General features: G+C 39.3%; 3 protein-coding genes across 3 annotated transcripts in view; 1 reads left to right on the top strand and 2 right to left on the bottom strand.

Moving 5' to 3' along the window:
* Positions 1-7683: 7683 nt before the first annotated feature.
* On the top strand, positions 7684-20487 carry sox10 (SRY-box transcription factor 10). The gene is made up of 4 exons (XM_066673995.1): positions 7684-7806; positions 10940-11705; positions 15251-15513; positions 17071-20487. Exons 2-4 carry the CDS (start codon positions 11272-11274, stop codon positions 17826-17828), a joined length of 1455 nt encoding a protein of 484 aa, XP_066530092.1. The 5' UTR covers positions 7684-7806; positions 10940-11271; the 3' UTR covers positions 17829-20487.
* A 5760-nt stretch (positions 20488-26247) lies between these two features.
* polr2f (RNA polymerase II, I and III subunit F) lies at positions 26248-29877 on the bottom strand. The gene is made up of 5 exons (XM_066674017.1): positions 29636-29877; positions 28545-28614; positions 28183-28313; positions 27683-27754; positions 26248-26694 (listed from the first exon to the last, which is right to left on the bottom strand). Exons 1-5 carry the CDS (start codon positions 29653-29655, stop codon positions 26604-26606), a joined length of 384 nt encoding a protein of 127 aa, XP_066530114.1. The 5' UTR covers positions 29656-29877; the 3' UTR covers positions 26248-26603.
* A 13574-nt stretch (positions 29878-43451) lies between these two features.
* The window catches only part of cdc42ep1b (CDC42 effector protein (Rho GTPase binding) 1b), a 24119-nt gene continuing 7570 nt past the window's right edge, over positions 43452-60000 (bottom strand). Inside the window, exons 2-3 of the mRNA XM_066674093.1 lie at positions 54684-56786; positions 43452-44020 (exon numbers count right to left, since the gene is read on the bottom strand). Coding sequence (XP_066530190.1) covers positions 43452-44020; positions 54684-55122 — 1008 coding nt within the window. The 5' untranslated portion in view covers positions 55123-56786. The remainder of the gene's footprint in view (positions 44021-54683; positions 56787-60000) is intronic.

Here is a 60000-nt window from a genome sequence, read left to right on the forward strand (position 1 = left end):
GTCACAGGACACCCTTTTATTTCAGATATGAAAGAGAAAAGTACACATCTGAAGACTCTAGAAAGTAATGTTTCATTGTGGATTTCACTCAATTCCAGAAGTTTCATTCCATTTAAAAAAAGACCCCCCCCCCCTCAGTCTTCTACTTGTGGCTGTAAACTGGTGAAATGGGGCAGAGATGAAATCATTAACATCTTCATGCATTTCTCATTTCTGACCTTTTCTCTCTCACCCATAGACTTTCTGACTCTCTCTCTCTCTCTCTCTCTCCCTCTCCCACTTTCTTTCTCACTCTTTCTCCTCATCTGAATTCAGGAATTCCCCAAGGAATTTTTTCCTCCACTTACAGAATGGCCAAAAGGGCAACCTTTCGTTCTCGGACAAAACGATAAACACCCAGCACACCCTTCCTCATGCCCTATTTTATATTACTCTCTGTCATTCTCTTGGTCTTTCTCTCTCTCTCTCTTGCTCTCTCTCTCTCTCTCTCTCTCTCTCTCTCTCTCTCAGGCTTTCACATCTTTCCCTCTCCATCTCATTCCCAGTTTCTTTATCTCTCTTTCAGTCCCTCTCTCTTGCTTGCGTTCTCACTCTTTCTATTGTTCTATTTCTCTCATGCTCTTGCCAGCCTCTTTGTCTCACTTGTTCTCTTCCAAAAGTTTCTCTCTCACTCTCTCTCTCTCTCTTACACACACACACAATCTTTCTGCCTGTCCTGCTTTCCCACTTTTTTCTTTTGCTCTCTCTATCCAGGTGTGTGTTTGTGTGTGTTAACTGGCACACTCTAACACACCTGAATAGATATCTCTCTCTATGTGTGTGTGTGTGTGTGTGTGTGTGTAATAACTGTACGTTATTGAAACCACTCTGTCATGAGACCCAAATGGCTTTGCATTGAGTGTGACCCTTTGACCTCTGAGCTCACGAGGATCTCTCCACAACACCATCCACCCTAATGGTCTCCCACAGCAACGAGCAACATCAGCACAGTCACATGTTATTGACATCATACACATGCAAACACACACACACACACACACACACACACTCTTCAGTCTGTGTCAGCCTAGATGCCACAAAACATATCTAGTACGTGTTATTTATGTTTACGTAGCTATAAAAAGAATGCATGCATAGCACAATGCCAACAATACCACGAGAACTTTGAGTAATAACTGATTCATTCTAAATGAATATTTAAATTTAGGCTATGGCTCTAAAATTGCCATCAAATGCTAATCAAATAAAGCCTTCCTGGTAGGCTACAGATTACTGCTTCAGCACAGAGGAACAAAACCTGTTCAAATATTTAATAAGAATATTTCTATAAACCTTTGGATAAAGATAAAAGCTTAAATCCATAAAAAAACAGTAAAGGAATGTCATTTAAATGAATTCAGAAACCGTTTGGACACTGTACAAAAAATATTCACCAAACCGGTGTTCCGATGATCAATTATTATTATTAATTATTAAGCATTAGTTATTATTATTGTAGAATTCCTGAAAACAAAACTACACATACAGAGCAAAACCTACACATACAGCTACAAATATTCATAACATTATGGCCTCACTTATGGCTACCACTTTAAAATTGTGACTACACATAAAAAGTTTATAAACGGTTTAAAATCTGTTTATTTCATGGTTATTAATTAGCTTGTAAACACCTTACAGGTCATTAATGATCATTTTTAACACAGAGAGAAATGGCAATGGGGATCTATTTAGTTTCAAATATCTTATTCAAAACATCAAGGTACAGAACAAGCTAAGACCCGAGGATGTGTACAATACATTACCGTTAATGTCTAAAAAGACTATTCTATTGGTGCTTAATTTATTACCGTTTTAATAAATACTTAAACAGATTAAGAACTATGTACTGAAGCTGAAGAAGACAAAGTAAGGTCAGTATCCGATAAGATTTGGCAAATAACAGGTCACAGTTACGCTGTCTTTCTCTGTTATAAATGATAATTAATGATATTTAATGTGTTTACAACTTAATTCATTACCATTAATAAACCGATTATAAACATGTATAAACCTTAATACAAGTGTAGTCTTATTCTAAAGTGGTACCCTCCAAAATATGTTTTTAAGATGGCAACCAGGTCTCTAAGCTTCCTGTCAGTGATCATGATTGATTTGACCAGGTTTTCATGTCCACATCACAGCAGTCATTGGCTTAACCAACATGAAAAACAATGGGAAAGAATAAAGAGCCCAGGTTTGCAGACAGGTGAGGAACATTCCAAAGATTTTCAGGATCCAAGAACATCAGCCTAAATTGCCAAAGTCTAAAGAAAAACCCGATATATCACTAGGTCATTGATGTGGAGGGTGAAATGCAGTCCAAGACCAAGCCAGAAAGATAAGACAAAGAGTTATTTGGCCCTAATAATAACCAGAGGTATGTTTGAAAGGAGAAAAACATGAGAAACTCAACCCCGAGTTCACTGTGAAGCATGGTGGTGGAAACAAAATATGTTGCTTTGCATTATCGATAAAATACAAGTCTGAAACCTGCTCGCGTACATGTTACATATAATGTTTTTAGATGTAGATTTGTGCACATACAGTTACGCCAAAAAATACGATAAAATGTTTTTCTTTGCTCTGTGGGAAGGATGAGACAAAAATGTAGTTATCGGAACACAGGATGTGACTGTCATTTGGCAAAAGTGAAGAGAAGCATTCCATAACGAGAACACCATTGCCAATATCCAAACATAATGGTGGGAACATGGGGGGGGGGACCAGGCAACATTATCAAAGTAAACAGCATCATGAGAACGGAAGACTATATTAGGAGTTTGAGTAACACAGCAGGCTGTTTGTGTCCCACCATTGGACCCTTCAACAAAACAATGCTCCAAAACATACACTGTCAGAAAATATGTCACTGTGGTGGTACCTTTGGCTGTCTCTGTGGTGGTACCCTCAGGGGTACATTTCAGTAACTTAACTTAGGGAGCATATTTTGTATCTTATTCTATTAGAATTGTAAAAAATTGATGTAAAATTGTGCTAATTTCATACACCCCATTTTATCTCCAGGACTTTTATTACATCTTTTATATGACATATTTCTATAATGAAAGATTACAAACATGTATCTATCCGTCTGAAGAAGAGAATGTAACGTACCTTTAAGGAACAAAACTGGACTTTTAAACACTGTTGTACCCTTAAAGGTACATTTACCCAGTTTGTACCTGTAGTGACCAAAATTGTACCTGTACCATACCTTTTTTTCTGAGAGTGTACAGTCAGAACAGTCAAGGAAACAGAAAACAATATCAACACGTTGCAGTGCCCTGAATCCCATTGATCATCTGTGTTAGCAAGATCTCAAAGATCTGGAAATTTTAGCAAAAAAGAAAAATTCAAAACCTCCAAAGTTAAGTCATGTAAAAAGATTGTTGGCAACAGGAATCGTTTGATTTACCTGCTTTTAATACTAATTAAACGCTTTGCAATTGATTACAGATAAAAGTTAATAAATCTGTACATGCCACTTTTATTAAAAAATTTAAATAATAAAAAAGTATTAATTATTTAACACAATATTTTACCATCTTCATATTTACTACAATCACAATTTGGCATTATGGTGTAAAAATGATTTTCTCTTGAAAGACTTTTATTAAAAATCGCTATTTTAAATCACGTGATGCTAATTAATTAAAGCTTAGAAATCACGTTTATGTTGTTTTTTTTTCTACAAGAATAAAGAGTGGAATATTGCATATTTTTTCCTGTAAAAAATTATGGTATTTTTTCGTATTCATAATGTAGCTCTGTTAATGAGATCAATATTTTAAACGTCATTAATATTGTAAGAAAATGGCAGAAGCAGCGCGTGCTGCCGCCATTAAAACTAAAGCCAATAAAACTGAATACCATTATAGTGTTATTAACAAAAGCAATAAATAATTGTTTTGATTCCAAGCGTAAAAACAGTTTGAAACTGAAATCACAAAATAACTACACAGTTAAAAACAAATAATAATGAGTAGAATAAACATACATATTAAACTATACTACTACAAATATTACGACGACTGATATTCATAAGTTGACGGTTTAAACGTTAAATGTTATATAGAATATTGTTATTGCCATCGCGACGTTTATTTTAAAACAAAGCACTTATAATTTAATCTACAAGAAACGGTAACTGATACTAACCTTAAAAGTTAATTTTTTATTTTTTTTTCCAATAAAATTCGATCAAATAAAATATTGTGTTCTTAAAAGTCTTTTTGTTGAGTGTAACTTGTTCATTACTTTGTTACTACGCGAAGTTTTGGACTGACGTAGTAAAACATTTTTTTGTAATGCGATTTTATTCCGAAACGTTTATTTAAATCCTGTATTTTATTATTCTAACGAATTTGTTTTGTTTTCGATCGGATTTTATTAATCGCTTCCGTTTTTGTTACGCTACCGTTATTTTTGTTTCGTTGCATTTTCGTTGCACATATTATTGTTATTATTTTATTGTATTTTATTTTATTTTATATTCACATGTTATATTATATATATCCCATTCATATTATGTTTTGTATATATAATCAATTCGTTTATTTTTTTTTGTCATTCATTCGTTTGCGGTACTGTTTGTTAATGAATATTACATTTTGCAGTAATTCAATTAGAAAGATAATTAAAGGGCTGTTTTTAGAATCGATAAACATTCATTCACGTGCCGTTTACATACAGATACAGATAGATGTCCAGCGCAGAAAACGAAATTTTTGTTGAATAATTAAAAATAATGAACATTAACAGTCAATCAGAACACATTTAAATGAACTGTACACAGCAAAGATATTGTCATTAAGATTCGTTAAACCTTGTATCTTATAAATTGTTATTGCTCGACTGCGAAAATGAACAAATCATAAACAAAGGAGCAATAAACAAACAAATATAAACAAAACATATCCATACAGTGAGAGTTTAAAAAAACAAAAAAAATCTCTCCTCTGGCCCATCACAGCACCCTTCCCTCCCCTCCCTCCCGCCCGCGAGCGCACACACACACACACACACACACACACACACGGACATGTCTGACATTAAGCCGATGTTGTGTTGAATTCATATTCAACGCCGCATATAAACAAATATCAACACATACACACGCGCGCGCGCGCACAGTCACACACTGATGCTGCGCGTGCTCTCACCTGCGCCCATAGGGACCCACAGGGAAAAGCACAGATACACTTACTCACACACAAACACACACACACACACATGCTTACACACTCACTGAGAGGTGTGCGAGGTCTCGTATCCACTGATGAATCCACACGCAGGAATAAAAGGTGCATGAGCTTCAGCTCCAGCAGCATTTTACTGCATATGTGCGTTTAGAAGGGACACGACGAAGAAAGGACCATCTCTCTGACACACACACACACGCACGCGCGCACGCCAAATAGAGAGAGAGAGACTCTTTTCTCTTTTCTTTCTTTCTTTTTTTTTCTTTATAAACACAGAACTGCTTTTTGTTCCCCATTTTTTCATTTAAAGTGGAGGGGGGGCTCGTTTGATCACATGATTACAATTCACCTGAGATAAAACAAAGGACGCACAGAGAGAGAGAGAGAGAGAGAGAGAGAGAGAGAGAGAGAGAGAGAGATGCTCTCGTGCATCTCCTTATCACACTCCACATTCATGGCTAATGAAAAAGTCAGTGATTTTTGGAGGTGGGGGTGGAGGGTGGGGAGCGCGAGACGCAAACACAGGGCTCTTATTGTTGGGTAGAACAGCGCGTGCGTTTGTGTGCGTGAGACACTCCCCCCCCAACTTCATCTCTCCTTTCACTATAGGCCATTCTCTGCAGCCTCTATATATTCTCTGTGCATTCTGTGTATTGGTTTCATCCGGGTCTTTTTCCCGCGCTCCGTGTTTACAAACCACTAGCGCGCTGTAGAATGTAAAAAATTCATACGTATTATCGTGCGTAATGGAACGCGTATCCACTCGTTGTGGTTGAAACTGAAACAGAACACGCAAACAGAGCTGTTCCTACGAAGGTTTTGGAAAACGTGGCTCTGCCGCAGTACACAACGACAAAACGGACTTCCCAAAGACGACGACAAATGTTTCTCACTGCAGTGTTAAACGTTAAACGCAGGCACTATTTACACTCGCGTATTAAACAGACCGTGGTGACATAGTTCGTAACAGTATGTGTCACTGCGCCACAGTAAAGCCTGCAGAGTCTGTGAGAGAGTCATATACGTGGCCTACTTTAACGTTTAACAGTTTAACGGTTAACAGGAGCATTAACTGCTTCTTTGATTTATGGACATTATACCAACGAATAGAAACAACGCTGAAACCTATCCTACAATTACAGCTTATTTTGAGATTCACGAGTGGCAACAAAGATGAAATAAACAAACAAAAACAAAAAGAACCAAACAAAAATGCTAAAACCCAATATCGCACATGCTAACAAACACCCAGCACTATTTAAAAACACTCGAGTGAAGGCCAAATGAAATTGGGAAAGAGCTTGAGGGAATTTAAAGAATAAATATATAAGTATATATGCTTTCAAAATGTTTAGAACATTCCAGAACGTTTAGATTCAGAATAGTGTTTTGAAAAAAAAAATTAAGCTGTCCGTTATAAATGCGCAGAAGAAATCCTTGGAAATTAGTGACTTGATATTAAACTTATGTGGTTAATTGAGAAAAATGTATATATATTAATAACAATAATAATAATAATGAAGCATTTTTGCGCACAGCAGGTGCTTGCGCTACAGGCTGTCCGCTGGGTAACCGCCTGTGGGTATAAGCCCCTCCCTAACCCCCACTAATCCCACCCAGTAGCCCCCTCACTGCCCCTCCGTGACCCTGCGGGAGAAGAGGTTAGTGCGTGAAGACAGATCTAAAAGAAGATGAAAGAAGCCGTTAGGAAAATTCAAATATCGGACAAATGAGCACAGCCAACGTTATCAATTATAGAAATCTGTGTTTCAGCAAATTAAATTTACACAAATCAGACCGTGTGAAATTCCGAAAATAAATTACCATAAAGTTTGTCACAGCATCATGAAAATAAAAAAAAAAGGCACATATTAATGATAAAGTGAATGGAAATGTACTCTGAGAAAGTATATTATATCCTAATTGTATGCCTAATTAAATGTCTAATTAAATTGGATTTCTGTATTTTATGCTTATATATATATACCCCCTGTATCCTGTTCTTTAAAAAAATAAATAAATAAATAAAAAATGTAATAAAGCGATAGCAGTGTGTCCTGAGATTGTTTGCAAATGGAAACATATAGATCTTTTATTTATATTGTTTTCAAGTGAATAATTATAAAGTGATTAAAAAAGTAATGTATAATGAATTAAGTACTAATATTAATTAAATGTAAAAAAAAATAAATTAAATAAAGGTTCAAATAAACGGTCTGTCGCATCTGGAATATTTCCGTATGTGATTGGGTTCAGGAACCCCGCCCTTTTCTCACTGTAAGCCAATCAGTGAGATTCTAGCAGCGCAAGAGGGCGCTATCATCATCAGCCAATCAGTGACGAGCTGCCGCAATTTTTCATTTTTTTTCGCAGATCTTATTTCTGTTTTTTTTCTCTCGCGCACAACGGCGCTCTTTAAGTCCTGCACGCAGCACAGAGAGCGCATTCATCCAGCAGCACGCGGAGGGGAGCGAGAGAGAGAGAGAGGGGGAGAGCGAGAGCGAGCGAGCGAGAGAGAGAGATACACACACACACACACATACTGAGAGAGATAGAGAAAGAGGTAAGAACATTAATGATATAATAATAATAATATAATAATAATTTTTATTATTATATCGAGAACGATCTCACGCGGTTAGCGTCGATATTTATTGATATCCAAGTTATTATTATTATTATTGCTATTATTATTTTTTTATTAGTAGTATTCTTGGTGTTTTAATATTGGTGTTATATTATTCTCCAGAGAGCGCATGAATTGCAGTGGACTAATTAAAAAACATAATTGATATTATTAATATTTTTTTATTATTGTTATCATTAGCGGGCCATTAAACACCATCCGTCTAAATAGGGTCATTATTTTACAAGCTGTGGGGAAAATAAAAACATTTTTTCAGTAGCTCCTGTGACAGTATGTGAAATCGTAGACATAATTTTGAACCAAAAACATTTATCGACAAACGACCAATGACTTTTAACAAATACAACCGTTCACCAATGAATTACTTATTTTGATTTTAGTTCATTTAATGGGTTTTGTTTTTACTGTGTTCTTTGTTTTAATAGTAACGGTTATATTTTTATGCAGTATTTTTATCTTTGCTGTCAATTTTGAGCTTGTTTAAATAGTTATTTGACCGTTATTTTTCTACTTCTCTGTCCTAACTCTGTCGGAATATACAGAAACGGTGCGACATTTAAAAAAAAAACGGTTTTAACAAGTTATTGTTTTGGTATCCGTCAAGTCAGTGTTACTGAACGTTATTTACTGCTCGTTTTTCTTCGTAGAGCGTGGTCTGTGCCGAGTGCTTTTCCGAAGCCGTGTGTTTAGAATTCATGTGAACGTTTTGCCTCTCAGACAGGGGGCAGACTGTGGCAGGCGGGAATTAACGGCAGATCTTTCGAGAATGACCCAGCGAAGCGCGAGCCAGAACAGGGTCACACACAACAACGATACACGATAAATAATCGATTAAAAAACACAGATACACAGAAACTGTATAGCATTAGTTGCTGTGACTTGAACTGAATACTTTTATACAACTCTGCTGTATTAAATACAGCTCGGCTATGTTGAGTGCGGACTCATGTCGACGCACGCGCACACATACATACGTATATAGACTTCCTGGGGAATTAATTGGAGGTGTTCAAATAACTAACAGACACGTAACAACACAAATATACAATACCGTGTATAATATTACACTCTCATTAAAAAAGATAAATTGAAATCCGTAAAAAATACGTTTTATATATAATCTGAATATGTGTTGGTGTACTGTATTGCGATGTTGAGGTGGAAGTACAGTAATTTGATTCTGGGAATTATATTAGACTAAAAATTAAATTTGTTTATAATATGATTCAGCATATTAGTTGTATTATGATTATAATATGATTCAGTGATTCATATTGGAGATATGTTGGTCAATAATAAATGTTTGTGTTAGTATTATCCCCAGGCTGTAGTGGTAGTTTGCTAGATTACAAGTGTGTGTTGTGTGCAAAGCTTTGTGTAATGTGATGTGATCCATTCATCTGGTAGTGTGATTAAAAGAGGTTAAGGGCAAGGTAATGCTATTCAGAAACAAATGGTGAATGTAGGAGAGAGGAAATTCAGAGCTTATACTCACTGGTAATCAGCTAATGCTTACAACAAATGGGACATTCATGTTTTATCACATAACTAATGACACACCAAAGATATAATAGCGTTAAAATCAACTATAGGTTTTCATAAACTGTGGGTTGTAGCTGAACTAAGAGGCCCTCCAAAATTAAGTTGTAATAGTTCTGCACAGAGTGAAGCTGTTAGCTGCAGAAAGCTACAGCTTATGCATCTAGCAGTGAACACTGACCAATTCAGTGGCGCAAATACACACACGCACACACAGGTACACACACTGGCGCGTGGTTAGTGTTTCCTGCAGTGTGTTTACCCAGCCGGGTGTGTATGAAGCGAGGCCCTGTGCTGCTGCGGACACAGATTATTCCAGCACTCTCCCTCCGGGGAGCTTGCAATAACTGCCAAACCTTAAACAGTAGCTTGTTAGCAGGAGACAGGTCTAAGCTAGAGCAAAACACACACGCACACATACACACAAACACACACACGCCAGGCTGGCTGGGGCAAACAGACGCCAACATATGATTGCAACGTGGCCCTAAAAATCTAAAATGAATTATGAATTCATTTAGCTTGACTCTCTGGAGAGCTAGTGCCATTAGACACACTCTGTAGATTTGAAAAGGATGCTGCGATGACTGCTGAGCAATGGCTGTGTCACGCTACACTGTGGTCAGTGTAGTTTCTAAAAATGTAGGGCCCTTACAGCCTACACCTACTCTATAGTATTATTTAGATGCGAGAACACTTTAAGGAAAAGTATGAATAGCATACTTAGGGCCCTCTGGTGGTTCAGGGGGCTTTATTTTGGCTAGCGGCTAGTAATGGTCTTAAATATAGTTAACATATTTAGTAGCCCAAATAAACTGATAGCATAACTTATAATGGCCACCAGTTTTCCATGAGAATATGAGAACTTGAGAATATATCTTATATTTATGCTAAAGGTGTTTTAAAATGTGGAAATGTACATGACTTTGAGCTCTGTTAGCTTCTAGGCTACTTTTGCTAATTTCCAGTAAACTGCTTTAGCTACTGTTGTAATAGCATGATTAATTGGGTTGTTTGTTCAGGTTTGACCCCACAGGCTTTTCAGAAGGGTTGAGCTATCCCAGCATTCCAGTAACTGCAATGTGCATGTTCTAGGTTTAGTAAATATATTAGCTTTTTTCTTTGAAAATCTGTGGTGTCACATGTACCTCAATGCTAAACTTTACAGAATACTAATGATCTAACTGCTAACACGATCTAACAGTAAACATATACAAAGTAATCCCAGCAGTACTTTACACATTTCAATGTTTAAACATCTTAATAAGCGAGTGGTGACTTTTATTTACGAACACTGACTAGATTGATTAGTAGATACATTTGATTCCATGTGTTTTTAAGTGGCTTATTAGTCGATGAAGATCCTACATTACACCCTGTACAATGGCTAAACAGCTAGAGTATTAGTTAGGGAACAAGGAGTGAATTAGTGATGTCATATTATTCTCCAGTATGAATTACAGATTGGGAAACTCATTTTTTTTAAACCTTCTTTTGATTTCTTTCACAGGGCAGCAGATGCTTCCAGCTGTTTAACACATCGACAAACAGCAGCCTGTCTGTTAAGGTGGAACCGAAGAAAAGTGTTTCAGGACACAGTGCACAAAGAGACGTCACACGAATGGAAAAGACTGTAAATGACTTTGCCCAAATGGCCAAAATATCTCAGTAAAATTTTATTGAAGCAAAACAAAAAAGAAGAGAATACTTTATAATTTATGTGGAGAAACTTTCTCCAAACCAAGTGCAGAGATTACAGCAGAGGTCCGACTTCGGTAAAAAGAGAGACAGCTACAGTCCAGCAAGTGTTTGGTTATTTTACCAGAGAGTGAGTGAGGGAAGATGTCTGGGGAGGAGCAGAGTCTTTCGGAAGTGGAGATGAGTCCAGGAGTTTCGGATGATGGTCATTCCATATCCCCAAGTCACTCCGCCCATGCTGCAGGTGGGGGTGATTCGCCCATTCCTGGCCAGCAGTCCCAGCTGGTCGGTGATGACGCCTCAAGGCTGCCTGGTGGCATTCAGAGCAAACCAGAAGAAGAGGACGACCGGTTCCCGATTGGAATCCGCGAGGCTGTCAGCCAGGTGCTAAACGGCTACGATTGGACACTGGTGCCCATGCCAGTGCGCGTCAACTCTGGCAGCAAGAGCAAGCCACACGTGAAGAGGCCGATGAATGCCTTCATGGTGTGGGCACAGGCTGCTCGGAGGAAACTGGCCGATCAGTATCCACACCTCCACAACGCTGAACTAAGCAAAACACTGGGCAAGCTATGGAGGTGAGGTTATAAGTTGTTCTCTATAAATTAACACCAAACCCTTTCTGTTATTCAATACAATGTCATCCTATACTGGGTAGATTTAAATAATAAATGAATATTAATATAATTATCTTATACAGTCATGTCCAAATGTTTTCTAATAAGCAAACATCCACTACAGAGCACATACTTTTGTGTGTGTGTGTGTGTGTGTGTGTGTGTGTGTGTAGAGGATTATTTTAGCTTAGCAAACCAACAAAATATTACTTTACCAGGGTGAGGTCAAACTTTTGCATACAATGCTTTTTTTAATCTTTTAATGTATGTTAAAACCTACTATATATTTAGATTATTTAGATGCCCAGGTTTTTTTAAGGTATGTATTTTCTCTTTTGGGCAGAGGGTATGCATCACTGTGTCTTGTTGTTTCAGTTTTACAGAGTAAATCGCACTCATGCTTCCTTATATTGGTCCTTCAACTTGTGGTTTTGGGGGGGAATAAACAGAGCTTATGCTGAAGGATCAATAGCAAAGTATGTAGCTCATACAAACTCTCCCCTCTAAAATCCTTGAGCACTATAAGCATGCTGGATCCAGGAGAGTCCAGTGAGTCCAGATTAGTACAGCTCAGGAAAATCCTGACCAACAGCAGCACTGTCCAGCCTCACGTTCATCACTACTACAAAACACACTGCATATGCATGTTTTGGGGGTGTTTTTTCTGGCCAAAGGTATTTGATGATGCTACATCACTCAAAAGAACATAGTCCGTCACAATCAATCCTCTTGCCCAGACCTGGCATTGGGAATATGTGCAGCTGCTCTAGAACATCAATTTTCAATTTATTATGAGTTTCTGTGGAGATTTTTCCAAGCTGAGTTTGCACAAATAAATGTCTGTGCCCGCAATTGCTGCACCTTAAAGTAGAAGTATTCACCTATGATAAGGGGTGTCTATACATTAATGAACATACATTTAGCCTCACATTTACAATAAATAAATAACTGAAATAATCATATACAGTTCAATATCGATTTTAACATGTCCTCTTTCATTTTGCCTCGCTATTTGCTTGCAGAGAATTCAGGACAATTCCCTATGGTGCATTCTATAACTTTATTACTTCAAGATGAGTGCTTAAGAGGTGAGGAACAGAGTGAACACAGAATCACCTTTCCAAGCTATAGCTCTAAATTATGAATGGTTAATATTTAACTATGTGACTTGCCATGTTCAAACTAAGTTTTAGGCAGTAAAAAGTCTATTTTCTTTTCACAGAACTGCAGCTACAGCTTTATTATATTGAAAGGCTAGTTGCTAGCTAGCAGTGAAGCTAAAACACAAAAATGAAGTTAGCCGTTATAAAACAAAGGTTATAGCCAGTTCAACCACTCATCATATAAGTGTACGATTATGGAACTTAAAATAAATTTATGATCAAAATTCCAAATGTCCAAAAATATTTCGTCTTACAACATTTTGGATTGTTAGCTAATAAGCTCCCTAAGGCTAACCTAGCCGAGGGAGAGTTCTTCACAAGTCCTCCACATTGTCTGGCCACTTGTGCAGTGTATGTGTGACACTCATCCGTGTGGTTACATCTGGCCACGGCATGTTAAAAATAGCATTTAAATGTTTTCTTTATAAATATCAGAGTCTCCTTGCAGTTAGTGTAGACAAAGTGCTAGTGGGTGTTATATAAATTTGATTCATTACTGATGTCTCCATTACAGTCCAGTTCTTTTACAAATGATGTGTCCCACACATTGCATATTTCTCTGTTTGTTTCTGCTTCAGTGCACTTGATTCAACTCATTAGTTAATCATGTAGGCCTTGTGCACTAGAGCAAAGAAAACACTCACAAAGCTACACTTGGACTTGCACTGGGAGTGAGAATTACTCAGCACAAAACATTATTGAAACCACAGCTAAAATCGCACACATTTAAAGAGGGTTAAATATTTTAAGACTTTGAGGCATGTTAGAGCAGTAAACAAACAGGGATATGCTGCATAAAGCTTTAATGCAATTACATTCAACCTATTTTCTTTTTTTCCCCCTTTTTTCTATTATTTTTATATTATTTAAAATAATTGCTTTTGTTTTTTGAGTCTATCTTCATATCCCTTTGTGTTGTTACTACTTTTGATGTTGTTATTCTGTCTTTAATTTGAATTACTTGAGCTAAGGTGCTTGTAAAAAGAAACATACATAAAGTGCAGATCACTCTCATGGTGGTATGAGCAAAGGGAATCTGGGGTGATTATGTTTTTGAGGGTTCAGACAGAGGTCATGACATTCCTGCCCAGTGACCAGCTTCATTTTTATGTCACCTTAATAACCAGATAACGAAGAATACACACACCCATTCACTAGATATATGTTCAGAAAATGTCTGTTTTTGTGTATTATGCTCTTGTAGCAGAAGGGCCTCAAATATTTATTGTGGCATACAATTGAACATATATTTTGTTTTTGTTGTATATTTGTTGTATTTTTTCATAATTCATGAGATTATCTGTTCACCCGGTTAAGCTACAGATATAGTGTTATTAGTTTAACACATTCAATCACTTTATTTAAAGTGTTTGAGTCTTGATTATAAGCACCATTAATGCTAGGTTCAGGTAGCGATTCATGAACCAATTTTCAACAAAATATCTGTGATATGAAAAATAAAATAACAAAAATAACTATTGACTTTCAATGTAAGTTACAATGTTCTTAGTTCATTCTACATTAAACATTACAATAATGTGCCAGCCAAACGGTAATGCTAGTCAAAATATGCTAGCCAAAAGCTAACATGCTAAAATGCTTTTCTCTTCTGCACTCCATTTTAAGGTCTAGAAGAAGTGATACTTTAAGAAAAAAAGGACTGCCCTCAGTATGTTCACTTAGTTAAATTATACGTCATGGTTCTTGGCAAAGCAAAAGGTCTTCAGATTGATGGAGAATGTGCTTTAGACGGCTCTATAGCACCTTTTAGAGAAGGTTTCTATATGGAGCCATCTTCTATTGCTATGATGTAAAGCTTGTTACGATAGAAGAAACATTCTGGTGCCATACAGAACCCTTTTCTATATAGAACCATCTATAACACATTCTCCATTAATCTGAAGAACCCCTTTGTTATGCAAATAAACCCTTTAATAAGGCGAAAGGTTCTTTGAGTGTTTGATATAGAAACTTTTTCCTTAGAACCATATTTTTTAATGTGTATTATTCAACAGATGTTTTTATTGTCTTTAGTCTGTTGAAGATATTGTTCAGTGCCGGTGCCAGTTGGATACAGAGGCTCATACTGAACACTATCAGTGTTAGATTGGTTAGATTTAGTAGAATGTTTATTCAATGTTTAACTAGTTAGTTTTTTTTTTTTCATTTTTGTCCTCCCTCTTATTTTTCATTAGAACCAAACTTCTTGTAACGTAATTTTGTCTCTTTAAAAACAATCAAGAATCTCCAAACATGGAGGAAGCATCTGTTGTATGAAATCTAACAATATATCTCTGAAAATATTATTATTTATTCTTTTTTTTGTGTGTGTGTCTTGTTTAGGCTGCTAAATGAGAATGATAAACGGCCATTTATTGAAGAGGCAGAGCGTCTGAGAAAGCAGCATAAGAAGGATTACCCTGAGTATAAATATCAGCCACGCAGACGCAAGAATGGAAAACCTGGGTCTAGCTCTGATCAAGATGGCCATGGGGACAGTGAGGTTAGCCACAGCCAATCACATTACAAGAGCCTCCATTTGGAGGTGGCCCATGGAGGTGGGGCAGGGTCTCCTTTGGCTGATGGACACCACCCACATGCTGCAGGTAAGTCACGGGCTGCACCTTACACAGGAATGTTACTTTAGAATTACAAACCCAATTTCTGGAATAGTTGGGATATTTTGTAAAATGCAATAAAAACAAGAATCAGGTTTAAAATAACTGACAATTTTTAAATAATTGAAAATATTGTAAAGAAAAGATTTCCAAACTTCAAGTGATCAACTCGCCCGTTGTAATTTGTTAATATGCACAAATTTATGACTTTGTGCCTGCAACACATGCCAAAATGTGGGACAGTGTTATGCTTACTGCTGTGTTATATCACTGTTTCTTATATTTACCTTTTTAATCATTTGGGAACTGAGGATATTAATTGTTGCAGTTTTATGTTTTGTGACCAAGATTATGAATTAATGTTTTATGTGACCAACTTGATTATATCTTGCAACACAGCCCCAGGGGTTCAAACCCCACCTCAGGTCACTAAATGTGAAGAGTTTGGTGTTTTTCCATTGTCAGCTTGTGATTTCTCTGGGTGCTCTGGTTTCTGAGTGATCCAAAACACAGTGAAAATCTATGCTGAGTTCACATTTCAACTTGTTTTCTGGAAAAACTCATGTCTAGCCATTTATGCACATCCAAACCATCCAAACTGTTATCAGCGCAAATTGCAAAAGCCAGTGTCTGTCATATGGTGTCCCAGGAAGTCCATGGTTATTTCAGCAAGGCAATGCCAGGCCTAATTGTGCGTGTCTTACCACAGCATGGCTTCGTAGGAATTGCGTGTGTGTGCTTGACTGGCCTGCCTGAGGAGGATTTAAAATATGTGGTACATAATTGTCTTACCTAATTTCACTTGCACCAAATAGTTCCAACTTCACCAAATAGTATCCTCAGTTCCCTAATAATTACAATGTTTAATTTTAAAAAAAGTGACGTAACACAGTGGTAAACATACCTCTGTTCCAACTGTGTCCTTCACTTTAAAAAATAATATTACGTTGGTCAGTAAAACTATGAAAATTTTATCAATCTTTTATCAGTTTATCACAGATTCTTGTTTTTATTGCATTTTATAAAATGTCCTAAAGTCTTCCAAAATATTTGTATTAAGATCCAATTACAACAAATGTTCCATAATTGCTGGGACAGCTTAGTGGGTAACACCACTGCCTTCCACGTGGACAGATTTTTGTTTTTCACTTTTTCTGTGTTAATCTGTGATAATCAAATTAGTTTGTGGATTTTGTAGAATCACGAGTGTTAAATTAGGTGAATGTACAGAAACGTGCAGTGCATGGGATTCACAGAACTGAAACTGAGGGGGAAACATACACTACACTATTCTAGAATTGTCCATTTCATGGTTTTGTTGATAACAGTTAAGTGATCTAATAATAAACTATCAATGATGAGACTCATTTACAGTCAGTTACCACTGTAGCAGATAAATAATCACTATTGTCTTTGTTCAGCAAGGTGTTATATAGATAAATTATACTCTCTAATCTCCTGAATAAATGAAATAAAACAAATGACACCCCTAAAACCCTTCAACATTCTATCTGTTTTTTTTGTTGTTGATCTTTATATGTACAGGTCCAAACCACAGCCCTCCTACACCCCCCACCACGCCCAAAACTGAGCTCCAGGGAGGCAAATCAGGTGAAGGGAAGCGAGAGGGCGGAGCCAGCAGCCGGAGCTCTCTGGGGGTAGGGTCAGATGCAAGCTCTGCTTCCTCCTCTGCATCTGGAAGTGGAAAACCACACATTGACTTTGGCAACGTGGACATTGGTGAGATTAGCCATGAGGTGATGGCCAACATGGAGCCCTTTGATGTCAACGAGTTTGACCAGTACCTGCCACCCAATGGCCACCACCAGCAGGGCACTGGGGCGTCTGCCGGTTCAAGCTCGGCTTCCTACTCTTACGGCATCTCCTCAGCACTAGCTGCTGCTAGTGGTCACTCCGCTACCTGGCTATCCAAACAGCAGCAGCATTTGGGTTCGGATAGTGGTGGGAAAACGCAAATAAAGAGCGAAACGCATTTTTCCAGTGACGCCACACCTTCCGGGTCGCATGTGACCTACACACCACTCAGCTTGCCACATTACAGCTCTGCTTTCCCTTCACTGGCCACCAGAGCGGCTCCATTTGCAGATTATGCTGAGCATCAAGCATCGAGTTCCTACTACGCCCACTCCAGCCAGGCATCTGGGCTTTACTCTGCCTTTTCATACATGGGCCCAGCACAGAGGCCACTTTACACTGCCATCACTGACCCAGCCTCTGGCCCCCAATCACACAGTCCCACACACTGGGAACAGCCTGTGTACACCACACTTTCACGACCATGACACACACACACAACACACCCAGCTAGAGACTGACACATAGGCTCGGGAGTGAGGAAAAAGAATATTATGATAAAGATAAAAAGAATGTTGGCTTGAATGAGACCTTATTGTGTAGCCCCAGCAACATAGATCCAACTGCGGGAGCAACCTGTATCATCACCCTTTTTTCAACCGCAACATACCCACATACCCACACCCAGGCAGGCACATGAAGGAAAACAGGGGTCCCAATACATACTAGTAGCTAGGTAGTGGAATGGTGTGAGTGTAGGGTGTTCAGATACAGAGCTGCCTTTAAAGCAAAAGTTTGGCAAAAAAAAACTATAATTTCCCCATTACCTACTAATCAACCAAGCAATATTTGGTATCAGAAGTTTGCTTAGATATTTTAGCACCAAGGCTAATGGAGTTAACAAGAATAGATGGTGTACCAGAATCCTCAAATACCTGGAAAAATATCATGTTAAATGGTTAAGTAGAGTTTCAGCTGCAACTCTCAGACTATGTCTATATTCTTATGTTCACTTCAGTTAAGTTACATGAAGAAGTTGGTATTGTCATCATTATTAATCATATTTTCTCTATAAGTCATGCTTCTCAGAACAGCACTGATGATATGACAAGAAGCATCAGCAGATGTATTACAGAGATTCAATTACTGCTAACAATTACAATAAAATAAATTAATTTAAGAATGAAGAATGAAATTGTGAATGTCACATGATATTCATTGTCCAATGCTGTGGTGTTTTGTAGCGCCTTAGCATAGCCCAATGCTGTGGTGTTTATAGCGCCTTAGCATAGCCCTGTTGTTGTAGAGCTAATGGCTGAAGCCATTTTGTCTGTTTGAAACCTGATGCTCGGGTCATGGAATGACCTATGATGTACTCTGAAGTGTAGCAAAGGCATTTTTGATTGTACAGGAACAATCTCTGCCTGTAGTTAGTCTATAGCCTACTTATTAGCATTGTGCTAACTTACAACTCTAAAAGATCACAGACTCCCTGGTTGTTCACATACATGCCTATGTGTTTTCAGACATTGTATGATATATAATAAACATAAACATCTATAAAAATGAGTTATTGGAATCTGGTATTGCTTGTTAACAACATTAGCCTCATAGCTAAAGCAGCTAGAGTAGCAACTTCAGATACCAAACATTTCATAGCTATGTCGACTATAAGGAGAAAAAATTTATTTTTGCTGAACTACTTAATAATAATAATAACAAAACATATTTGACTACGTACAAAGTATATTCTAATCTCAGAAGATTTATATATCCATCTCAGGCTTTACACCCTCAAAGGCCAAAACGACAGAACTTTCTCTAGGGCACTTTCCCTGCCTCTACATTTACAATAAAAAACATTGACCAATGTCTATTAACGAAGAATATTGACCAAAGTTTTGAGACCAAAACTTTACACAGCAGTAACAAACACACACATGCTGTTAGCCCAATCCCGTTAGCCAGTTGCCAAACAATTTATGCCAAGCCCCCACTCCCCCTTCCCACCAGCCTGATGGTCCATTTTTTCCGCTCCAGTTTCGTTGAATTTGGAGCGATAGTATTTTCTCCAGCACTGATGTGGACATGAGCACTGCTATATCCCAATTAAACACAAAAAGGAATCTGAAAGACTGTTTCACCTGTACATTTAAATGATCTTTTTTTTTTTTTTTTTTTTGAATTAACAGTTTTTCCTGTTAACCAAAACAAGGCCATTTTTCTTTGTTGTGTTATTTACTGTTATTATAATTTTTTATTTTTTTTTTTGCCATAGCTACACTGAAGCATCATCACCACCACCACTGTCCTGCTTTATTATTATTATTATTATTGTTTTTGTAATGAAGTTAGTTTTGACTACATATGTATATATTAGTGTCAAACATAGAGGTTAGATGTCCAGTAACAATTGTTGCTCATTTTTGTATTAAATGGCTTTCTTTATTTTATAAGTATAAACTAAGAGAGAGAGAGAGTACTGAATGCCAGTTTGCCTTACTGTCTGCCACAGGTGCCTATAACAGACTGAAACGTAATACACAACTAATCTTTTGTACACAACAGCATTCAGGCCATTTTAGCACATTGGTGTTTGTTTGGTTTATACACAACAATGTGAATGATTGTCGTAAGTGCCAGAACGATACGTTCAGTTTGCAATAATTGATGTAATTGATATATATCTCAAAAATCCTAAAGCGTATGATTATATGACCCCATACAATCTGAAGAAAGCTATTTGAACGTTCTGTTTATTTAACAGTTTTAACTCTCTTTTTTATCTGATTCCTTCTGAACTGATTTTTTGACTATTTTCTCTGTCTTTATTTAGTGTTAGTATCATAAAAAATACAAAAACTCAATTTTAGAGCTTTCATCCTACAGTAGGCGGAGCTTGTTATATATTACAAAACTATTTATATTTGCTGGTATTATGTTTTTATTCACTCTTAATAGTTTTTTTTTTCTTCTATCTGATGTGAAGTGATTTTTTTCCATGTCGTGTACTCGCTGTATGTTCTTTTGTATTTTTGCGCAAGTAAAAGTGTTCCAGTGTGAATAACAGGGTGGAACAGCATAGACACTAACAACCCTCCTTCACTAAATAAAGCTCCATTTTGTCTGCTTTTTGTATGAAAATCTGCTGTTGCCGTGTACTGTGAAACTAACACACACACACACACACGCACACACACACACACACACACAGAGAGAGAGAGAAAACGGACTCATTAAGAACTAGTTTGAGCTCTGTTGTGGTGTTTGAAAAGCTTTAAGGAAGCAGTTAATTGCTTTTTTTTCAAACTTTGTGAATGATATACATCAGACTGATAATCTATATGTACTGTAACTAGCATAAACATTTTTGTAACTTCATAACATCAGGTTTCTAGTTTAAAATGCTAGAAAACTTTAGCCAGACTGTAATGATGCTAATAATTTCAATTATTCATTCATTCATTATCTGTAACCCTTATCCAGTTCAGGGTCACGGTGGGTCCAGAGCCTACCTGGAATCATTGGGCGCACCCTGGAGAGAATACACCCTGGAGGGGGCACCAGTCCTTCACAGGGCGACACACACTCACACATTCACTTACACACTCACACCTATGCACACTTTTGAGTCGCCAATCCACCTACCACCATGTGTTTTTGGACCGTGGGAGGAAACAGGAGCACATGGAAGAAACCCACGCAGACACGGGGAGAACACACCACACTCCTCACAGACAGTCACCCGGAGGAAACCCACGCAGACACAGGGAGAACACACCACACTCCTCACAGACATTCACCTGGAGGAAACCCATGCAGACACAGAGAGAACACACCACACTCCTCACAGACAGTCACCCGGAGGAAACCCACGCAGACACAGGGAGAACACACCACACTCCTCACACACAATCACCCGGAGGAAACCCACGCAGACACAGGGAGAACACACCACACTCCTCACACACAATCACCCGGAGGAAACCCACGCAGACACAAGGAGAACACACCACACTCCTCACAGACAGTCACCCAGAGGAAACCTACGCAGACACAGGGAGAACACACCACACTCCTCACACACAATCACCCGGAGGAAACCCACGCAGACAGAGGGAGAACACACCACACTCCTCACAGACAATCACCCGGAGGAAACACACGCAGACACAAGGAGAACACACCACACTCCTCACAGACATTCACCTGGAGGAAACCTACGCAGACACAGGGAGAACACACCACACTCCTCACAGACAGTCACCCGGAGGAAACCCACGCAGACACAGGGAGAACACACCACACTCCTCACAGACATTCACCCGGAGGAAACCTACGCAGACACAGGGAGAACACACCACACTCCTCACAGACAGTCACCCGGAGGAAACCCACGCAGACACAGGGAGAACACACCACACTCCTCACAGACAGTCACCTGGAGGAAACCCACGCAGACACAGGGAGAACACACCACACTCCTCACAGACAGTCACCCGGAGGAAACCCACGCAGACACAGGGAGAACACACCACACTCCTCACAGACAGTCACCTGGAGGAAACCCACCCAGACACAGAGAGAAAACACCACACTCCTCACAGACAGTCACCCGGAGCGAGACTTGAACCCTGCAGTCAACCTGGAGCTGTGTGACAACGACACTACCTGTTACGCCACTGTGCACTGTCCGCCCTATTTACAATGTTGAGAAATACAGAGACAGTGACATGACACTCAGAGACAGACTGCATGGGAGGGGAGAGAGAGAGAGAGAGAGAGAGAGAGAGAGAGAGAGAGAGAGAGAGAGAGAGAGAGAGAAAATTCCCAGCAACACTTGGGGCTAAACCTGAGTGCCTCTTAGGCCAGCACAGTCCCATGCTCTTTATACACACATTCCTGGAAGCGTGTATGTGTGTGTGTGTGTGTGTGTTGCAGGCTAAGCCTGATTCCTAATTCCCCTCATTTAATCGGCTGTGTGATACTTTACACTAAACAAAGAGAGCCATTCAGCTCTGAGAGAGGCTGAGCAAGAGACGAGAGAGAGAGAGAGAGAGAGAGAGGCAGTGGCAAGAAAAAGAGACAACAAAAAGAAGGGAGGGAAATACAGAAAGGATGGAGAAAAAGGGTGATAAAGTGGTGGGGTGACTGAAGTGTTGACCTCTAGTGTCACAGAGAAAAGATATTTGGAGAACGACAAGAATATAAACCAATCAGCCACAAAATTAAAACCACTGAGAGGTTAAGTGAATAACATAATCTCATTACCATGGCACATGTCAAGGGGTGGGACATGTCGGGTGAGTAATCAGTCAGTTCTTGAAGTTGATGAATGCAGGAAAATGGGCAAGCACCAGAATATTAATTTAGTGAGTGAATGTGTGATGGACTGAGTGAGTCAGTTTAGGAGGTTTTAGCCATAAATAAAAGCAGCTCCTTCATGTCAAATATGAGTGCATTATTATTTATTTTTACATAGTTTAATCAGGGGGGCGGCACTGTGGTGCAGCAGGGAGTGTCGCAGTCACACAGCTCCAGGGGCCTTGAGGTTGTGGGTTCGATTCCCTCTCCGGGTGACTGTCTGGTCTCCTCCGGTCTGTGAGGAGTGTGATTGTGTTCTCCCTGTGTCTGCGTGGGTTTCCTCCGGGTGACTGTCTGTGAGGAGTGTGGTGTGTTCTCCCTGTGTCTGTGTGCGTTTCCTCCGGGTGACTGTCTGTGAGGTGTGTGGTGTGTTCTCTCTGTGTCTGTGTGGGTTTCCTCCGGGTGACTGTCTGTGAGGAGTGTGGTGTGTTCTCCCTGTGTCTGTGTGAGTTTCCTCCGGGTGACTGTCTGTGAGGAGTGTGGTGTGTTCTCCCTGTGTCTGCGTGGGTTTCCTCCGGGTGACTGTCTGTGAGGAGTGTGGTGTGTTCTCCCTGTGTCTGTGTGCGTTTCCTCCGGGTGACTGTCTGTGAGGTGTGTGGTGTGTTCTCTCTGTGTCTGCGTGGGTTTCCTCCAGGAGACTGTCTGTGAGGAGTGTGGTGTGTTCTCCCTGTGTCCGCGTGGGTTTCCTCCGGGTGACTGTCTGTGAGGAGTGTGGTGTGTTCTCTCTGTGTCTGCGTGGGTTTCCTCCGGGTGACTGTCTGTGAGTAGTGTGGTGTGTTCTCTCTGTGTCTGTGTGGGTTTCCTCCAGGTGACTGTCTGTGAGGAGTGTGGTGTGTTCTCTCTGTGTCTGTGTGGGTTTCCTTCGGGTGACTCTCTGTGAGGTGAAGGTGAGTGTGTGTTGCCCTGTGAAGGACTGGCGCCCCCTCCAGGGTGTATTCCCGCCTTGCACCCAATGATTCCAGGTAGGCTCTGGACCCACCGTGACCCTGAACTGGATAAGCGCTTACAGATACTAAATGAATGAATGAATGAACACACACACACACTATATATATATTTATGAATTCCACATCATTACCTTGTGTAAAATGGGAACTGTGTATATAGAACACACCTAGTTTCTTTCCAAATGCATTATAAATCTTTTTTTTATAAATTTGCTGTTTACACATTCAAGAAACACAAATGTTATATTATGATTAACACAGGTTTATTATGCTAAATAAAAAATGTGACATCCATTGTAAATCAGTAGTGTTTTTCTCCACATCATTCATTCATTCATCCTCTATATCCACTTTGCCCTAATCATGGTGGGTCTTAAGTCTATCAGGAATCATTGTGCACAAGGCAGGAACTAGCCATGGCACACTCACTCAGTCTCACACACACACACACACAGATTCACACCTGTAAACAATTCCACATAGGCATATTGCCCTCCAAACATGTGTTTTTAGATTGTGGTTGGAAACACAAAGACAGAAGGTGAACACACCAAACTGCTCACAGCGTCTGAAACAGAAACGATCCTAATTTCTTGCTGAATTATGAGATATTGCCTCAGAAAGCAGCCTTTAGACAGGTATTTGTTACCAAACTGGAGTTGAGAAATACTTCAAAGGCAGTAATACGTCACAATGTACCCACGATAATGATGCACTAAATTCACTAGCCAGAGTCATTACAACTTTTGGAGTAACATAAGGAAACAAGGCAACCTTTTGAAAAAAAACTCTGTGCCTACGTCCCTCAGAATACGGCTCTTTAGACAGTATCTAGGATGTTTCAGACACAGCCAGAGGCCTGAAACAAGGACCGAACCCAAGACACCAGAACCCCGGAGCTGTGCGGAAGCGACACTGACTGTTGTCCTAACGTGCTGCACTATTCTGACATGGATCTTTTACATGAGGGGAATAAACACTCTGAAACATAGTATATTCCTTCCATAGTGACACTGCATTAACGTTTTGATTTGGGCAAAGCTTTTTATTAACACACTAAAGTGAATCAAGCAATGGTAATGTAGTAGTTTCATTTGCACAAAAGATGGCGCTGTAGAGCTAGCTTTGAAAACGAGCCTTCTTCGTGTTACAGAATAAAAGCCTTGCTTTGTCCATCGTAATTAATTGCTAACTGGTCTTAGCATTGTTGTTGTTTTTAACTAGAAATTACATTTTTATATTTATTTTTTAGCCTGCCATATAACCCAGTTAAATTGTGGTTTACTGTAGAGTGAAATCTGCTTAGGTTTTGGCACTAAACTGTGTGTACACATATTATACAGACGTTTGTGAATTCCAAGTAAAACAATATTTTTATTTGTATGAGAAGGAATTTAGGAGGTTATGAATTCTCTCAAAACTAAACCGTGTCCTGTGGAGTCTATTTATATGCTTTGTCAGTGCTACAGCCACAAAAGTGATTAAACATACCCACATAATAAAACATTTTACTGTAATATTTTACTACACTGTGCCTCACTGTTGTCTTTCATTGCTATCAAGATTGTGTCAGAGTTTATTTATGTTAAGAATGTGAAACAAAATGAAGATAGCTTAAGCTTATGTTTCTCATTTCTTGGAAACCTTTATATAAATTTATAATCAGGGATTGGGGATAAAATGGCACCAACTGTGCCTCTTTAAAGATAACTCACATCCTTTATGTCAGGTGGCACGTATACTGATAAATATCCATAGAATACCAAAACCATGAATATAGAACTGTAAATATAACAGAACATGCTAAAACAGTAGTTACGAGGGTACATCATTGCTATGGCCTACAAATTGTCTATGACGTTTACAAATACATTAAAAATCTTAGCTACCAAAATTAGCTTAGCTTAGCTACCAAAGTTAGCTTAGCTTCCACACTGACCGTGTTATGAATATACTGTCTGTGTAACTATGTCTGAGGGTATATATATATATATATATATATATATATATATATATATATATATATATATATATGTGGACAGGTACACCCAAGGCACCTTCAAAGCCAGTGTTAAAAGTGACATATTGCACCAAATTTCAATAAGTTAATACAGATTCCTCTGTAAGGATGAAGGCTGAAACTACACAGCCCCATTCTGACTCTTATCAAAGTAGCTCCATTCAGAACTGCCTTGTTTGTGTACATGTTCCTTTAAAGAATCAAGAATAAGGAACCACTGCTGATCATGTATCCAACCATGTACCAGTGAGTTACAAGGAAGAGAAGCTCTAAATTGGTGTTTTGCTCAATGATCTTATTTCTCTGCTCGCATCATGTCTGTTTTATACGGTTTACCTCCAGTAGGGAATGATACAATTCTATTAACATCCATTCAAATACCAGAAGATGAACCAAATCTGTACAGCTTGATGAATTGCAATTTTCTGACATAGGTAGACCCAAAAATCTAGTTCATTTTATTACAAAGTTTGTGACTCCAGACACCCATATGTATGTACACAAGCACTAAAATAGCTCTCATCTGTCTATAATGAAAAACGACAAACTCAGAACTGTTAAATACAAAAAGTCACAAGTTTTATTTTTACCAATAATAAAACAAACTAAAATTCACTTCTCATCTTGAAGAATGTGCCTCAAAAATAAAGTAATTTGTGTTTGGCAACTGTAATCCACCCACTCTAGTGCAGGGAGCTACATATGGGAATACACACCAAAAGTACTTCACTGACTGTAGTTATGTACAAAACATAATTTATTGTTCTCTGTGCTGTGTAGTAGGTTTTAACCATTGATTCATTCTGACTGGAGGGTAGTTCAGCTTGCTATTTAAAATCCTTTGGCTGATTAAACAACAGTGAAAATGTATGTTTCATGGTAAATCAATGTTTAAGGGTAAGTATGTACAACGTGTGTTTATTTAATTTCAACTAATCAGTAATAATGAGCTCATCGCAGCCCCAGTCTTCATAGCTCCCATCAGGCAAATATCTGCGAATGATTATGGGGATCTTTCTGCTTCTGCAATAGAAACAAATTATAGAAGAAAAATAATGTGTAAACAAGAATTCATAGTGTACATGCAGTTAACATCTCTGATTAATAAAGCCAGTGACTCCTGATTTCTAATAACTGATACTGGTGAGGCAGAAAAGAGAGAACTTAATCCCAACTGCTTTGTTTCTTTTGAAAATAGCATCAATAGTTAAAAAATGAAAGCATCATTATCTTGTTATTGCATGACATTTAGGATTTCAGTTTTCAATTGAAATCAGAAAAGACAGTGGTACTGTAACCATGATATTTAAGTATGTTTGCAGTAGATAAAATATTAGGCTTTGCAGTGAGTATTATTACAATCTGAACGTGTTTGCAGAGGCAGTAATTCATTCATTCATTCATTATCTGTTCTGTTCAGGGTCGCGGTGGGTACAGAGCCTACCTGGAATCATTGGGCGCAAGGCAGGAACACACCCTGGAGGGGGCGCCAGTCCTTCACAGGGCAACACACACACTCACACCTACGGACACTTTTGAGTCTCCAATCCACCTACCAACGTGTTTTTTTTTTTTGGACTGTGGGAGGAAACCCACGAGGACACAGGGTGAACACACCACACTCCTCATAGACAGTCACCCGGAGGAAACCCACGCAGACACAGGGAGAACACACCACACTCCTCACAGTCACCCGGAGAAAACCCACGCAGACACGGGGAGAACACACCACACTCCTCACAGACAGTCACCTGGAGGAAACCCATGCAGACACAGGAAGGAACACACCACACTCCTCACAGACAGTCACCCGGAGCGGGAATCGAACCCACAACCTCCAGGCCCCTGGAGCTGTGTGACTGCGACACTGAGACAGTAATTATTTTTTGTTATATTGTTTACAACCGAGTAAACAGTAAAGCTCATCCTCATTTATAATATCGCAGTATAGAAGCAATAGACGATATTGTTGTTTTATTTGTTTAAAAGCAGTAAAGGCAATGAAACATACTTGAGCTCCTTCATGGCGATCTGCAGTGGGTCTGTTTCTCCTTCCAACTCCACCATCACCGGTGCACACATCCTGTGAGACAGGAAATTATGTCATTGAGCTGTTATTACCTTAAGAGTAGCTACATTCATAATCACATAATACTTATCAATACAGTGGTATAGTAATTACCTACTAATTACTGAGTAACATTAGCCCTAGCATTGCAATGTCCTTGGCTAAAAGGCATTATTTGAACACAAAAAAACGTAAAAGTTTAACAACAAAGCTACCTGCACTTGCTTTTATGAATAACTCAACAAATAATGTGGTTAATTCAGCTGCCTTTTGTCCAAATTGTTCATTTACGGAGCATGTTGTGTATAGTGTACTATGTAATTAAAGGCTGCTAGTATCATCAGCCTAAAGGTTTAAAATATTTAATAAAGATGTTATCAGCACATGCTGAAAAATGGTACGTGTAAATGCTCCAAAAAATGTGTGTATGTGTGTGTACTCACGCAATCTGCAGAGCCCGCGTGCCCAGGACTCTTGCTCTTTCATATTTGGTCATGTACGGGGTAGTGATTCTTTTCTGGTTTGCCTGCTGCCCCTCTCCAGCAGGAAGAATCTGCACATTCTCCTGATCTTCCTACACGTTCAACAAGAAATGTGTAAACCCAAGCACCCAAAGATCTGGATATTTTTGTGATTTGTTTCCCCCCTTAATTTGATTTCTCCTGACGTAATGTACAGGCTAAATATCAAACTTCACACGGAATGTGTTTGAGCAGAGAACATCAAGAAAAATATTAATACTGTTGTGTATTTGAACAGCCAATCACAACAAACCCAAACGAAAGTCAGAGAACTGAGCTCTTACATCTTCCACATTCTCAAGGTCATCCAGCCCCTCGTCCTCTTCAACATCATCAAAATCTCCATCATCAAAACTGATAGGGAGAGAAAAGATTATATTAAGGGACCCCCTAGAAATCAACCAGCTCATGCACGTGATCAACATAAAACACATATTTAAGTATATTATTCTATATATTTGAAAAATATTACACTTGGAAAACACACACTAAATTGAAGATGACATATTTAACACAGGTTTCTGGTGTCTTAATGAAATGATTGACAGGCTTTAGTCAAAACACCACAAGGATCAAACACCACAGCACCCTTCTGCGGACCAATCCTTGCACTCTCCCACCAAAGTGGGTGTGGTATTGTGGGTGTAGATATTCAGAGGGTGGTGGTACAATACTAAGGTGCCTGAAGCTGATGTCAGAAAGGGAGACAGCTAGTTTTAATCTATTTCTCCCTCCTAGAACTCAGTGGATTGTCTTATTTTAAAGTTTCTGTGTTCTGAGACACTCCTGATACTCAGATATATGCGCACAAGCAGAGTATATTTCACTGTGTTCCTTGACTAAAGTGCAATGATTCATATAGTGTTTTGTTCGCCACAGACCTCGTGGAATAAAGCTGTCAGCTTAAAGTTTTTAATGAGAAATACAAAGAATAAATAGTGTGGGCTACATAGAGCAAACATCAATAATCTAACTGAGAATCGATTCAGAATCGATTCATAGATTCCCATAACTAACAAGAAATGTTAGCTATATAGCTAAACTTGTATTATTGTTATTAATATTAGTATTAACATATACACTGATCCTTAACATTTAAACAGTTGTGTAGATTCATAGCGGGGTCCAATGGGCATTTCTATTTTAAATATCAACATTTACACAACGCTGCTAACGTTCCTCTATTGCTGTGGGTTATTGTAGCTTTTAATAATATACATAAAAGGATCTTTATGTTTATAAGTGCATTTAATCTGAGGTGCCCTTGAGGTCACTTTTGATTCAGATAAATTATAAATTAAAGCCAAGTTACTAAATTTATTTTGGTCCCTCGTTCCTTTCACAGACTTCACTAATCTAAATACACATCACTCACTTGTCCTCGTTGTCAGACATGCTGATTTTTCTGTAGCTCTCCCGAATTAAGCAAATAAATTTTAAACTAATATAAAAGAAAAAGCAACCGAATAAACGAAAATAAAGTGTTTATTTCTTTACTCCGTGAAACCACACCACAACGTTTTTCTAAAGCTCACGCGGTGTTCACTCTACACGGTTCCGTGCAGAAACACAGGCAGTGCATCTTACGGACCGCAGTAGAGATAGGCTCTGTCCCAATACCCGAACTTGCACCCTCGCAACCCTCGTTTGCGTGTGCCCACTTATGTGTGTAAGAATGTATTTTCCAAATCTATGTCCCTTTTGCGGACTTAGTTACATATGTCAGGGCATACTTAAGTTTGGCAGTGCTCGTTCCAAAGGGAAAAGGGAACGGAAGGAGCTTCTCACGTATGGAAAATGTTGTCTCTGTCCAAAACACTGTCCTAGAACCTATAAAGATCACTTCACAGATAATAAAAATGTATACTTGTACACAGACACTGAAAAGTGCTTTACAGGGGAAATGTGAAGCTTAGGTCAAATATAAATGGTTTTATTTTCTGAAACAGAGTGCAGTATTTTTGTGCAGAAGCCGTTATTTTATTAACTATGTACACTACGAAATGTGAACTGAAATATTTTAATTTCAGCCTGGCAGACAGCACTGAACGAAGCTGTGGCTTGGGATGGCATGCTTTGTCATAGCAACCGTTCTATTACTAAGAAATAGTGTGACCAGACGTCCTCTTTTACCCGGACATGTCCTCTTTTTTAGACTTAAAAAGATGTCCGGTTGGAATTTCACAAACGTCCGACATTTTGTTTTTCTAGGGCTTACATAGAATTTCGAGAAGTTTCGTTCACAAACTAGTCCCGCCCTCCCCTACTCCGATTGGTTCGCTCTTCTAGTCATATGTTATTTGTGCAACTCTAAGCGCACTTCAAATATATTTATATGCTAAGTGTTGTATAAGTCAAATTCTTATTTACAAGTTTTGTAATTTGTAATACTATATAGTATATTGGTGTATTTGTGCTACTGTATAAATATTTATTAGTGATTATTTTGACATGGTCTTATTGTTTATATTAATGACTTGTTTTATATTTTATTAACAATTTAAGGTAATTTTAATATGTTTTAGAGCTCAGGCGGCAGCTCAGGGAAATATATTTCTGTTGTTTTAGAAGAGTGACAAAAATAACATGCCTACATCTATCTATCTATCTATCTATCTATCTATACACTTATATAGCGCCTTTCTAGACACCCAAGGACGCTTTACAATCCACACTGCTCAGAACACCCAATCCACACACACACATGCTGTATATATGAATGAATAAATAATTTAATTTAAATGACATATCAGTAGTGATTTAGTACAAATTAGTGGTTCCAAAATAACCACTTAAGCACACTTTCTTTTTTGACAAGGGTTTGACTCAGCAAATATGCTGTTTATATATTTTAGTGTGGCAAGATGACAACCCATATTCTTATTGGAATTAGGAGTGAATGGTGGTATCATTCTGTGGATTGAAGACTTTTTGACAGACAGCCTCCAAAGGGTGCACCTCAAGGATGTGTTGTTTTCTATTTATACAAATCGTTTTAGAATTTGTGAGTCTGGATTTTATCGGTTTAATTATGCAGATGACATAGTACTCCTCGGTTTATTAAATGGAAAAGAAAGCCATGACGAGAAACAGTATTTGGAGCATGTTACTGCCTTTCAGGATTGGTGTCTGTTGAGTAGGTTGGAAATTAATAAAGAGAAGACAAGGGAGATGATCTTTAGCAGCAGAGGACACCCCTATTACTATTCATTGGTGGATATTAAGGGGAAGAGTATAGAAGTAGTAAGCTATTTTAAATATCTTGACACAATTTTGGACAGCTGTTTGGATTTAAGAGGAAAATTGTGGGTTTTTGAAAGCTCTGCAGCGTCTTTATCTCATTAAATAACTGCGAGTTTGAGGTTAGCTCAGATATAGTATGTGTTGTGGATGTGTGGATGTTATATGTTGTTTTGTGTTGTTATTCCATGAGTGATCGAAGATGAATTTCCACATTGTGCATAACAAAAATGTAATCTATTCTTTATTTGCATCATGTGATTACATATTGTGATCTGTTGAGTGAAGCTCCTTCTTCCTGGGTTCTGCAATTTGATTGGCTGACCAGGGAGCGAGAGTTAGCAGAGATATTATCAAGGCCTTTTAACACAAGCTGTAAACATAGATTTACACAGTGCTTTAGGCCTATTTTATTGCAGAATTCATAATGATACACAGAGTGAAATGAAAGTAAAATCATGCTTTATGGTCCTTTATAACAACAGTCCAATGAATTTTGACATCTGCAATTAAACAGTCCTTGGCAGCGAACACACACACACACACACACACACACACACACAAACACACTAGTGATTAGCTGTGGAGGACAAAGTACACAAACCACGTAAAACATTGCTCCAGTAAAAGTTCTTGTTTTAGATCTCCATTTGATTTGTGCCAAGTATTTGACTTCAAATATTAATTATCAAAAGTAAAAGTATCATAATTTATTATGTCATAAGACTCTTGCTTAATAAACCCATTGTAGATGAAAAGACTGTAGTGTCACTTATGGTTCACTAGGCAACACTGAAGGCAACCAGTTTCCATTAGGTAGAACCAAGTGGCTATGGAGTAATATTTAGCAAGCATGCTAAGTTTAGATTTTAAGACTTATCTGCAATTTAGTTACGAGTTTAAGTTTAATAAAAACCTGTGTACACAGTGTGGCCTGACTTTTCTGTCAGAAAGAATGTAGCAATTCAGGGGTTTGAGTCACCTTTAAATTATAATTTATTCCAAAATAGATTGGAGACAGTAGACAGAGTAATTTACAATGACGAAGAAATATTGTCATGCAGTATAATAGGTTCTGTATGTGTGGTACCTAATGAAACATTAATATACAATTATTAAACTACTTGCTAGCATTCTCAAAAAATAACCTTGTCAGGACTGAGTGGACTGACGGAGGCAGACGCACTCGCTATAGCACAGTGACTTTTTATTTACACCAAAAGATACAAAACAAAGATAGAATACTTAGACCAAGAAAGACCTAGACTGAGAGACTTGGACAGAGGGGCTTAGACAAAGAGAGGGAACTGGACTGACAAACCTAGACAGATAGAACTAAAGAGAGAGAGCTTACACAGACTAAACCTAGACAGAAGGAACTAAACAGACAGAGACCTAAAAGTAAACTAAACAGACTAAACTTGGACAGAGACAGACATGAGACGAGACCAAGAACAGGAAAAGAAAAGGACAAGACAAGAAAAAACAAGACAAGACAAAAAAAATAAAATAAAAGAAAAGGACAAGACAAGAAAATAGAAGACAAGACAAAAAAAGAAAAGAAAAGAAAAGAAAAGGACAAGACAAGAAAAAGACAGGACAAGACAGGATAAGGGTGGAATGTCCAACCAAGAAGGAGTCACACAAAGGAACTTAAATATACAAAACAGACAAGGGACACCTGAAACAGACAATGAGGGGGCAGGATTACAAATGAAACACGGATGAGGAGGAGGAACAAAGGCGGGACAAGGGCGGAGACATGGACAATAATAAAACAGAGCTATGTGCAAGAGCCAATGGCGGGGAAAACAGGCGTTACAAACCTACATTAAAAACATATGATAGGCAATGACACTTGACTGTTGAGAGAAGTGAAACAAAATGTCATCTAATAAACTGTACAAATAATTTTGTTAATTCATAACAGTTCTAAGAACTGAAATGTGATTACTGATGATCTCATATACGCACAGATATAAAATATCGAGGTTGTCCTGGTTATTACATGGCTTTAGAGAAGCATTGAGGAGAAATGTGAGGAGCAGGGAGTTCTGTACAAACATGTTATGGTTTTATGAACACAAGTCAGAACACAACGCCACGAGAGATCTCAGGACAAGGAAATAAAGTACCTAGACCAAGGAAAAGCCTGAAACATGAGTCAAAGAAATACAGAGACAACAAGAGAATAAAGAAACACAGAAGAGAACCAGAGACAACACATTTATAAGTTGAAAGGCCTTTAGAGGAAAACACACTGGCCTTTCTTTACGTCCAGTTTAGGGTATTCACGTCTGCCTGGTCTTGATGGGTTTGTGTTATATTTTTCCATCTGTTCACGAACTATATCTTCAACTGTAATCCTCACATCTTTGTGGAGCTCTGCTTTCCTTCTAGCCTCCTCCTCATTTTTGTAGTTCAGCTTCACATCTTCCTGAGAATCCATTTTCTCTTGTCTAGCTATGTCTTCTGCTTCTTTCTTCTTCAGATCCTCCTGCCATTTTCTCTTTGCTCCTTTCATCATCCTCTAGTTGTTTATAAACCTTTGTCTTCTGTAATTGGTTCTCCTTTTTTATCTCCCTCTTTCCTGAACTTTCCTGATGGTCTCTTTCCACCTCTGTTGTACTTTCAAACTTTGCAATAATAGACTTCAGGGATTGGCCAGATACTCTTGTTTTTCTGGGCTCTCTGATGTCTTCCCTTTTCTCAAACCCTTTTTTAAACTGTACCTTTTCAGTGTTCATATACAGCTCAAGTTCGCTTTCTTTTTCGAATTGAGTCTTCAGGGGCTCTTTTCCTTTCTGTATCACATTCTTCCTTGCACTCAGTATCTCCTCTTTTTTCTCCTGGATGGACCTCTCTGCTAGTTCCAGCATTCTGTTTGTAAAGTAATTGTTCATGTCAAAATGTATCATTTCTTCAATCTTTTTGATAAGGTCTGTCACTTGGGTGGGATCCTGCTTGTCTTTGTTGTCAAACATGTGAACTCTCCCACCACAGTCCATTATGAGTTTATTCATTTCTGTATGGTGGCTGTTTTTGATGTACTCTTCCAAACCGACATTTCCTAGCTCATCACCTCTGGTGAACAGAATGATGCTAAACTTGGCAGCCTCAGGACCAAAGATCTTCTTGATTAGATCAAGAGTGTCCATCTCCTCCTTTGTAATTCTTCCGATACTCAAAACAATAATGAAAGCATGGGGTCCAGGTGATGACAGTAAAATGCACTTCACCATTTCTTGGGTTACTTCTTCGCTGGTGAGTGTGGTGTCATAGAGGCCTGGAGTGTCAACAACAAAGATAGACTTCCCCAGAACCTTGCTGAAACCCTTCTGACACACCCTGGTAATAGATGTCATGCTAGTGCCAGACTCAAATTCATCTCTTCCTAAAATGGTGTTCGCTGTTGTGCTCTTCCCATTCCCCGTTTTTCCAACGAGGACTATCCTCAGCCTCTCAGAGCTGGATTTCTCTCCTGTAAATAACATTAACACAGATTCATTATTTTTGCTGAAGAAAAGTACAACCCATTTCCAAGAAAGTTGGGACCATAAGCAAAACATAAATACAAAGCGACGTTACTTGGTTCCCATCTAAACAGCTGGAAACGTGGGTCAGTTCACTGAAGAGCACCAAGGTTCCAAGAATAAGAAAGGAACCGGTTCAAGAACCAGAGTTCTTTTGGTAGAAAAGCACTATCACAGTGTTTTTGGGAAGTGTTTTTGAGCCCAGGCTAAGATTTCCACAACAGGAACGTATCCGTTTTTAATTCAATGCTGGTTTGGGGCCTTGTCCCTTTCATATAGATATTTCTCTGGATTCTCTTCAACTTATAATGATAGTATGTGCTGTAGAAGTAGAATTTCCATGGGTTGTTTACTGTTTTCAAGTTGAGAAACATTATTCTGAATTGACTCTGCCTCTCTGAGATGCTCGTTTTAAACAGTCATGTCACGCCTGTAGAAAATTAACCTAATTATTTGTTTTCTTGAATTACTCAGATTTACCCGTCTTTTGCTCCCCACCCCATCTTTTTCCCAAAATGTTGCTGGCATCAAATTATATAATGTCAGATATTTTTCAAAAAAACAATAACATTTTTGTGTTCAACAACATTTCAAATATTGTTTTTGTAATATTTTCAATTAGATACAGAATTTAAATGATTGGCACATCATTGTATTCTGTTTTTATTTACATTTAGCTTAGTGTCCCAGCTTGTCTGGAAATGGGTCCAAAAAGGAAATGGGTCCCACAGTCCAAAAACACACATTGGTAGGTGGATTGGTGACTCAAAAGTGTCCGTAGGTGTGAGTGAATGTGTGCGTTGCCCTGTGAAGGACTGGCGCCCCCTCCAGGGTGTATTCCCGCCTTGCGCCCAATGACTCCAGGTAGGCTCTGGACCCACCGCGACCCTGAATTGGATAAGGGTTGCAGATAATGAATGAATGAATGAATGTCATTACCATTATACCACCAAACCCTAGTTGAAATATTATCCATAAAAATGCTAGCAGCTAGTGAGACAAACATGAATGTGTCTAAGAAAGAAATTAAATAGAGGTTAGCAAATGCTTTTGTACCATGTTTTGCAGAAAACTGAGACTCCCACATGAGGTAACTCCCTCCATTCTGTTCAACCATCGTCTGCAACATCTTCACAAGATCGGCTTGACTGCATTCACTCTGGAAGTCAATATGCCTGTTGTTGCACTTAGCAATAATATCCTTAATCATGTTCTCTTGATCTACGCTGGAGATTGACTGCAGATTTTGTCTAGTTATCACCAGCCCGAATTTATGAGAATCCTTGGAAAGAGAAAAGAGGACATGGTACAGTCTGTCTCTGTCTGTCTCAGTGAAGTCTTCTTGCTTTAGCACCAGCACTATAAGATGGGGTCCAGGAGCACTCAGAGACACACACTCTTTAATATGCGTTTGATCCACTGAGAAAGTGGCGTCTAACAGGTAGGGAGCATTGATGATTGTGATGTATATACCCTCCACTTTTCCTCTGGCTCTCTCAATGTGCTTCTCTGATAATTGAGGAGGAGCTTCAGTGTCAAATGCAGCTCTGCCCAGGATGAAGTTTCCCATTCTGCTGTTCAGCTCATTCTTCCCCAGTAGAAGGACCCTCAGCTCACGCACTGCATAACAAAGATGGAAAAACATCAAAGTTCACAATGTAGAGTGAGTTTATATTTCTACTCTTTTGGCAAATACATGGAAATCGCAGTGAGTTTTATAATCTCATGGTGAATAATCACTCGGAAAATGATAACATATTTACTCAATGCAAGGGTAAATATGTGACATAATTCAAAAATTTCTCCAGCTGTGAATCCCCCCCAATTTTTTCATTTTCAACAGTGGTTGTAGGGCAGCACAGGGACCTGGAGGGTGTGGGTTTGATTCCCGCTCCGGGTGACTGTCTGTGAGGAGTGTGGTGTGTTCTCTCTGTGTCTGTGTGGGTTTCCTCCGGGTGACTGTCTGTGAGGAGTGTGTTGTGTTCTCCCTGTGTCTGCGTGGGTTTCCTCTGGGTGACTGTCTGTGAGGAGTGTGGTGTGTTCTCTCTGTGTCTGCGTGGGTTTCCTCTGGGTGACTGTCTGTGAGGAGTGTGGTGTGTTCTCCCTGTGTCTGTGTGGGTTTCCTCCGGGTGACTGTTTGTGAGGAGTGTGGTGTGTTCTCTCCGTGTCTGCGTGGGTTTCCTCCGGGTGACTGTTTGTGAGGAGTTGGTGTGTTCTCCCTGTGTCTGCGTGGGTTTCCTCCGGGTGACTGTCTGTGAGGAGTGTGGTGTGTTCTCCCTGTGTCTGCGTGGGTTTCCTCCGGGTGACTGTCTGTGAGGAGTGTGGTGTGTTCTCTCTGTGTCTGCGTGGGTTTCCTCCAGGTGCTTTCTTGAGAGAATATGTACATAGTGCAGGAACGTGTAGTGACTTTCCTGATGGTGAGTGTCATTTCAAGACATAAATTAAGAAAAAACATTAATTGAATGCCTGTTACAAGCTTTAATTAACTAAATATAAAAGCCACAGATTCACTCGTTGAAATAGCATTATGCTAGCAGAAGAAACCTGATAAGCCGGTTATACTGTTCATGCATTAAACACTGCAGTATTTAGGGCAGACTGAATTGATGTTTATGTTATTTCCTGATGTTATGACGGTATATTTTACAGATTCCTGTATATAATCAGTTGTTCGTTGTCACATGTTAAACCGGAGCATCCCTGCTTCGGTTTTGTGTGTTCACTGCCCCTAGTGTTTGTGAAAAATAAATGTGTTTCTTCTTCTTCGTCTCCCCCCAGAGCCCCCTGGTTAAAGCTTACCCCCCATAATCATTAGTCTATAGTGACCGCCCTATGGTTGCAATCTCTGTTCCCCCTGTGTATTCCCCTGCTCCTGCACAAGAGGCAGGCACACGTTCTTGCCCTTATCCAGTTTTTTTCTGTTTCCATGCAGCCTCTAATTACTAGTCCAAACCAAGGTCTTGCCCCAGTGGCTTCTCTCTGGATTTGGATCCATATCTATTTCTAGGTCCTCACACAACTCTCATTCCAGACGGCACATTCTTATTTATAGTTTGGACTGTGGTTATGGTTTTGTGAATTTAAACTCATAACTGACAAATGTAGCATCAAAGCCACCAGTAAAATAAATATTTATTCCAACTTTATATACAGAATGAATTTACAGTAGTAGCTTACTGCTTAGTGGTGGAGTCATACTTCTCATCCCGTGTGGTTCATCTATTGGAAGAATGTTAGCCGCATGTTAGTTTTCTTGGCAAATTTTGTTTAATTTCATAATTTACAGTTAAGCTCCTCCTCTACTAGCATTCTGCCAAATTATTTCTAAACATCTTACACCTATAAAACATTCCAACAAACACAAAGCCTTTGTGATAGTTCTGGCATCTATTTAGAAAAATAAACAATGCATTATTTGTTATGATTTGTATTTATCAACTTTAATACAAAAATTTCCACAAAAGATTTTATGTAGAATGTGATAAAACCAAACTCTGTGATATGTTTATTGCCTTGAACCTTTATTTAACTGACAGTTGTATTGAGAAAAGAGTTCCAGCATTTTTGCAAATGCCTCATTTACATAACAGTTGGAACCCTTGGTAAAAATATAATAAAAACCGTAACCTGTAATTTGTTAATTCACTTGAAACTTTATAAAACAAACGAAAGAAATGATTTTCAGTGTTTTCATAACAAAATTCAACGTGTGTAACCTTGCAGTCTTTTTGCCATTTTGGAGTGTGTTGTAACATGTTAAAATTTTTTATTTTTACAAAATACATTTAGGTTCTTTTGCTTTTTACCAGATAAATAAACGTTCTGGAGATTTAACAAATTACAGTTTTTAGATATTATCGCCTGTTTACAAAATATCCCAAATTTTCTGCAAATTAGGATTTTTAAAATTATTTTTTAATTAATAGTTTTTTATTTTTAATGGAATTTGATGATTGGGGAAATTCCATTTTGTTACAACTTTTCATGGATTAGGAATTGAGGCTAAATTCTAAATTCTGAGGCTAAATAAGTGGATTTTTTGCCCATTGTTCTCTGATACAATACTTTTCACACTTACTTATTTTTTTTTACTTGATTATTTTTCATATTCTATATTTTGTGCTATAGGAAACGCATCTGAACTACAGGCAGGTCAGTAAAGCATACATGCCACACTTTTGTAGCATGTGCAGAATGAGCTATGGCTTTGCCGTGCTGAAATAACCATGGATGTCCCAGGAAAACATATTTTTTCATCCAAATTAGACCTTCACAACAATGACACCTTTTCAGTTAAGTCACCCGTGCAATGGACACTGATGCCCCCACAACTTCCACTGATAACAGTCTGGATGGTCATTTTTGTCTTTGGCACAGAGAATGTGACGTCTGTATTTCCCCAGAAACAAACTGAAAAGTGGACTCCTCTTACCAAATTATATATTTCCACTGTATTTTGGACCATCTGCATAGATTCAGTGTATGCATTTGTAATAGAGTTGTATTTCGTGATGCAGCAATAAAAATAGATATCTGAAGATCTTCCATGCCCCTGTGGCTGTATATCTCTCAGAAGCATGGACATGCCAGTGGTATCCAGCTTTGCCCTATGTGTTGAGATTTCCTGAATATATATATATATATATTATACGCACACGGTGCTACGGTGCTATAATAAGGTTATGTTATTGAAGACCTATGTTTATGGCTAAATATATTATTTCCTCCTCCCAAAAAATGTCCTGTCGCTACCCTTTACTTTAGAGAGTATAGGCATAGATTGTATTTGCATTTGCAGTTTACAACCAGGGATATCCCTGGTTTTGTTGTCTCTACCTCAACACTAGTGAGAAATCTCTGAGTTATTTTTGATTCTACACTATCATTTGAATCACATATTAACAACATGTTAGACAGCCTTCTACCACCTTAAAAATATCTCTAGGATTCGCCCTTTTCTCTCTCTCTCACTGCTGCCGAGACCATAGTCCATGCGTTTGTAACTTCCAGACTCGACTACTGCAATGCTCTGTTGTGTGGCCTCCCTGCTCGGGCTTCCAAGATCTTGGGAGCATATTACTCCAGTCCTAAGTCGTCTTCATTGGCTTCCAGTGAAGTACCGAATACAGTACAAATTGTTTGTGTTGGTGTTTAAATCCTTGCATGACCTTGCCCCTTCTTACCTAAGTAGTTTACTACAACCATACTCTCCAGTGCGTACTCTTCTGTCCTCAAGCCTCCATTTGCTTGAGGTCCCACATTTTAAGCTAAGTACCATTGGAAATAGAGCATTTTGTGTTGCGGGTCCAAAGCTGTGGAATAGTCTTCCTGACGAACTGCGCTTGTTCATCTGTAGAAGTTTTTAAAACCAGACTCAAAACTCATCTTTTTAAACTAGCATATGTATGATATATAGTATCATAAAAAGTATATGTCTTTTTATGGTTATGTATGTATGTATGTATGTGCATTTACCTTTTATTTTTTTCTTTTATTATCTATTGTACAGTGCCCTTGGGTCTCTTGAAAGGCGCTTTCAAATAAAAATGTATTATTATTATTACAACATATATGATTTTTAGAGAGCTGTACGCTAAATATGGATTTGGTTTGAAACAGGAAACCTATGAACAGGACTAAAACATATTTTAGATTAAAAATGTCTCAGCAGTATCAAAATTAAACTATGAAATACTTACCATTATCAGACTCCATTTGATTTTTCATATAAAATTAAACCATTAATGCCTTTGAAGAGGTATCAAGGCTTTCCCCACAGTTCTCTGCTCTGCTTTAATCTGAAAACTTCCTCTCGCTTTCCTGAATACAGTTCATAAATTTACAGCAGTTCAAAGATCACACTTGCTACACCCTCAATTCCTGGCATAAATAAATATCACTTACCTGTCGCAGGGTATTATGGGAACTTTTATTATGAAGTTTCAGTGGAAGATGAATTAAAATATATTGTATTTCAACCAATTTTGGACGACTTCTACTGATGTCATCAGGCAATTTTGACACAACGTAACGAGCAGTTGACATTTTTAAATTATGTAAAGAACAGGGAAATGACAAAAATGGAGATACAAAGTTTTGTACCATACACGATATCACTGATTATATGATGAATCTACAAACATTTGGAAATGGCATATATATATATATATATATATATAAATATATTAAAATAACAATTATTTTTATTAGATAACTAACATTTATTGTAGCATTGTAGCAATTTAATTTGATTTGATTTGAGGGTGGCATTTTGGCGCAAAACTTAGTCTTACCGTCACACAGCTCTAGGGGTCTGGGGCTGTGTGTTTGAGCACCAAGTTCAGTCACTGTCTGTGAGGAGTTTGGTTTCTTCTTCCTGTGTCTGTGGACATTTTCTCTCAGTCAAAAAAGCACACTTTGTGGATTGGCTGATCAACAAATGTGTGACAGTGACTGGGTGAGTGTGTGGTGCACTGTGACCCTGAACAGGATGAAGTGGTTGCAGAAAATGAATGAATGAAAGAATATACTTTATTTGAGTGTATTGTAGAGTTGTTTTAGAGACTCTAATACACATTATGATGACACTATGCTTTAGAAAAACATATTTTTTATTGGATTATTTACATGAGTGGTACACAAGCTAATCCTTTCGCATACATGGCTCTAGGAGTCTTAAGCTATAAGAAATATGAATAATAGTGTATTTTTCCATTAAAATAAATGTTACTGAACCCAACATAGAAATGCTACATTAAACTGCAGCAGACAGGATACATATAAAAAACAGAGTGGATCCCTGCTGAAGCTGACAGCTAAAACCTTTAATTACGTTGCTAACCTTTGTGTTTGGATAAGCACGACTACATTTTCACCAGGGGAAATTATACAAAAAAGAAGATTATTGTGTAAAACCTCACAATAAGCCACAGTTAAAACATGCCTCATTATTTCATATACATGTATAAAAGCTTGGTTTCATCTTCATCCATTGTTTCAGAGTACAGAAGAACAAATAATATATAAAAAAATAACAAAAAATTCAATAGAGCTCTCAGTTCCACAGTTTCTTCTTGGTTTAAATGCATGATTATCCCAGTTAATGAAAATCATCTAATTAAATGTACACAATTCCCTTCTTACTCCAAATGTAAGCCATGATAGTTTTGTTTGTGTGTAAAATTTGCTTCTTTCATTTTGCACTGGAACTGCAAAATTCATGAGGCTAAGAAATGAGGAGCGGTAGTTATGAGAATAAATAAAATTGCTAAGCTAAAAATGCTAAGCTAACAGTAATAGCAGCCATCTTAAAGTTGTCTAACTGTGGCAGAGGTGTGTGTGTGGGTGGTGGTGGTGGGGGGGGTTTCTGTATCTGTGTTTGTGAAAGCTAAGTGCATTGCAGATGGGTTTCAAAAATGTGCTATAAAAAGTGCTAATGAATCATTTACCATATTTAGCCACAGCTTCCTCTTATAGGCTAATTCACTCTGTTTGCAGTGCTTAATGACCTGTTAGAGATTGTGATGTAAAGCCAGCGTTGCTACTGTTGAGTTCAGAAGGTAGATTACATTTTATTTTTGCTGAAATATGTATTAAATTTCATAATTAACTCTCACTCTTTCACTTCCTTTTTTCACTTTCACCTTCTCTCTCTCTCTCTCGCACACACAAACATTCACACGGAGCTCCTGTTTCATCTTCTACTTTGCTTAATCCTTCTGTTAATGTCTTAAGAAGTTGTTTGAAGATTTTTGAGCCGTAAGCTGCGCTTTTGGGTTAATTTTTTCTATTAAAATGTCAGTGTCTAATGTGTCGCCCTGTGAAGGACTGGCGCCCCCTCCAGGGTGTATTGCCACCTTGCGCCCAATGATTCCAGGGAGGCTCTGGACCCACCCTGACCCTGAACTGGATAAGGGTTACAGATAATGGATGGATGGATGTCTGATGTTAAAGCTCTCCCTGAACTGTTTTCTCAGAAAATTAAGAGCTTATCGTTCAAAAACAATCAAACCTACATAGAAATATTATAATAAATTAAAAAGTTTCCTGTAGTCAGTTTGTCATACATATATCATGCTACACATTTATTTCCCTTTCAAAAATACGCCACATTTTAACTTTATTGTTGGGATACATTATTACACTCTACTAATATAAATGTAATTCCATTGTGTTGAGCTTTTATTTTACATTTAAATGTAATTATGTGATTATTAAGACTTTGTGCAGTGTTAATTGGTTGGGCATGTAGTGTACTATTACTGGTTAGCGATATTCGCCTCACTGCTCAAATGTTTAACTTAAGAAACAAACTTCAGACACATTATTGACAAAGTTGGGTGTTGGGAAGGCTTGTGCTTTGATGTTTTTACAGTCACTTAAGAGTATCCTTCAGATTTATGCATCTGTATATGTATCTTAAACTTTGATCTCCTCCTCTTCCTCAGGGAAAGCATTTGGTGCCCTCCGTCTTCCCTTTACGACTTCACCCCCTCCGTAATGGCGTGCCAGAATGTTGGCTGCGTGCTGGAACTTTTCAGCCTGTATGGTTGGCTCCACTCTCACGGGGGAGCACAGGGAGGCATCTGGCTTTACTCCTTTATTAATGTCTCCGTTCTTGCTCATGACCTTGTCCTGCTGGGTCCAATCCGGACTGCTGGAGTGCCCCCTGCTGCTCACAGAGGGACTCTCCACTGCCATCTCATACAATGAGCTTGGCTCCTCCTCCTCCTCCTCCTCCCCCACATCCTCTAGGTCCTGTTGCACCTCCTGGAGGTCGCTGGAGCTGTGGATGAGGTCCAGCAGCTCAGTCAGGAGAGAGGGTCCGAGGTCCACCGTGAAGGAGGTGAGAGAGTCAGAGCGTTCGAGCGCGGGGAATGGATCCAAGTCTGAATCTCGCCGCTGTTGAGGCTGAGGAGGAGACGTTTCGTTTGAGTTTCTGTCTAGGCGAGATTGCCGAGGCAGCGTGACGAATCCTGACTGGACGCCTGCAGAACAAAAACAGCCAGAGCGTTAATAAAGCATGCCAAAAAGTCGATGGATACTTGTTAGTTCAGCATTTAATATGGCATTAGGAACCACTCTAGCTGATGTCTGGCATTGAGCATGGACTCCTGAAGCACAATATTACTTATGCTATCACTTCATTTAGTCATATGAAGTATTTTTAATTGGTTTCTCTATTTTTTTAAAGTTTCCTTTATGTTTTAATACAAATATGACTCAATAGAAACACAGAGACTGCAGTGAATCATGTATCCAGATCGGGAAGACATTGTATGTACTTTAACTATTCATGGAATACTGAGAAACTCATTTTAATAACTGGGTTCTATACTTCGCTTAATTTTCTAGTCTCTCTGATGCTGACCTTTGCCCTTTAAATACTGAACATGGATTCTTAGAAGTTGCCTGTATATTTACTTGTGCCTGACTAAATCATAAATACTCCTAAGCCCCTAATAACACTACTCTGCACATGCCCCACATGCTTACTGTCATTTTTGTGGCTTGTTTCCTAACTTGTGTTTATTGAGAGTCAGAAAACATGTTATTTCTTACTAATTGAAGGAATAAGGTTTAAAAGACCGTTGGTCCCCCCCCAACAGTGTTGGGAAACTCTAATAGGCGTCTTGCCTGTGACGTAGATGGTGGACAACAACTCTAGAAGCTGCACTTAATTTAATGCAAAATGGCGAAAAGGTGTGTTGTTTTTGGCTGCAATCATTCAATGTACAGTGGGACATCTGTGAACAAATGGCCCAAAGATCCCAAAATATCCAGAAAATGGACTAAATTTGTCCACTTTAAACGCGCACTTTGGAAAGGACCATCCGCTCACTCCGTTATCTGTAGCTCATTTCACTGGCGCTTTTCCAACAATATGGGCATGTAAGGACACCAACGAAAGGTGTTCAAGAGCCTCTGTAACATGGAGGTAAACAGGGTAAGGACACTCACTTCGCCTGTTTTAGTTGGTGTTAGCTAACGTTAGCTTGACTCGCTAAACTCGGTGGCTCAGATTATACTCGGCTACGTAGCTGCATTACGGAGGTTTATAGTGTCGGAGGAATTCGAGTTCGACTTCGATCACATTTACAAGAATAACGGTACCTCTAAATTTGAGTTTAGCTTATTGCTAGGCTATTGTCATGAATAATGTTGGTTATTTAGCTAGATACTGTCATAACGGTGTTTTACCGCGGCATTGTTCAGCTGTTGTCCACCAGTGACGTCACGGTCGCGTTCGAGAATTTCCGTAGCGAGCTCGGGTTTTTCCGTCAATTTAATAAAATTGTCAGTTTTAAAGCAAATTAAGCTGCAGTTTTCATTTTAATTCATACTTATATCTGTCAGTAACTACAATAATGTGGAATATTCATGGAGGTCCATTAAGTGGTGCTTAGCCTTTAAGGTTGCTGGCAAATACACTACAGTTAGTGAATGGTGAAAATAATGGTAATAGTGCTCTGCTGGTTTTAGCTTGTAATATTTACAGACCTGTAAGTACACAATAAAAATGTTTTGACCAACACTGCAGTTGTTTATGTAAAGACTTTGGGATAGCTGTAATAGTAGAAGGAGGTAACTCAGTCATATCAGTTTTCCACGTGATTCTGATTTCTTGATTTTGTTTTCTTCAGACTAAGCCCCTGGCTATTATTGTTTCACTGACTCTGCGAGAAAATAACAATAGAGCAGCATAGCTGGTCACCAGAAAAACTCAGTTGGGATTTGGATGCTGTTGCTGGTCATAAATATTTTTTTTTCCATCATTCAAGTATAAGAACGTCCTTTTACACTGCATGAAATTTCACAAAGGAACCAATATATTTTAATAAAAGAGATATTAGGTTAAAAATATTAAAAAGCAATGTTCTCTTTCCTTCTCTTATAAAGTTACAGTTTTAGTGACTGTTTTTAACCAACAGTGACGATATATTCTGTTTATATACCAAAAGGTTAGAAGCATCCATGAGCAGTTTGATTTTCAATAAAGCAGACAGCAAAATCACAGTTCACAGTTGATAACCAGGGGTGGAGCAGGAAGACTAAAAGGTCTAAAAAAAAAAAACAAGCAATCAGAAAACAACAACAATGCTTTGAACTGAACCCTGAAGGCTGTGCAGGAAGCTAATGGGATAAGAGCTAATATTCAAGGAAAATGGAAACCTGGTGGACTCGATGGGAGGTTTGTGTAGCAGTTTGGTCACTAATATGCTAGCAAAACCCAGCTATACTTTACGCTAGACCAGTATAACCCAGTTTTAACCGTACCATGTTCATTCATTCATTCATTGTCTGAAACCACTTATCCAAAACAGGGTCGTGGTGGGTCCGGAGCCTTCCCTGGAATCATTGGGTGCAAGGCAGGAACACACCCTGGAGGGGGCACCAACCCTTCACATGGCGACACACACACACACACACACTCAAAAAAAAGAACATACCTCTGTTATTATACACTGTACAAACAATCTCATGCGCACACACACACACACACACACACACAGAGTAGTGAACTAAGGGCAGTGAGCACAGGCACACTTAAGGTGGTGGGCAACCATCCACAGCCCCAAATTCCTGCTGGCCATTGGGAACTAACCAGTAACCCTCTGGTCCCAACCCCACTTCTCTTATCCACCAATTGATGCAAGGTCATTAAAATGGGATGCATATGAGCATAATGTTACCATGCATAAAGCCAACATTCAGCTAGAGGAGTATAAAGAACTCCAGCCCAGGTCTCAGCCCACTCATTTGGGCTGAATTAGAGTGGTGTTTGTGATCCAAAACTAATATCCAGCATAAATACCTGACCTTGTTAATGTTTTTGGTGGAATGCAGTAACATCCTCACATTAATGTGTTTCTCAACCCTGGTACTGGAGGCTCCCTGCCCATTTAGTGGTTCAGCGGTTCACATTTTAGCAGTTTCCCTAATTTAACCCTCACACTGCAACTCTGAAAGGACTTTAGGTACATTAACTGATTTGTTCATTAAGTGTGCAGGGAAAAGGGAAAGTAATAAATGTGTAGGTGTGGGTGCCTCCAGTAGCAGGGCTGAGAAACACATTTAAAGATTGTAGGTATTGTTTTACAGCAAGTGAGGACAAATTCTAGCCACACTTATACTTATTTCACCACAGCGGTGTAAAAATGTGGTGGTATTTGAAGAAGTATTTTTAAAAATATATTGGAAGCTTTGAAAGAATATTCGAGAAAAACTTGAACACTTCCACTTTAATGAAGTAACTGAAAGTGTTCGTGAACACGCAAAATCAAACAAAAAAACAGGCTGCTACAACATTAGCATAGCATAAAAACTGCTCCAAAAAACGAATCTCACCCTTCCCTCACTCCCGCCACACGCGCACACAGACACGCCCCCTTCTCTTATCCACCAATCACATGCGTAACTTACTCTCACTTACAGGCGTTTTTTTTTTGTCTTTTAAAGGCGGTAAAAACAGTGCTAAACACATACATTTGTCGTGATACTCGCATTATTTGCTTAAATATAACACTCGGGAGAAATGTAACTGTCATTTTTGAGGGCTTTTACTGTAGCGTGTCGATGTATCCACAAGATGGCGGTGTTAGAGTGCATAGAATGGTGTCGTTTCATGAGCCCAAAAAACACACATAGCAGCATAATCCCTCAGGATGGGTGGCTGGATGGATATTATTTTAAAATGATAGGAAATTCCAGATTAAACAAAGTTGCTTCCAAATATTTGGACACTCCTAGTGAACTAGAGCTTTTTATTGTTGATTTTCTTAGTGAAATTAACATTCTACCTACAGAGACCACATATGCCAAAAATATGCATTTTATATGTTAGACTAAGTTTCACAATTTATTTTTATTTGGTGCTTTATCATACTGAAAAACTACCTGATGATTTTCATGACCTGTGGACCAATAAAAACCTTACTACAATAAAATACATTGAGATGTACCTCCATTTTGGAGTCACAAAGTATTTATTCAGGAGTCATGATAAATTTGTTTGATGGCTGGTGAAGATTTACTTCTTCTGTAAGAACAGAACCAAAAGCTAATTCAACATGTTATCAAATGTCTGTAGATACCTCTGTGAATGATTAACTTCAGCTATTTTCAAATGCTGACATACATTCCACCAATGTTTGTTTCATTTCATAGAAAAGCCTTGACCAACAGAATGGGGTTCTCTGGGAGTAGCTGCTTTTGAGTCTAAAGATGCAGTGCTCAATGCAAAGGGAAACACTCCTGCCCCATACCTTTATGAGATGGAATAACAGCTGTAATCCAGAACTAATCATTGTCTGACCTCCCTAATGTTCTTATGGTTGAATCCTTAAGAGCAACATTCCAACACAGAATGTAAAGCCTATCTAGAAAGGTATAGACCAAATGGAGCAATCTCTCTATTAATACTCTCAGCTGAAAGTACCTCATGACAAAGGGGGGTGTGGGGGGTGGTGTTTGAACAAAAGACATTCATGGATAAGTGTAAATCACACTGACTTGGACTGGATGTTCTGAGACACACGCGCGCACACACACACACACACACACACACACACACACACACACACGAACTGTACCCATTCTAAGCCCTCTCCTCGTTTTTTTTTTTTTTTTGGTGAATTCTTTCAGCGTTGGGTAAGTGCTCCCAGGACAAGGGGAAATTCCAGACATCCAGCAGTGAATACTGTACACACACACACACACACACACACATCCATATATATGTATATATACATATAACACTACAGATTACAAGACAATGATGCCCTTCTTTAACTGTTCTATATTAATCGTAAATATTTTACACTCTAACAATCCATGGTAACTCCGGATGACTCAGAAACAGGCGAATGTTAATTGTTGTTGGGTTCTAACCATAGACAAGTGTGTGTGTGTGTTTTTGCGTCAGTACAAGATATCTGATTTATACTTTGAGGAGCATTCTGTTCTTAATGCTTGTTGAAAAACAACTACTTTCAGATATTTATCTTACTTATTGGCACTGTTTATTTCTTATTTATCTAACACTTATATATGTCTCCTGTAACTAATGCAACACATCTCATATATCTCCTTTGGCTCATGTTTTTTCCCCCTTTTAAAGCTGCCATTTTGGATGAAATATGTCACTGTGTACAACTAAATACATTTGTTCTAAACTAAAGAAGACCCTAACCCTCGAAGGGAGGGCCAGCTTTGTTGTGTCTGTAAACTTAAAAAAACAACAACAACCTTTAAAACCTCAGACTAAACATCATGCTTTTACTTCATACCACTGCAGTAGTGGACTATGGTTGCTTAGTGAAAACTCAACCTTTGGTTAATGATCATTAAGTCACATTCCTTTACTAATATTTTTTTACTAATTACTAATTTACTAATATTTAATTATTCATGTAGACGTGTAAAAGGAACAGCACTGTTTTTACTGATTAGATAAAGTCATTATCACTGATTGAACAAATAGAATAAATACTATTACACTGTTGTGGCATTTAGGATTTCGCCTGTTCTTTAAACAAGTAAAATAAAATTCAATGTACAGTACCCTATGTTCATTCATTCATTAATTCATTCATTCATTCATTCATTCACTGTCTGTAACCACTTGTCACATTCTATGTAACAGTGACACTACCTATTTGCGCCACTATGCCACCTGTACCCTGTTTGTATCATTAAAAGCAGATCTGCTTATAGGAAAGCACAATACTAAAAACTCAATTTCAGGAAAAATTGGGGGAAAAAAATCCGCCATGTGATAATTCTCTTGAATCTCTATTTATCTTACAAATGTACAAAGGGGAGTACCAGTTTATGGAAAATGTTTCAACAGCTTGATTGTAGTTTGTAAGTATGAAGACAGAGCCAAAAAGTAGAATAGAGACATGTTTACAACTGTGTTACATCACCTTTCCTTTTTATTATCAATTACTCTTGATAACTGATTGGGAACTAAGGATACACACTGTTCTGGTTTTGCAATTTTATCCCATTCTTGCTTGATACAACATTTCAGCTGCTCAACAGTGCACTGTCATTGTTGTTTGAGTCTTGTCTTAATGATGCACTATAGAAAACATATCTGGACTGCAGGCAGGCCACTCACACTGGGTCTGTCCCAAAACCTATTGAGCTTTAGAATCTACCGCGCTGAAACGCTAAGGCGACGCTATCCACTGAGGTAAGTAAACACCGGTTGCGGGATCAAGCCGTGAGGCAGTCGCTCTCTAACTAGAGTGTCTCAGTAATCTGCCTCATTATGACAGACATTACAGACGTTAGACGCTGTCTACTTAAATAGCTGTCTATGCAGTCACTGCTTACCTAGGCAACTCCCTACGTTTTGGGACAGACCCACTGTGTCTATGAAGTCACTCTTATAACACGGGAAGAATGAGGCCTGGATCTGACTTGCTGATATAACCATGGACTTCCCAGAGAATAAAAGACAACACCTTGATGGCAGAATATGTCCCTTTAAAATCCCAACACACTCCTCCATAATAATGATATCTTCACACATTTGCTAGTCACCCATGCTGTGGGGGCTGACCCACACCCCATACCATGACCCACAGCCCAAACCATATTCTTCTTCACCTTTTACTGATGATAGCCTGAATGATCAGTTTTGCCTTTGGAACAGAGAACACAGTGTCCAATTCCCATGAAAACGAGCTGAAGTCCATGGTTATTTCAGCAAATCATTGCAATGGGGGCTGCCATAGTCTAATGGTTAGAGGAGTGGGTTTGGTACTGGAAGGACACCCGTTCAATTTCCATGACTGACAGGAACATCGACAGCTCAAGTGCCCTTGAGCAAGACACCTAACCCCTAAAATGCTCCCAGTGTCAATAATCATTCATTCATTATCTGTAACCGCTTTTCAAGTTCAGGGTTGTGGTGGGCCCAGATCCTACCTGGAATCTTTGGGCGCAAGGCAGGAATACACCCTGGAGGAGGCACCAGTCCTTCACAGGACAACACAGACACACACACTTTTGAGTCGCCAATTCACCTACCAACGTGTTTTTGTACTGTGAGAGGAACCCGGAGCACCCGGAGAAAACCCACGTGGACACTGGGAGAACACACCACACTCCTCACAGACAGTCACCCGGAGGAAACCCACGCAGACACAGGGAGAACACACCACACTCCTCACAGATAGTCACCCGGAGGAAACCCACGCAGACACAGGGAGAACACACCACACTCCTCACAGTCACCTGGAGTAAACCCACGCAGACACAGAGAGAACACACCACACTCCTCACAGACAGTCACCCGGAGGAAACCCACGCAGACACAGAGAGAACACACCACACTCCTCACAGACAGTCACTCGGAGGAAACCCACGCAGACACAGAGAGAACACACCACACTCCTCACAGACAGTCACCCGGAGGAAACCCACGCAGACACAGAGAGAACACACCACACTCCTCACAGACAGTCACTCGGAGGAAACCCACACAGACACAGGGAGAACACACCACACTCCTCACAGACAGTCACCCGGAGCGGGAAATGAGCCCACAACCTCCAGGCCCCTGGATCTGTGTGACTGCGACACTACCTGCTGCGCCACCATGCCGCCCAATAAATAAACATTTTTATAAAATTATGAGGATGTTTTCTCACCATTTACTTTTCGTCAGTCTGTTTGTATGATTGAAACCTTTCTAATGAGTTTAAAATTACTAGCATTTGTAAATGGGTAAAATGAAAAGGGCCTCTGTTCCATATGCTAGGTTTTTGCTCTCTATCTAATGGCAGAGAAATGGCATCTGGACAACAAATAGACCTCCAAATGTTGAAAAGCATGAACTAAGATGAGGATACTGCTCTACTCCTGATCCATAGATGGGTAATATTTGTTTTTAGAGTGTAAAATATTTATTTGGTGTATTTTTTTGTTGTTTCAGATTACTTGGTGGAACTCACTCTAAATTCAGGGGAGCGCTAATTGCATGAAAGTTAGCTCTGACCTAAAGTGCTACAAAACGAAACAACTCGAGTTAGAAACGAGTTTCTGTGGTAATACAAACAGTTAATCTTCAGCCACATACAAGGAACAGTCTTTTTTTTTCAAACATATTATTTCACCTTAAAAAAAACATGGAGAACTGAATGTAAACAAACCGGAGAGAACAGTGTTTTAGCTGTTAGCAATCTGACTGTATAATTAGCCGTGTGACTCCACATAAGAATGTGCTGTGCAAATATGACTTAGACCAAGTCTCTGTTATAACCTTGACCAATTCATTTGGTCCATTTTGTGTTTCACCCTCTCAGGCGATCTCTGCCCTCTTTCATTCACATCATTTGTGTCTAGTAGGTAACCTATCGTGGTGATCAGTGTTTAGGAATGTTTATCTATTTCTCAGTGTTAGTTTTACTTTCCTCAGCTTTGATTTTCTACTGTTTTCCCTGTGTTCTCTTTATTTTAGTCCTCATGCATTCCACTGTTCTCTCAGATCATGTCGTCCACTCACTCCAGCTGTAAAAACGGACTCGTCCTTGCTTCTTGCCTCTTCATCTGCTGCATTTTTGGTTTTTCAGAGTAGCCTTTTATGTCTTGTTTCCCTATTAAAAATACTGTGAAGGTTATGGGAATTCTAACTAACTTTAAGTACGATTGAGATCCACAATCCACAGTTAAATACCTTTATGCAAAGTTTTGATATAGTGTTCATTAACATTTTTTTTCTCCCATAGTGCATTCCAAACTAGAAGTTAGGAGTTAATCATGGATGGAAAATTTTGAAAACATAGCAGAGTGGAACATTCCAGTGAAGGCTCCAAAAATAAACTAATTAAGTCTAAGTTTTGTCTAATTAAGACAAAACATTTTCTTTTAAATTAAGCCTTCCACAGCAGCTTACAACCCCACAGCATGACATGCTATCACAGAATGGCATGCCATTATCTCATCACTTCCTCTTAGTGCAAAACTCTGCTGGTTAACCCTTAAAATCCAATACTTTATTCAGTAACTAGGAGGAAACAATGCAAACACTGCACAGGGGGCCAGTCTGTCCCGAATATCATTTTCAGGGCCCTTACATTCTGTGAATATTTGAATAATCTGCGTCTGACGCCCACTTTGAAATCCCAATCCCACACTGTATGCACGGGTTAAGTAGAGCTTCACAGTGGTGGTATAATTTCAGGTATAAAGCTGACAAAATAAACTGTGGCATTACCAAAAAGAACAACAAAAACAGTAACAAAAGACAATATGATTAAAACACATAATTAAACATAGAATACCTACCCAAGGAACATCTAAATATTCAGGACCACCCCTGATTGCAGGCATCACACACTCCCACTTTGGGACACTTTACCACAGCCAATCCACCTACCAATGTGTTTTTAAACTTAAAGGCTAAGCAGCAGTGATATGAAAGAGTCAAACAAATAAATACAGTGGAATTTGAGTTCCTAACTTGTGTTTATTGAGAGTCAGAAAACATGTTATTTCTTACTAATTCAAGGAATAAGGTTTAAAAGACCGTTGCCCCCCCCCCCAACAAATGGCCCAAAGATCCCAAAATATCCAGAAAATGGACTAAATTTGTCCACTTTAAACGGGCACTTTGGAAAGGACCATCCACTCACTCCGTTATCTGTAGCTCATTTCACTGGCGCTTTTCCAACAATATGGGCATGTAAGGACACCAACGAAAGGTGTTCAAGAGCCTCTGTAACATGGAGGTAAACAGGGTAAGGACACTCACTTCGCCTGTTTTAGTTGGTGTTAGTTAACGTTAGCTTGACTCGCTAAACTCGGTGGCTCAGATTATACTCGGCTACGTAGCTGCATTACGGAGGTTTATAGTGTCGGATGAATTCGAGTTCGACTTGGATCACATTTACAAGAATAACGGTACCTCTACATTTGAGTTTAGCTTATTGCTAGGCTATTGTCATGAATAATGTTGTTTATTTAGCTATCAGCTAGATACTGTCATAACAGTCAGTCATAACGGTGTTTTACCGCGGCGTTGTTCAGCTGTTGTCCACCAGTGACGTCACGGTTGCGTTCAAGAATTTCCGTAGAGAGCTCGGGTTTTTCCGTCAATTTAATAAAATTGTCAGTTTTAAAGCAAATTAAGCAGCTATTTTCATTTTAATTCATACTTATATCTGTCAGTAACTACAATAATGTGGAATATTCATGGAGGTCCATTAAGTGGTGCTTAGCCTTTAAACACTCAGAGGAATCCCATGGAAGACACTGGGAGAATACAACTCCTTGCTGACAGTGAGCAGACAAGTGGATTGAACCCACAAGCTGAATTTGATCCCACAGCGGGACCCTATAGCTGAACGACAGTGGCACTACATGTAGAGTCACCACTTGCATTAAAAGTTAAGAATGTTTTTTGCTGATTTTTTGGACATTGATGTAATGCTGACTCTGCTGTGTTTGTCTGGTCAGAACTGCATGGCTTGCTTAACCATGGCCCATATTTTAACAGCAATTTGATGTCACTGACAGCACTTGTAACTCACTCAATCATATTTCACAAACTAAAGATTCTTCACAAGATAGTGCTACTAACAGATACTGTAAATTTGCATCAAAGCCACTGTGTCGGTTTTTGTGTTCAACTCTTACCGTAACTGTAAAGTGGCTGTTCCTGGCAGCTAGCAGAGGTGGGGAGCAGCGCCTCCTCTAGACCACCATTGGCCAGATTGAGCTGGGGCAGTGAGATGGCATTCTTTATAATGGGCGATACTGGTGGAGGTGGAGATGAGAGTTCTCTGGAGTCTGTCCTGAGCCTGGGTTGGGGGGTCCTCCTGACATGGCGCAGTGTGCGGGAGAAAAACCTTGCTGGTTTGGAATCGGGGCTATCTTGAACACGCCGCTGGCCTCCGTGCTCACTGAGGAAAGACGTGTCTCCGAAAACATCACCCCCGCGGCCCACGTGCATGGTGTGGCGGAAGTCCCCCATAGGCAGGCTGATCATTTCGGCTGAAAGTTGGGTCTTAATGCGTCGCCTGCTGTGAGATGTTGACACCAGGCCTTTAATCCCCGGCAGCTTGCCCAGACTCATTGTGACAGAGAATAAAATCCCTTTAAATACTGTATCTTCAAAATTGCAGGGAAATCCTTTTTAATTTCAAGGACGTGTGGAGAAAAAAGGAACAGATTTATTATCTGTTATTTGTTAATCCATGTGAGTAATTTCCCGTAAAGTCTGTTAGTCTCTCCGTGTCCCGATAATAAAGATCCTTTTAAGATTTGGTTCACAAAAATCCAGTCCCAGTCCTTTTAATTCCAAGAGAAGTCAAAACATAAGCAAACAAGCTGCAGGTGGCTGTTATTCCTGATGCCTGGAGAAAGTAAATGTCCTGAAAAGTATTTTAATGCAATGTAAATAAACTGTCACTGTTTTAGATTCTGAAAGCTTAATTTATTAGCAAGCACAAAGTGAGCTTGCTAATATTTTACAGACTGGGCCAAGTGAGGCTACCAATTAGCGAACTAGCATGCTAAGCATGACCATTCAGTGAACTAGCTTGCAAATTTCTGAAGAAGTAATCCTTAAAAACACCTCTGTCCCTCAAAATAACTTTTTGGAATCAGACAATCAGACAGGTGGCCACACATAATCACTTCATGTGAAATTTAAAGGTCGCCGGAGTAAATAAGAGTTTGGATGTAACTCTGCTAACCGCTAACAGGTACTGGGTTCACATTCTGTTAGGTGATGTTTACCCATTGGAACAGTGGACTGTAAGGCACTCTAGGTCCTGCCCTAACTCACACTTCTACGCTCAAAGCTTATAAATAACCAGTTAATGAAGTTTAATAGGATTCCAATAGGTTTTAAACACCTCCTCCCAGTCTGACTGCTAGCCAGTCCTTTAGCTACATCTCTCTATTTCTCTCACAGAAACTGCACTCATCAAAACATTAACCCCTTAAACTGCTTATTATTTAGTTATTATTCTCAGCTTATATCATAAGTGATTTTACACCAAACTATTACGCAGTCACTGCTTTGAAACTAATATCATTGCCAACATAAAATATTATATCTCTTATATAACTTTATAATAAATGAGCCTGAATATGTCTAACATAACAAGCAATGTTGTGTATTTCTCTTGATTAAAATGAGATATGTTGTTACTGAAAATATGTGTAACTTTGTAGCAGTGCGTACATCCACTGATACTGCGCAAGTATGTTTAACCCATTAAGGAATGAGTTCACAAACTATTATTTATAGCCCTATTAAAACAGAGACATGCAATGCACCAGTTATAAAAATGGCTCATTACTCTTGTAATAACTTGCCCAGACAGAATGCAGCAATGTATAAATGTAGCGTGGTCCAGCACTTAATAAGTCCTTCTTCCCAGCCAACTTTTCTCCAACCAATGAAAATTTTCTCTTTTTCTTCCTGGAGGTTTTATTCAGTAGTAGTCCATTTCACATCCCTCTGCCTTGGTCCAGTCCTTGCTGTTTCTGCGCAGGAGTCTGTGACTGAGTGTGTAATGAGTGACTAAGATGTCTGGAGTGTTTTCCTCAGCGAGGACGAGCCTTAATCCTTGCCGCTGTGTCTCACAGTGGATGTGAGTGAAGAGTTCCGTCAAGATTGGTCTGTCCTGGATTAGCCAGATTGTTCTCTCTCTCTCTCACTCTGTCAGACTCCTCCAATCCACTTAGTTACCCGTCACTCGGCGCCCTCCCTTCGTCTGTGACACACTCCTAAAGGGAGGCAAAGCAAAGTTTACAGACATGCAAGAAAGGCAACTTTCCAAAGCACTGGACACCGGCAAAGCGGTAAAACCCTCACGTATTTAGCAATTAATCAAATATCCACGAAAACGTACATAATACAAGGCAAGATTTATAGTTGTCTGTTATTGTCCAAGGGGTAAATGTAGAGTAGAGTGCCTCTGTGGAACGGAAGAAAAAGAGAATCCCTTCATCCTGTATGCTGCCATTTATAAAGCTCCTAAACTCTAGGCCTCCTGCAGAGTTTGACCTGCCTTCTCTCATTCAATGCCTCTTTCATCCCTCAATCAATCCTGTTAATCTCTCTTCTCTGTAGTTCTGACTCAGGGCAGTATCATAGTTTATGTGTGTTTAAACAAACCTGTTCAGTCTGAATATGAAATGCAAACAGAAGACATGGATTTGTAAATCCACTCTAACCTCCATTTGGTCCAAACAGTGCAAGGGCATTATGGTTAATGCTTTACCTTTTTGTTCAGGCTCATTCAGAACGTACAACTTGGAGTCATTTCAACACAATGGCTTAGGAATGTGTTCTCCAGTCCACAGAAGAAAAGAACCGTTCTGATTGTTACCAGAGTAAAGTTCAAAAGCAAGGGCTTTTCATATGGGTTGTATTAGCACCCATAGCATGAGTACGTTCTGCTCTATCTAACCCTATCTAACTATCTAAAGACAGACGGTACACAGATTTCTGAGAACATATGCCACATTCTACATTTCCTTTGAGGGACATGCATGTTAATATCAACACTGCTGACTTTCTGAACAAAACGCTGGTGCTAGGCTCCACTCTAGACCTACCTCGTCTTAGACATGCACAGCCAAACTCTGCAGGAGGCCTGGAGTTTAGAAGCTTTAGGAGATGGAGGGATGGAGGATGAAGGGATTCTGATTGTTTTGATCCTATAGAGGATCTTACTCTGCTCTTCTTGTACCCCCACCTAGCTCAGTCCTATTAGTGATAAAGCAGTCTGATGATAATCTCTCAAACAGTAGCTTTACAGCAAGGCTGCTCAAAGTCTGGCCTCTGACAACATTTGATTTGGCTTAACAGGAAGTTTCCCAAAATGGCTCAGGGCGCAATCCACCTACCAACGTGTGTTTTTGGATCGTTGTAGGAATCCGGAGCACCAGGAGGAAACCCACGCAGACACAGGGAGAACACACTAAACTCCTCACAGACAGTCACTCGGAGGAAACCCACGCAAACACAGAGAGAACACACCACACTCCTCACAGAGAGTCACCCGGAGGAAACCCACGCAAACACAGAGAGAACACACCACACTCCTCACAGAGAGTCACCCGGAGGAAACCCACGCAGACACAGGGAGAACATACCACACTCCTCACAGGCAGTCACCCGGAGGAAACCCACGCAGACACAGGGAGAACACACCACACTCCTCACAGGCAGTCACCCGGAGGAAACCCACACAAACACAGAGAGAACACACCACACTCCTCACAGAGAGTCACCTGAAGGAAACCCACGCAGACACAGGGAGAACACACCACACTCCTCACAGACAGTCACCCGGAGGAAACCCACGCAGACACAGGGAGAACACACCACACTCCTCACAGACAGTCACCCGGAGGAAACCCACGCGGACACAGGGAGAACACACCACAAACACAGTACTGGCATGTTTGATCTTGATTTGTTGAGTTATTTAACACGTAATGAAAAATCAAATCAATTAAGAAAGATCTGATCGGATTTAAGTTGCTCAATGTCTCAATTTGAAACTCTGTTATAGTGTTTTACATTTGATAATGTACCAACTGTTTTCAGTGGGTAAGGCCTTATATAGTTTAGCTCTTTTACTAAGGAACCGTGCTATTGTAATCCATGCAGAATGTGGATTGGCCTTGTCTTGCTAAAATAAGCACAGACTTCCCAGAAAAAAATGACCGAATGGCAGCATGTTGCTCCAAACCAGTACATATAGTTAAGCACTAAAGGTGCCCTCACAGACGTGCAAGTCACCCATGCCATGTGCACTGATGCTTCCTCACACCATCCTGGATGATGAACTACACACTTTTAACAGGCCACATGTTCCCACTCCTCTTCATACTGGAGGACACATGATTTCCATAAAGAATGTCAATTTTTGATTTGTCAGACCACAGGACACTTTTCCACTTCGCCTCAGTCCATCTTTAATGAGCTTGGGCCCCAAGTTGTGGGCTGTATTTTTGGATCCACTTCATATGCAGTTTCTTTCTTGCTTTTGTGGGTTTTTAACTTGCATTTGTGAATGCAGTGACGAACTGAGTTTACAGTGGTTTTGGGAAGGGTTTCTGAGTCCATGTAGAGAATTCCAGTACAGAATCATGCCTGTTTTTAATTCAGCACCAACTTAGAGTTTTGTACTGGTTTTTGGCCTTGTCCCTTGCATATAGAAACGTCTCCAGATTCTCAGAACCTTTATTAGGAAAGACTCAGCCTCTCTGAGATGGTCATTTCAAACCCAATCCAGTCTTTTGTGGCCCCATTCCAACTTACATTCATTCATTCATTATCTGTAAGCGCTTATCCAGTTCAGGGTCACAGTGGGTCCAGAGCCTACCTGGAATCATTGGGCGCAAGGCGGGAATACACCCTGGAGGGGGCGCCAGTCCTTCACAGGGCAACACACATTCACTCACACACTCTGGACTATGGACTATGGACACTTTTGAGTCGCCAATCCACCTACCAACGTGTGTTTTTGGACTGTGGGAGGAAACCGGAGCACCCGAAGGAAACCCACGCAGACACAGAGAGAACACACCACACTCCTCACAGACAGTCACCCGGAGGAAACCCACGCGGACACAGGGAGAACACACCGCACTCCTCACAGACAGTCACCCGGAGGAAACCCACACAGACACAGTGAGAACACACCACACTCCTCACAGACAGTCACCCGGAGTAAACCCATGCAGACACAGGGAGAACACACCACACTCCTCACAGACTGTTTGTCTGCGACACTACCTGCTGCGCCACCGTGCCGCCTACTCTGAACACTTGAAAAACGTTTTGCATGATTAAAGGGTTCTTTGGATCATGAATGGCTGCTTTAGATTGGAGAATGTGCTAAAGATTTTAGGAATTTTTGTAGGAAAGTAGTACAACCCTGGCACTATAACACAACAATGGATCAACTCCAAAATGTTAATGAGA

This window comes from Hoplias malabaricus, chromosome 6 (assembly GCF_029633855.1).
Source record: "Hoplias malabaricus isolate fHopMal1 chromosome 6, fHopMal1.hap1, whole genome shotgun sequence".
Classification (NCBI taxonomy): domain Eukaryota; kingdom Metazoa; phylum Chordata; class Actinopteri; order Characiformes; family Erythrinidae; genus Hoplias; species Hoplias malabaricus.

What these genes read in the sequence shown, in the direction of transcription:
- sox10 (XM_066673995.1), top strand. Translation starts at nt 11,272, where the DNA reads ATGTCTGGGGAGGAGCAGAGTCTTTCGGAAGTGGAGATGAGTCCAGGA. An exon ending in ACACTGGGCAAGCTATGGAG is followed by an intron (nt 11,706 to 15,250) that starts GTGAGGTTATAA and finishes TGTCTTGTTTAG; the next exon opens with GCTGCTAAATGAGAATGATA. An exon ending in ACACCACCCACATGCTGCAG is followed by an intron (nt 15,514 to 17,070) that starts GTAAGTCACGGG and finishes TTATATGTACAG; the next exon opens with GTCCAAACCACAGCCCTCCT.
- polr2f (XM_066674017.1), bottom strand. Translation starts at nt 29,655, where the DNA reads ATGTCTGACAACGAGGACAA. An exon ending in ATGTCTGACAACGAGGACAA is followed by an intron (nt 28,615 to 29,635) that starts GTGAGTGATGTG and finishes TCTCCCTATCAG; the next exon opens with TTTTGATGATGGAGATTTTG. An exon ending in ACGCGGGCTCTGCAGATTGC is followed by an intron (nt 27,755 to 28,182) that starts GTGAGTACACAC and finishes CCTGTCTCACAG; the next exon opens with GATGTGTGCACCGGTGATGG.